The sequence below is a fragment of the Canis lupus genome, assembly GCF_048164855.1.
Source record: "Canis lupus baileyi chromosome 16 unlocalized genomic scaffold, mCanLup2.hap1 SUPER_16_unloc_4, whole genome shotgun sequence".
NCBI classification, from domain to species: Eukaryota; Metazoa; Chordata; class Mammalia; order Carnivora; family Canidae; genus Canis; species Canis lupus.
The window spans coordinates 350,124-422,212 of NW_027326431.1; the positions used below are offsets into that span (position 1 = coordinate 350,124).

The 72,089-nt window shown below is 36.0% G+C and overlaps 1 long non-coding RNA gene across 1 annotated transcript; it reads left to right on the forward strand.

Annotated features, from left to right (window-relative positions):
* The first annotated feature begins 28,935 nt into the window (after positions 1-28,935).
* Positions 28,936-55,808, forward strand: LOC140629579 (uncharacterized). Its single transcript, XR_012027428.1, has 3 exons — positions 28,936-29,007; positions 30,004-30,118; positions 55,715-55,808. It is a non-coding gene; the product is annotated as an uncharacterized lncRNA (long non-coding RNA).
* Positions 55,809-72,089: the final 16,281 nt, after the last annotated feature.

Genomic DNA, 72,089 nt, shown 5'->3' on the forward strand with positions numbered 1-72,089 from the left:
ATACAATGGAATATTCCTCAGCCATTAGAAATGACAAATACCCACCATTTGCTTCAACGTGGATGGACCTGGAGGGTATTATGCTGAGTGAAGTAAGTCAATCGGAGAAGGACAAACATTACATGTTCTCATTTATTTGGGGAATATAAACAATAGTGAAAGGGAATATAAGGGAAGGGAGAAGAAATGTGTGGGAAATATCAGAAAGGGAGACAGAATATCAAGACTCCTAACTCTGGGAAACAAACTAGGGGTGGTAGAAGGGGAGGAGGGCGGGGGGTGGGAGTGAATGGGTGACGGGCACTGGGGGTTATTCTGTATGTTGGTAAATTGAACACCAATAAAAAATAAATTTAAAAAAATGCATCTTGTCCTCTACATGGACTTCTTCCTCCCTATAGCCATTCATTAAATAGTCCTTTGTTATATCTATGATGCTCTAGTATTTTTCTAGGTGCTTAATATCCAGAAGTGAGTAAGATCTGGTGCCTGCTCTTTCCAAATGCAAAAGAGCAGTGTTTATCTCAAGTTGCTTTGTTCTCTCCTTGGTAGTTATATACGTGGTGTGAGTTGAAAGGAAGTTGGTAATGAGAGAAGTGAATGGAGAGTCATTTGCCTTGTCCGCCTCCTACAGCATCCTTTTGCAAGTGGAGTAAAGCCCTATGATTAAATTTAAAATATATGAGAGGTACCCACAATATGAAGGTTTTTTTTTTTTCTCAACACACTGAAAATCCAGTATGTTTTAAGATAATTAACTCAGTAGGATACATTTTGCCTTCTCCTGGAAGATTAACCCATATATTCCAGAAAGCCCTTCTATCGGTTCTTCTCAATTTCTCCGATACTGTCTTACACTCCTCCTGAAGGCTACATTCAAATAAAATGAGCTTACCCTTCTCCTTTGCTTCATGGAAATAACTCAGTCTGCCTAGGCTGACAGGTAGTTCTACTAGAAGAACCTGATATTCCTTCATAACCAGATCAGAGAATTTAATATTTTAAAGTCTTGAGCCAACTTCTCCAAGTTGTTTTGTTTTATCCGTCAGTGCATGAACCAAATTATTGTTTAATGCAGGAGATACATGGAAAGAGCGAAGAGGAGTAATTATTGGTACATATTCTATTTCCTTTAAGATTTTTAAAGGTTAAAAAAAGATTTTTAAAGGTTTTTAAGGTATTTAAACATGGGACAATATCAAATGTTTCTATAATCTTTACATTTAAAAATGCCTGACATCGCCTTGAGAGAGTCTGAACAAGTAGATATCACAAGAGCCTCTAGGAATCTGTACCTTTTCTTTCTAAACCTGAATCTTTCCGGATAATATTGCTGATTGTCTGTCCAGCCTAGGGACCATTTCTCAGATACGGATTTTCAACCCTGGATGTGGATTAGAATCACATAGGGAACCTTAAAGATTGTGATGTCGAAGCTGTATGCTACATCAATTAACTCAAGAGTTTCCAGAGGTGGAACTGAGCATCAGTACTGGTTATTTCTCTCAATGGAGAGAGAAGCAATAGATCTTGATCTTTGTGATCTTTCAGTTAATGAGAAGGGAAGGACAAGGAGACAGAAGTTGAGAGGGAAGAGAAGTAAGAATATGTGTTAACCCTCTTCTGTGTGTTTCTCAACTGAAAGTCAGGCACTGGGTACTTTTTAAACTTCTCTTCTTTGGCATGCAGAAGATACAGCAAGGAAACTCTTCAATAAAAACTTCTAACAGTTTTATCCCTCTTTCAGAAATGATATGGCTATAATCATACTAACACAGAAATGAAGTCAGAAAGGAGTCAGCAAGCACCAGGTCTGCTCACACTTTCACAGATACCACGGATAAATCTAACAACTAGAGATAGAACCTATAATCACATAAAATCGGACTTGAATTCAGGTCCCCACACTTCAAATCTGAAGATCACTTTCCAGTATACAATAGATGATTACTCCTCAGAAGAATTGGTGATGAAAAAAAAAAAAGAAAGAAGAATTGGTGATGAAAAACTAGTAGAAAGAAAAACCCATCTCAAACCATTTCACTATAGCACATTACCTCTCTATTTTGTGTCATTTCTCACCTCACATATTTACCTTTTTTTGTTGTTGAAAATATTTAAGTTTTACACTCAGCAAATTTCAACTATAAACACCATGTTCTATCAGATCCTCAGGTCGTAGGCACCTTATAACTGAAATTTTATACCCTTTTGTCAACCTCTAGGTATTCTCACTTTACCCCAGCCCCTAGCAACCACTTTTCTACTCTTTTTACAAGTTTGACTTTTTTTTTTTAAGATACCACCATGCGGTATTTGTGTTTTTCTGGTTTTTTAACTTAGCACAATTGCTACTGAATTCATCTTTGTTGTCATAAGTGACAGGACTTCTTTCTATTTTAAGGCTGAATAATGTTCCATTGTATATACTATACCACATTTTCTTTATCCCTTCATCCACCAATGGACACTTAGGTTGTTCCCATAATACCTTGGCTACTGTGAAGAATGCTATGAACATAAGATTACAGTTCTCTTTGAGATAATGATTGTGTTCCCTTTGGAACACCACAGATTAGATTGATAGGTCCCACAGTAGTTCTAGCTTACACTTATTGGGGAACCTCCATATTGTCTTTTCATAATGACTGTACCAGTTCACAACCAACAGTATAAAGTATTCCTTTCCCCCACATCCTTACCAATGCTTATCTCTTGTCCTTTTCCAGTGATTTTGTGGTTTTGATTTGCATTTCCCTAATGATGAGTGATGTTGAGCACATTTTGATGTTGGCTGTTGGCCACTTGTATGTTGTCTTTGGGAAAATGTCTATTGAAGTCCTCTGCCCATTCTTAATTGGTATATATATATATATATATATATATATATATATATATTTTTTTTTTTTGCTGTTGTGTTGTGAAACCATCTTGTGTATTTTATATACTAACCCCTTATGAGATACATGGTTTGTACATATTTTTTCCCACTCCATATGTTGCCTTTTCATTTTGTTGATGGCTTCTTTTGCAAAAGCTTTTTAGTAAAATGTAGTCCCACTTGTTTAGTTTGCTTTTGTTGCCTTTGTTTTTGGTGTTAAGTTAAAAATAATGTATTTCAAAAAAATATTTAAAAAATAATGTGTTTCCAAGACCAATATTAAGGAGCTTATCCCCTATGTTTTCTTCTAGGAGTTTTATTGCTTCAGATCTTGTGTTCAAGTCTTTCATTCGTTTTTTTCTTAAGCTAGCCATGGTCAAATTCTGTGGCTCAAAACTAAGAATTTTCATGGACAGGGATTCTTTGGGGTAAGATTCTTCACTTCATTTCCACATCTTGCTGTCCATAACACAGCCTAACTTACAAGTTAGGGGACTCTGGGAACACAGATTAAGTTGTCAGAATGATAAGATAGCTTAATTGGTCAAGTAGGAGCTAAAAGAACTGATAATCCAGTAGGACTCCCCTTTATAGCAATGAGAAGAGAATCCAATGCACAGATTTTGAGACAATGATAGAACTGGGATTGAATTGGGCCAATCTTCCTAACAAAGGGGTAAATCCAGGATGTGAAAAATAGCAGGACCCTGGAGGAGAAGGGTTTCTTTAGGTACATCTTTCTTGATAATTGAGTAATTCACAGAAGAAAAGCGAATATTGGAAGCACAATGAGCAGAATCCAGCTACTCAGAAGAGTTGGCAGGCAAGCATGACATCACAACATTGCTATAATGCCAGGAGAGATCCAAATAGTTTCAAGAAAACCAGGCAAGAATATTCGCCTCTTAGCCTGAGCCAGCAAGCTGGGAATGAGGAAGCTTGTGGGCTGACAGGGATCACTTAGTCAAGTGGACACTGGGTAGATGCCAGGTAGATGGAGTATAGTCAGGGGCATTACTGATTCCACTCAGTGCTCGCTCTGAGGATTTAGATGTATTTCTTGCTATGACTTTGAAATTAGGCAAAGTTGAAGAAGTTTGCTTTTTCATTTGGCTAGGGTTTGAGAAGACTGTGCCTGATGAGGGCCTTGATTAATCATTATTGTGGCTCATTCTCATCAGAAGGCGATGGACGATGGGCAAACTGTTCTCAGCAGATTAGAAAATCAGATGTCTATGGCATTCAAACCCCTGCTTCACCTTTGCACAGCACAGGGCAATACTGGTCTTTATACCTGACTACTGACTACTTTTGGATTCAAGCGGTCCAAAAGATGCCCTGAAAGGTGTTCTAAAACCTCATACACAGAGTTATTACTGGATTTAATGACCTCAAAAATATTGACATTAGGAGGGGAAGAGAAAAATCATAGACAACTCTGGAACAGAGAAACTATTGACGTAGTCAACTGATGTTTTTAGTTACTTAAACATCACAGATCAGATCCAGTCTGTGCTATGACATAACTACATGGATGAGCTGAAGACTGATGTAGCACTGAATGCACCTCCAACCAGAACTTGACAATGACCAGAGACCTATGAAATTCTTATTTCTTGATCATATTGTATTCCTCATTTCTTGGTCCTTTTTTTTTTTAATTAATCTTTGCAAGGCAATATTGTTTCTTTCTGACCTCATGGGACTCTGCCTTCTTTGGCATGGAGTTTCCCTGGTTATGTTTTCAGGATACTCTGAAGGACACGAACAATCACATAACAGAAAGGACACAATCCTCATTCATGTTCCAATTAGGTTAGTGCACCTCAATTATGTTTCTTGTTCTCCTGTTGTTTGTTGTTATTACCCTTCCTGTATTTGTTCCCAGACACCTTAAAAACATGAGTCAAGATCACTTTTTAGGTGATAGGAAGGTGGGAAAGGGGAAGAGGAGTCGGTAAGAGGGCATGAAGAATTTTGCCTTATTTCCTGTATTAAATTTATTAAGCTTAAATTTTATCCCAGGGTTCTACATCTGTTGCATCTGTACCTTCATTCTTGTATTTAATTGCTGAAACTACATGATAATCAATATTCAGGCAACACTGTTTGTATTGCAATAATTTATTTACTGTTTTCAGTGTCGGGGGCTTTTTATATGCCCTCTGTGTCCCATCTTTTATGCTTTAAATGAGTCCTTGGGAGGAAATCTCTTATTTATACAAAGAGAGAAAGATCCATACAATTCTTATTTATTAGAAATTCATATCTAATTTTCTCTTTGTCCCCCTGAGGTGTGTGCATGTTTCCACAGATATTGTTAATGTATCACAAAACCATGCAATAATTGCCCTGATCATATGGAATTTTTTAAAGGAGGTATTTAGATTTTTACAATTCTACTAACCAAGAGCAGCAACTTTTTCCTATAAAAGCTAGATTGTAAATATTTTCAACTTTTCAGACCACATGATCTCAGTTGCACTCAGATCTGCCACTGTAGTGTGAAAGCAGCAATAGACAATATATTAATGGATGAATGTATCTGTGTTACAATAAAACTTTATTTATAAAAATAGGTGGCTGATCATATTTGGACTACAGTGTATAGTTTCTCAAATGCTGAGCTTGAGTTTCACTCTAAACTCACGTAGGGTATGACTCTCCAAATAAAGGTATATAGATATAGATACCTAGAGGTTTTCTTTAAACTAGAGTTTTATGAAGAAACAAAAATAAGATTTAAGGAAGGTTAAATAATAGATTGCTTGAAATTCACTGAAGTTCACTGAACCATCTGCTATGATGAAAACTGCACACATTTATTGAAAACAAATGGCAGGTACATTGAGATGACTTCAGAATTAGTTTCCCTCTTTAATCCTTAACCTCATGAGAAATGGAGTGGCTCTGGAACATACAAGTTGCTTTGGGAAGCACTGTTTCTGGCCTCAGAATCATTCTCAGTGATCACAGATGTGCTCTTTGCCTAATTATCTCTGATCTCTGATCTCTGAGATCAATACAGCAGATGAGCATTGCAGGATTGTGGTCTCTCTGTCGGATCCTTGCTCATCTACATCCTAAAGACGAGCTGCATGAGTGTAACATATTTAGTTGGGAAAGGATACTTTCTTCTTGAAAATAGAATTAAATATCAAGTTCTTATTATACAGAAACATTGCTCATCCTGTGTAAGAGCATTAAACACTGAGTGTGTCCCAAGACATACTCCCTCAGACACAAGTGTGAGCTTGGGAAGCTACTCTTAATTGATTAATGTCCAGTATGTGTTCTTTTCCCTTACTGATGTCTCCTCAGGAAGAGAGAGGGCCATCGAGGTCTTGCTACTCAAAATGTGCTTGGTGGACCAGTAACATTGGCAGCATCTGGGAGCTTGTTACAAATGCCAAATCTCAGCCCCTACTCGGAGTTCTTTAAACATAATGTGTATTTAGGAAGTTTCCCCAGGTTACTCATATGTACATTAAAGTTTAAAAGCAACAGTCTACATAATCCATATTTCCAACTATCTTAAATCAGTTGTAGACAAGGCATAATGCAAATAAATGAAATCACAAAAGAATGAGTGAATGCATGTCATTATTAAATGAGCAAATGTTTCCATAGATATATAAATGAGTGAATGAATGAATAACTTTCCCTGAAAAATCAAGTTTATAGAGTGACTAAGTAGTTTCATTAAGATGAAGTGAAGTTAATTATGTGAAACCCACTCCCAAACAGTAAAGACCTACATAAAAGACAGTCTAGCATTGATAATACAGGCCATCTGGTGACACATCACTGATAATGCATAGAACCCAGTAATAAAGTCTCCAATGCTTACATAATTATGTTCATTTATTGTGCACGTAGCTTAAAAATCTCAGCCTTCATTGGTAAAATGCATGGGAAAGTGTTCATTAAGGACATTGGTGGGTGACTGCATGTTATTGTGTATGTGGCCATTTCCAACTATTGTTCCTTCTGTGTGAATTGAATTTTCCTGTGAGCGCTTGCTCTTTCCCTCCCCCCTTCTCTCACTCCCCTCTCTCTCTCACACACACACATACAGACACACATCTTCTAGCAAATATGTACAACTCTCGATCTCTCCTCCATGCTGGGGAATAGAACAGAGTATCTTCATCTTTGTGTACGACAGAAAAATCTTGGCTTACCAGTGTGGTTGACTGGGAAATGTCAGTTTGAAGAAATGACATTTTCCATCCTTTGGAATGAAAAATACATATTATTCAGTTCAGAAATACCCTTATCTTCAGGAACAGATCATTCCTCCTGTTAAGAGTGTGCATTGGGAAGGTTTTAGGCAAAGTTCAGCTCAAAGAGATAAAAACTGCATTAACTCAATTTTAAAGATATACAGTTTATTCTGATAGGCTGGAGGACCACTGAGCTAAGGAACAGACAGAGTGTGGAACAGTTGGCATGGAATGCCCAGGAGTCAAAGAAATAGCACATTTCAAAACTTGACCTTGATGATGTTGAATAGATGGGCATGTAATGGGCGAGTGTATATTCGAGGTGTTTACACTTTAGCTGTGGTTTAGATTTTGCACAGGATAATAAATTATTGAAAACTGTTTATCTCCAATACATTGGCAGTTAGCTGAGGAAGGAACCCAAATTCAGAATAAACTGAAATAATTCATGTTAACAAGTTCTCCAGGTCATTTATATGCACAAGAGAATACAGTAGGAAATGGAAAGGCGAAACCCAAAGACAAGGCTCGACATTTGCAGTCAAGAAGGGTTAAGAATAGAGGCTATATTTTAGTTTGAAACTAGAACCACATATTTAAAATATAAATATAAATCACACATCTAAGAGCACACATGTTAAATGAAGGTACTGCTTGGATATATCTGGGAGAATATAAAATTTTTAGCACAAAAATATTGGGTAAATTGAATATATTTGCTAGACCTTCAAAATTATACTGACTACAATAAAACATTTATGAAAACTAGGCTGTTAATAATTCAAACTAGAACAAGTAAAATTCATAAATAAGATAAACAATTTAAAATATTAAAACCATTCAAAATTAAAAGGAAATGACATTTCACCCCTCTTAAAAAAACACATTTAAAATTCATCCTCAATCAATGTTAAAAAAGGATGTGATAAAGCTAGCAAAGTTATTTAATGCTGTTGACACTATAAATTGATTAAACCATTTGAGAAATACATTTTGAGCTACATTTAGAGAAACAACACATTTGTAGGAAATCATCCCAAAGTAAGAAATATATGAAGTGACTTATTGCATTTTGATATGCAATAAGAATAGAGGAAGTGAAATTTCTCACATTAAAACCACATAATTCCAGTGAAATATTGCATGACTGCTTAATTATTATGTATACCTGTGATAATATGGCAAATGCTTATACATTTTAAAGATCATAAAATGAAATTGAATCAATGAAGATTAAATCCTTAGAATAAATGTAAAAAATATACAAGACTATATGAGGAAAAATTTTAAACCCTATTGAGAGACATAAAAGTAGACTAAAATAAACGGAAAAGTACTTTCTGTTCTTAGATAGGAAGATCAGATATTACAAGAATGTCAGAATTCCCTAAATGGACTAACCTTAAAAAAAACACAATCACAATGTATTATATTGGAAAAGCTTGGGGAAATTGGCATTGCTGTGAATTGCTGTCAAGAATCCAATTTTGCACCTTCTGAAAGAAAATTTAGCATCACCTAACAAAAATATATTTACACTTGCCTTTTGACACAAAATCTTACTTCTATGAACTTACCCTGAAGATACATGTACAATAGTATGAAACTACATATGTCCAAGGTTATCCTTTCCACTGTTGTTTAGGAAAGATGGTCTCTTTAATAAATGGTCCTAGAACAATGAAGTAACCATTTGAATAAAATCAATAAAATTGTATTCATACCTCATGCCATACATAAGAGTAAAGCCCAACTGGACTGGGGATATAAATGTGAGTATTAAAAAAAAAAGAAAATAGAAATAAACTATGCAAATAATAGAAGAAAACATGGATGAATTCCTTTTTGACTTTGATAATAGAAGCTTTCTACAATTCATAATCAATAGGCAATAAAATAAAAACTAACAAATTTTCATGAAAACAAAAATTTTGCATGACAAAACCACCATAAAGTCATTAAAAAATTGATAAGGAGAAAATATTTATAACATGTATCACTGAAATATTTGCATATTTTGCATATTTTTAAATATTGAAACCAAATATTTCTGGGAAAATGACTTGTTGGAAACAGGAAAAATTATTAACAAGGAATTCATAATATAAGGTAAAAATGAGCATCTAACATTTGAAAAATACTTATAATTAAAGAAATAAAATGTAAAACACTGAGCTACTATTTTTTACCTAATGGACTAACCATAAAAAATAAATCGTGATGTATTGCATTGGAGAAGCTCGGGAAAATTGGCATTGCCATGCATTGCTGGCAAGAGTGCAACTTTGCACATTCTGAAAAAAAAAAACAGCATCACCCAACAAAACTATATTTTCACTTGTCTTTTGACGTAACAATCTCACTTCTGGGAACCCACCCTGAAAATACATGTACGATAGTATGAAAGTACATATGTCCAAGGCTCTTCCTTCTGGCACTGTTTGTAATTGGAAATAACTCACAAACCTAAATGGCCATACTTAGGAAGGTGGTTAAATAAATTATGGTGCATCCACCTAATGGAGAGCTAAGCAGCTGTTAAAAATGGATAAGATCTCTGTGGAATGATATAATGGTAAGAAAAAAATATATTCAAAAGATGACCTAGAATATGCTAGTCTTCATGTAATAAGGGAAATAAGAAACTAGACGTGTATATTTTTATTTGTAAAACATAAAGAAAAGATCAGGGACTAAAGAAGATGGGTCACTTACAGAGGGATGGTTGAAAGAAGTAGAAAGAAGGAGTAAACAGGAATGGGGTTGTAAGAGTGAGCAGAAATGCTATGACATTGTGTGTATCCTTTTGTGTAGCTCTGATTTTTAGAGCCATTGTAATTAACCACCGTCCCTAACTAATGCAATATTAAAATCAACCAGAATGTACTAGGAAAACCTCAAAATGTAATAAAATTATATCAAATGAACCTAACTGTATTATAAATAAATTATAAAACCATATTGGAGGAGTGGGAAGGAAATAAGTAACATAAATAACTTTAGGAAACAATTTGTTGACTGAATCCTCTACTCTAAAGATAAAAAAAACTGAGGGCTCCTAGATAGCTCAGTTGGTTGAGCATCCAATCCCTGGTTTTGGCTCAGGTCATGATCTCAGGGTCATGGGATCATGTCCTGTATTGGGTTTGGTGCTGAGCTTGGAGTGTGCTTGAGATTCTCTCTCTCCCTCTCCTTCTGCTCCTCCCCCCATTCTTGCTCACTCTATCAAATAAATAAATAAAATAAATCAAAATAATTATACATAAATACTAATTCCATTTAGTAAATTTATCTCTCACCTTTGTGAGTATCATAACATAACAAAAATTTTATGTGAGTATCATACTGAAGGAACAAAAGCCTTTTTAAATGTAATGAGAGCTGAATGTGTCACTGGTGGAGGAAGAAGTTACGAATAATGAAAGAGGAAGGCTAAAATGAACTCTGTGGCACTGGATTGGAACCAGAGTTATCACTATGAAATCACATGCTCACGTACACACAGACACAGATTTGTGTATATGTCGACATTAACATATGGCATACATTTCCCAGCTCTGTCTTCTAGAAGGGCCTGAGAGCAGTGAAACCCTGATAATGATGAGCACCACTAGCACCCAGACATTGGTTCCTAAACATCATTTTCCAATCAGAGGAACCAGGCTTCCTTGAGGAAGTGGTCAATTGCAGGTCTAGGGCAGAGAAAATGCACAATGAGCCTGGAGTGTTTGTAATACCAAAAATAAGAGTGTGTTCAGAAAAGGATGAAGCATAGTGAAAGGTCACAGCATCCAAACTGAAGGGGGTCCTAATGGCCAAATATAGAATAATCTGAGCAAAATAATGATAATAATTGCATTGGACTATCACTCATGGAACAAAATAATCATCCATGAGCCCACACAAAACTGAGCAATTGAATGAAAAATGAATGTCTCAGAAGGGACAGTTCCTTCTTACATAGGATTTCTATTTTTTTTAATTAGTTATAGAGCAGAAGCAGGGGGAGAGGCGGATGGTAGTAGACAGAGAGAGAGAGAGAGAGAGAAAGAATCCTCAAGCCAGCTCCATGTGAGCATGAAGCTCTATGCTGGGCTCAATCTCATAACCCTGAGATCATGACCTGAGCCAAAATCAAGAGCCAGAGGCTTAACCACTGAACCACCCAGGTGCCCCCATTAAATTTCTATCAATACAATTAGGAAAAAAGAAGGGAACGGAATATCACCTGCAGGTAAACATCACGGTAATAGTTGTTGCAGGCAACATCTACCAATGAACACTAAAATTATTAAAATTATGTAATTTTGAGAAGAATACTATATTCACACAGCCTCAAAGTATCTTCCTCAGGATATTTATTACATTCTCCTGGATACACAAGGAAAAATGATAATTTTGCAGTGTATAAATTCACCTAAATCAAGAGATCAAGTAGTAACACACAGTATCATGAGTGCCATGATAAGATGCACTGAAGAGAACACAACGTTACTTCTATGATGTTTTTGCCCAAAATATAGAGCTTCAGTCTAAGGAAGAAAGAAAAGTATGGACAACCGTAAATTGACTTTCTACAAAACAGCCGACCGGTAGTCATCAAAATTGTCAAAATCTAGAAGACAGGGAAAGATTGAGGCATTGTTACAGATTGGAGGCAACTCAACAGATATAAAAACTAAGTATGATATGAGATCCTTAATCAGATTCTGCAATATAAACAGGATATATGTAGAAGAACTGGCAAAATGCAAATAAGGTCTATAGTTATAGTATTTTGCTAATGTTAATTCCTAGTTTGATCATTTTAGTACGTCTTATAAGATGCTAATGTTGGGGGATGCTGAGTGTGTTAAGGGGATCTTTGTGTTACTTTTGTAACTTTTCCGTAACTCTAAAATTAGATCAAAATTTAGAACCTTGAAGAATGAATCTATACTATGATTTCTCAGATCTATGGCTAACTAAAAACTTGGTATTCAAAATTTGGATAAAAATTTTAAAACAACATGGAAGAGTCAAAACAGGTGTTAGAATGATGGATATTGAGGATATGTATATAATCGTATATTTAAAACTATTGTCAAATAAAATAAAATAAAATAAAACTATTGTCTGCAGTTTTGGATGTGATTTGCATATGGCGGGATCATGTCTATTGCTAATGGTTCCTGCAGGACAGGAGCATCATTGGTAAAGCCTAGTGAAGATTTTGGGAAATGCAGATGTATAATTTACATAATCACAGCATCAGAAGCTCTACATTTGGCAGGGGCCTTGGAGAACCTTTGGCCAATACAATATCTCACAAGAATAATTAAATAATAACAATTGCTCAGTTTTCCTCTAATCGCCCATATACTGTCCTCATTTTAAGCAACATCTAACTTCACTCTCTACCTTTACTTCCTGAGGCGTGTTTCATGCAACTCTTCCTCTAAACTATCTAAGATGCTTCTTATATTTCCTCAACTTCTTTGGAACTTATTATCCATTGTTATATTGTCATCAGAGACTAACTCACTAAAATAAAAACTGAAAATGGAATTTAGGTGTTATCTTCATAGTAGTACACTTTCGTGGAGAATCTGGTGTTAGCCTAAGGCAATTACTAATAGTAGAATATCAGGTTGTCATAATATTTGGCTGATGTGGATTTCTGAAGAGAGGGATAATTATTTCCGATTAGCCCCAAGAAGACACATATGCATAATAAAAAAGCTCACATTGCTTCTTTTTTGTTGAAAATTGATTTGTTTTTCCTCCAGCAAGACAGAACAGCAATAGGATGGCATTTTCTTTCAGAAAAAAATGGATCTTGAAACACTAAACTCTACAGTTTATAAAATCAGAAACATTTCTCAGAAAGTAAAACAAAAAAAATAGTTTATTTTTATTCCTTCAAAAGTAGTTAGTGCTTATTTTGCTGGGTAGTATAAGGGAGAAATGTATTAAATGAGGGAGAGGAGAGGGTTCTCAGAACTCCTGGACCCTCACCACTCACTCCATCCACTCTCCTCCCCCAAATGCTCAGATAATGATTTCTGAAGATATGTTCTGGGTCATTTTCTAGTAGATTTTGCTAACACTTGGCTACAGAGATTTTATGAAAGTCTTTTCACTGCCTGGGAGAGATCAGAAGAGAATTCATGTTGCTTTTGGTTTGTATCATTAAATACCAGTGCTCCTTTTGTTTGCCAAACCATACAACCCTAGGTGCCATGACATCCCCTTCTTTGATCAACCTTACCAACCTCCTTTCCATTCCTCTGCACCAGTAAAATTATTCTTTCTTTAGGCCTTTTGCACTTGCCATTTCTCCCATCAGGAATGATCTGGTGGCTCTTCCCATGGCTGGTTCCTTCCTCATTTTCAAGTTCAGTCCAAATATTATTTCCCCAGATAGACTCTCTCTGCATAACTCCCTATAAACTAGACCTGGCCCCATCTTTAGAAATAGTTTTCTATTACAAAACACCCTATTATCAAGGTACTTGTGAATTCCAAAATCACCTATTTAGTGGTCTTTTAAAAAATTTTTCTGGTTTATTCCCCCTATCGCCATGAAAAAGCAAGGGCTATAAAAGTAGAGGCCATATCTGCTTACTCTGTTCTAGACATTGTCCTAATGGTACCTCTTGGAAGTTGAAACTATTACCATATTAAAGCTGAGAAACTTGTTTCAGAGATTAAAGGTCATATAGCCACAACTCAAATTCAGGCAGAGAGAGTACTCTTAGCCACTTTATTGAACATCAAGGATTCGATAAAATCAGGTACATGATATACTTACTACAAGATCGGGCACATCGCACTTAATAAATAGCTATGTGATCCCATAAAATCCTCAGAATTGCCTTAGGGAAAACATACCTTATCTTCATATATATAATATATATAATAAATGAGGTCCTAGTTGCAACTAGAGGGGTGAAATGATTTGCCCAAGGAAGTGGTAGAAATAGAGTCAACAGCTTGACCTGCTTTGCTTAGGTCTTTGCCAAGACACTCAATCCCTGGTAAACGAGGTCAACCTGCTGGAGTCCATATTGTAATCAATTTTATTTGACTCCCAAACACTTTCTCTCTTTCTCCCAATATTATATTAGATAGGCTTATACCTCAAGACCTATGCTGAATTTAATTGAGTTTATTGAACTTAATTTTCCCCCTATTAAGACTAAATTTTGGATATTCCTAAAATAACAGAAAATTTGAGATGTTCATCTTTTGACAAATTCATGAAAGCAGTCTTGTATTAAATCAATCCTTAGAACCCTGGGAATTGTATTGTTGCAAGCACAGCATTATGTACCAGCAAACAGCTGGCCCAGCCACACAGCCATGTGTACTTCCATGCCGAAGGGAACCAGGTGATTGCTCTGACATTGCCAGCATTTAATTGAAGTCTTTTAGACAGAACAAGATGTTCTGTGAGCTCTGTTCAAGGTCTACTCCAGGACTTCACATAAATGAGCACAGTAATTCTAGACAATTAAAGATAGACTAGGAACACTCCCTCACAGTTGAACCTCAATATCACTGTCAAGGGGACATTAAGAAAAAAAAAGGGGGGGACATTAAGGATGGGAAAGTTTTTTTTGGGTAAAGGATTGAGATCTTTTACTGCTTTTCAAGAGATTGAAGAGCAGAGAGGACACAGGGAATTATATAAAACAAGTTGTGTCTAGGTGGATAGAGAACCACTTCACACATGCCACTTAAGGCACTTTTTGTTTGTTTTGTTTTTCAGAGCGCTTTTTTGTTTGTTTGTTTTTTAGTATCCCAGCAGGATAAGTTAGGGAGTTAAAATAATTGTTTTTGGAATTCTGCAGCACGTCTTAACTTTGATGATAAAGAATATATTCTAAGGGCACTAAATGTCCAGATCAATTTTCCCTCGTTGTTTATAAGCACAGGATAACTGCAGAATCTCTGATTTACCTACTTGGAAACTGTCAAAATGTTCACTTTCTAAAGAATAATCAATCAGGGTCTGGAAGCTTATCTGTGAGCTCTGTGGATTATCTCTAGCATGCAGAACTTTATGTCACACCCAGCTTCATCATTCTCCTTCACAACCTACTAACCTTTATGTTCCTGGGATTTCTTATGCAGATAACAGATCTCCCATTCTTTAAGTCTACTGAAGAGTTTTTAATTCCAAGATTCAAAAGTTGGTTAGATTCCTATGAAAGATATTTAGAGGTATTATACAATTTCCAATCACCCAACCAATCTCTTAAACATTATGCGGTTCCAGCGCTTTTAAAGACTTGATTTGCTTGGTACTATTAGTTCTGTATTAGCCAGGAGGTAAACAAGTACATCGTACACTTTTATGGTTATTTCTGACAAAATTGTATGGTATGAACTAGTCAAGAATACAACTGATACAACAGTGAATTACAGGCCACAAATCAGATATTTATACCCATGATGGCACCAAACTATTTCTTAATTTATACTAACGTAAGCTACGAGAAAGAAATAAGAAACAAAATTTATTATTAGCTTCCCAGAGTTTTGCATAATTTAATAATTACTCCATTTTTTTCTAACATGTTTTGATTCTGTTTTTTTTTCTTTTTATATTTCAGAGTTAATAACCTTTGGCCTACAACATCTACATTTTGTGTGATTTTTCTAGCTTTGTTTTGATAAAGAAAGGATCCCCATTTCCCTTCAGCCACTTACTCTCCATATTACCTTGGGCACATCATGTATCAAACTCTCTCTCTCAAAATGTTGACAATTATAGTACATTCTTCAGAGTTTCCAAGAAGACTGAGTTAGAATTTAAGTAAAACTCTTAACATATTACTTAGCAAGAAATACAATATTACTACCAACTGTAAAGAGAAAAAAAATAAGGCTATGCTTTTAAAATGACTATTGCCAATGATGATAAATTTTGAGCACTTACTATACATTTATACTGTGTGTTTCAGGTATTTAGGATCTCATGTAATTCCCAAGAACAGGGTACTATTAGTATTCAGTTTTACAGGTGTAAAATAATGCTAGGCAGGGAAGTTAAATAACATCCCCAAGGTCACATAGCCAATAAATGATTGAAATCATGATTCAGACTGTGTTAGACTAACTCTGGAGTCTACATTTGTATCCATTAGGCTATGCTTCTTCTTATACCAGTAATAATTATAAAAGAGTGATATCAGGGTTCCCAACTGGACACTTTAACAAAAAAATAAAAATAAAAATAAATAATAAAAATAAAAATAAAAATAAAAATAAAGAAAAAAAGAAAAAGAAAAAGAAAAAGTAAAAACTAAGTGGGAGCTCTTCAAGGTAGTAATCAAGAAAGTGCTTCACATTCTAAGGCAAGATCAGATATTGAAACCTAAGTAGGGATTATGGGTGACACAGAATAAACCAAAACAGCTACCTGACATTAAACAAATACAAATCAATCAATCAATCAATCAATCAACCAAGTAGAAAAATAATATAACTTATAGTTACATAAATATGTAAGTAAATATTCAGAAGTTGGAGGCAACAAAGTATTGATGTATGTATATATTATATGAAATAAATTATATGTAATATATACATATATAATTATATGTAATATATATTACATATATAATTATATGTAATATATATTTGTGATAGCAATGTATTAAAAGGTACTATATGAAAATACAGTGCATTTGATCTAAAATTATCATGTAAAGTGAGATCAAATATTATAAATATTTCCTTTGAAGATCATTTGTATCACCCAGGATATATTATTAGTATTCCTCAAATGACAATTAAGACCCCTAAAGAATACATTGCAGTTAACTGGTATACGTACACATATCATTGTTTATACTGAAATATTTTGAATGTATAGTCTACCGATAAAATGACAACTCTTGGGATTATCAGAGAAATTCATCTCTTCAGCAAGTTCTAGCAAGTCTACTACTACTTTAGTTCTTTACTGATCTGACTGCAGACCACTCTGAATCTGTCTGGAGATTTCAAAGCATTAACCATCATTCTTTCCATCTTAATTTGATCAACATCTACTAGTATCCCTCCAATCTGGAGTGACTTCTGAGAGACAAGTGTATTTTCACACAACAGAATCGTTCATAGCTTATTGATTGGAATTAGAGGCTGGTATGTAAGGATGCTTTGCAATTCCTAAGTTTCTATATATACTGAATTGAATTCACCACTGCCACACATGAATAAGAAAGGATCTAGGGGGTTCCTGGGTCGCTCAGCCAGTTAAGCATCTGACTCTTGATTTCGGCTCAGGTCATGATCTCAGGGTTGTGAGATGGGTCCCCGCGTAGGGATTCAAGCTCAGCATGGAATCTGCTTGAGATTCCCTCTCCTTCTCCCTGTGCCCCGCCCCTGTGTGCTTGCTCTCTCTCGCTCAAAATAAATAAAATGTTTTAAAAAAAGGTTCTAAATAAAGCTAAAATTCACCTTGAATGAGTGATAGGATATTCAATCTCAATTGTTACTGGTCTATCTCCCTTCACCAAAGAAAACTAAGGAAATATATTATGCTAAAGAAGGCTCTCCAGTCCTCAGTGCAAATGCAGTGCTCCATGGGTCACCATCCAAGCTGGTCCTCTTGTTAGGAGTTAATTGGACAGTTAGGGAGTTGGGGCCAGGATCCCCAACAAGAAAATATGGAGTCAGGACAGCTAAGATAAAACAGCACTGATACTCTGCTTTGCAGCCTTTGCATAAATGACTTCTGAAAAATGTCCTAAAATAAGACAACCGCAAAGCATTTGTCAATATCATAGGCAAGAGGCAGTTAAAACCTACAACCCCAGATGTCAGCAAAAGAACACCATCAGCATGTGGGCATTAACCTAATAAGTTATATGACCAAAGCCCTGATTGGCACAACTCAGCACACCCTGATTGCTTAAGATAGTTCTGCAAAGAGTTCATAAAAATCCCAATACTTAGAAACTCTGGGGGCAACCCACTTAGGTTGGGTTGCCTCTCCAGTAACTCTGTACTCTTGCTTAATAAACTTTGCTTTGCTGCCCACCACTCTTCATTTGATCTACCTCCTCATTCTTCCAAGTGGCATGACGGAGAGCCACAGGCACTAAATGGGACAAAAATCATATAACACCCCCCTGTCATGGCTGTGTCTCCATCATTTCCCTTGAGTAGGAGGACCCATGTCTTAAGTAAAAATATCAGCCAAATATCCATAAAATGGGAACAGTTTGCATGTTTGAAAAATATTTTAAGAGTATCTGTGCTCAATATTCATAGATATGCTTGGCTTCCTGTAGCATAAAAATAAACTCTTCACTCAAGTAATTGTTAAATAATTAGAACTATGTGTTCCTTTCTGCTGCTACCAAAATGAAATCTATTGGCAGTTGACTAAGGAGATCAGCTAGCTAGATTGGAGTGGGGGGTGAGGGGAATCAATTGTTTCATACATATTATTAGGGACACTTAAACAATTTTATGTACTTTGTAAAAGATGTTGTAATCAACTTAAATGTTTCCAAAACCTTCTTCTGTTCATTTTTAATGGATACGCAGGAACAGATTTTATTAATAAAAAAAAAAGAATTCTGAAAAATAAAACATTTTGCAGGGGTTCTTATAATTGACATTCAAAGCAAATTAGAGGTGAATTTGGATGAAAAGTAAAGGCATCCTCTCTGATTGAGGAAACACCAAGATGGGGATTGGGGGTGGGTGGGTTACACATTGGCAAATACCACATAATGAACTTTATGAATGAGGGAAGAGAGACCTCGTAGGACTTTCACGTTTGAAGGCATATTCTAAGGCACAAATACAGATGAATCTGTGAAATGAACAGGAAGCAACCAGATGTGTGCATGTCGCTGTCAGCAGACAGAGAGACCTGCAGAAATGCAGAGGGCATACCTGCCCCTTCATGTACATCAGTAGTGACCAAACATTGGGAAAGTGTCTGCTGAATACCAACTAGGGAACCTATTATGCTTAAAAATATTGCCTTGGACTTGCCTGATAGCCTTGGAGCTGTTCAAGAAGAGCATGGTCAGCGAGGTACAGAGTGTTGGTTCTCTCTGTTTTCCAACTGCATGTCACGATGAGTAACACAAATGGCATTTTTTCTTGGATTAGACATTGTGTTCATGACTATTGGTTTACTGGCTCTCACAACAAGTTTGTGTGGAGGGAGTTTTATTAGCTCTGTTCTACAATAGCAAAAACTGAAGGTTAGTTTAAATGACTTGCTTCATGTTCTCTCCACCTCTCCAAGTCCACCATCCAAACCAAAAAAAACAAAAAGGAAAGAGAAAGAAGAAAGAAAGAAAAAGAAAGAAAGAAAGAAAGAAAGAAAGAAAGAAAGAAAGAAAGAAAGAAAGAAAGAAAGAAAGAAGAAAAAGAAAGAAAGAAAGAAAGAAAGAAAGAAAGAAAGAAAGAAAGAAAGAAAGAAAGAAAGAAAGAAAGAAAGAAAGAAAGAAAGAAAGAAAGGAAGAAAGAAAGAAAGAAAGAAAAGAAAAAAATACATTGAGGAAGCAAGATTTTCAGCTCAGCCTTGAGAATTTTAGGACATAATTCTATACTTATCAAAATTCTATGGTGTGAGATTTTTCTTTTCCTTTTAAGTCTTAATAAATAAAGATTTGTAAGTGTCTTGAGCAGCCACATGCTTCTTTCTGTATCTCAGCTATGCCTACAGAAAGCCTCAGTGGTGTTGTTGTTTAAAGATTTGATTTGTCTCAAAGAGAGAGAGGGTATGAGCAGGGGGAGAAAGAAAGGGAGAAGCAGACTTCCTGCTCAGCAGGGAGCCTGATGTGGGACTCTATCCCAGGACCCTGGGATCATAATCTGAGCCTAAGTCAGACGCTTAACTGACTGAGCCAGCCAGGTGCTCCTGAGAAAGCCTGTCTTTATGGCCACATCCAAAGTGACACTATCATGCTAATGGTGAATTATCATAACCTTGTTTATAGGTAAAAGAAAAGTTATAGAAGTAACAGCAAATAGCATAATAATGGTGGTAACTAGAGGCAAAAGAAGAAAAAATTAACTTTCTGTAGCGTTTTCAAATCAGGAACTTTAGGAAAAGAAGAAGAATGAAGTTATTGCCCACCCCACCCCCACCCACCCCAATCCCAAAATCTGCATTTTTCATGGCTGTACAAATATGTTTCTAAAAGGACCTCTAAAATGCATGGCCATGCTATTTCTGGGTGAAGTGGTCAAAATGCCAGCTAGTTTCTGATATCTTTGTAGTATATTTTTCAAGCTTTTTTTTGTTTTGTTTTTTTGAAAGAATTTAGGTAGATTCTCTTGTATTTCCCTTTCTTGTTTTAAACTGGTATTAACTTAATATTACTTTCCTGCAGGATGAGCTATTTATGATTGGGAAGATAAGATGCTGACACCTTAAGTGAATTGCAGACTAATTCAGAACAGCCATTGTTATGCTTATCATTATTGTTTTGTTAAATCATTTGTGGACTAGTGTTTTTTTTTTTTTTTTTTAGGTTGAAGCTCCTGTTCTTCATGTAAACATTTTAGAATTTGAAGGTTTTCAGTCATCTATCACCAAGGATACAAAGCAAACTGGTTTTATTTTATTTTTTTAATTTTTATTTATTTATGATAGTCACACACAGAGAGAGAGAGAGAGAGAGAGAGGGGCAGAGACACAGGCAGAGGGAGAAGGGAGAAGCAGGCTCCATGCACCAGGAGCCCGACGTGGGATTCGATCTCGGGTCTCCAGGATCGAGCCCTGGGCCAAAGGCAGGCGCCAAACCGCTGCGCCACCCAGGGATCCCAGCAAACTGGTTTTAAATTCCAAATAACCAAACCACCGTAACTTGGCTTTCTGGATTCCTGGGGGAAGGAATGCATTTCCTATAATACTCTACCTACTTATCTATGATCATCTATTAGTTATATATAACTATGATTGAGAACAGTATAATTCTATAATTGAACATATTCTCTGCTAAAAAATTAGAAAAGTGGCAGACTTTGGCAGCTTTTAGAATTCATTTTTCATGCTTCATGTGTGTTTAAACCTAAGTAATGATTATTTCTCAACTTCTCCTATTCCAATAATATTTCATTTGGAAAAGCCAATGTCATTAGCATGGCAGTGGTACTCTTCTCCCTGGAAGGAATTAATGTCTCGTGTATTGGTATTTGTGGGGAGACCCCTCACCAAAATCATTATCAGTGACCCTTCTGCATTTCCTTATGCCCCAGACCACATCCTTGAGAGTTATGTCAAAAGCATTCACTCCGAAATATAAAAGTAATTCTTAAAACAAAAATAAAATAACTCAAAGAAAGGGCAAAAGATCTGAATGGCCACCTCAGTAAAGAAGTTATACACATGGAAAATATGCATATGAAAAGATCCTCCACATCATATGTCAGTAGGGAAAGATAAATCAAAACAACTGTGAGGGATCCCTGGGTGGCTCAGCGGTTTAGCACCACCTTCAGCCCAGGGCGTGATCCTGGAGACCCGGGATCAAGTCCCACATCAGGCTCCCTGCATGGAGCCTGCTTCTTCCTCTGCCTGCATCTCTGCCTTTCTCTCTCTCTGTGTGTATCATGAATAAATAAAATCTTAAAAAAAAAAAAAACTGTGAGATACACACACCTATTAGAATGGCCAGAATCCAAAACACTAACAACACTAAACACCTGTGAGGCTATAGAGCAGCAGGTGAGCCACTTTGGAAGATGGTCTTTTACAAAATTAAACATCTTCATAGCAAATAATCCAGCAATCATGTGGCTTGGTGTTTATCCAAAGGAGTTGAAAACTTACATCCACACAAAAACTGCACACAGATGGTTTGTTTATAGCAGATTTATTCTTAATTGCCAAAACGTGGAAGCAACCACGATGTCCTTCAGGAGGTGAATGAATAAATAAACTTTGATCTATCCGAACAATGGAATATTATTTGGCATTTAAAAACAACAGCAAAACAAAACAGAAGAGCTATGGAGCCATTAAAAGACACAGAGGAATCTTAAGTCCACATTTCTCAGTAAAAGAAGACAATCAGTCATTTGTATGGAATATGGAGGCTACATACTGTACGACTCCAACTATGACATCCTGGAGGAGGCAAAACTAGGGAGACAGTAAAAAGATCAGTGGTTACAGGGGAAGGCTGAGGATTGGAGGGATGATGAGAATAAGCACAGAGGATTTTTAGGACAGTGAAGCTATTCTGTATGATGCTATAATGGTGGATATGTGACATTTACATTTGCTAAAAAGTAAAACCCATAAAATGTACCATACCAAGAGTGAACCTTAATATAAACTATGGACTTCGACTGATAAAGATATAGGAATATAGGTTCTATTCTGGGTAGTGGGGTGGGTTGTAGATAGTAAAGGATGCTGTGGCACATTATGTAGGAATTCATGATACTTTTCATTTAATTCTGCTGTGAACCTAAAGCTGCACCAAAAAAAAAAAAAATAATAAATCCTATTTAAAAAGAGGGGGAAATCACTTTCAAAATATGCTCATAGAAGGTAGCAGTACAGGAGAATGTTGGCTTCTCTGTCAATATAGCTCTTAAAAGAAAACGACCAGTTTCTCTAAATCCAAGTGCTTTAAACACATTTATCCTTCGGCATTGTCCTTGAGTCCATTAAAAATCTCTTTTATTTCCTCAATCTGTGCCATATTGTGTTGAAAAAATAAAGGACTAGCTTTAACGATGAAGGAATCATTATAAATCATTAATAATTCAAAACTATTAAACAACAAAATACAATAGCGGCATTTCTCTTAAGGGAACTAGGCAATGTGCTCTGTGCATTTTGGAGGCTTTATTCTGGCTATCGTTTATCCATCTCTCTGGCACAGATGTGGTTATTTTCCGCCTTTTCCTCATTTGCATTCTAATAAAGAGTTAGCAGTGAAAAAGAGATTGTAGATTGGAACATTAGAGATTCAAAAGTATTTTTAAATATTCCAGAAAGCAAACTTGAATGTTCACTCTAGGTTTTGTGGTAAGACCTGTCCCATCTGTGGAACTGGAATTTTCGCATTTTCTACTGCTGATATCTAGCCCAGCCATGTTGAAAATTAACAACTCTGGGTCAATTCAAGTGTTTCTTAAAACTCCTCTGACCAAATGGCTGAAATTAATAATGTAGGAAACAACAGATGTTGGTGAGGATGCAGAGAAAGACGAACTCTCTCACACTGTTGGGTGGGAATGCAAGCTGATGCAACCACTCTGGAAAGCAGAATAGAGATTCCTCAAAAAGTTCAACATAGAGCTACCCTGCGACCCAGCAATTGCACTACTAGGTATTTATCCAAAGGATACAAACATAGTGATTTGAGGGGGCACATGCACCCCAATCTTTACAGCAGCAATATCCACAGTAGTCAAACTACAGAAAGAGTCCAGATGTCCATCAACAGATGAATGGATTAGAAGATGTGGTATATACTTCTTAGGGAATATTATTCAGCCATCAAAAAGAATGAAATCTTGCCGTTGGCAGTCATCAAACCTTGCCATTTGCAATGATGTGGACAGAACTAGAGGGTATTATGTTAAGTGAAATAAGTCAGTCAGAGAAAGACAAATATGATATGATCTCACTCATATATAGAATTTAAGAAACAAAACAGATGAACATAGGAGAAGGGAAGGAAGGAAAAACAAAATAAGATGAAAATGGAAAGGGAGAGGGAGGCAAACCATAAGAGACTCTTTACTATAAGAAACAAACTGAGGGTTGCTGGAGGGGAAGTAGGTGGAGTGATGGGGTAACTGGGTGATGAGCATGAAAGAGGGCACTCAAAGTAATGTGCACTGGGTGTTGTATGAAACTGATGAATTACTAAATTCTACCCCTGAAACTGATAATACACTAGATGTTAACTAACTTAAATTTAAATAAAGAAGTAAAAAAATAAAACTCCCTCTGACCAAAATTTACACAGCTAGCTAGAAGAATCAGACCAGTTATTTGGGGGGTATGGTAGTGGTTATTCTCCTAATGGTGGCAAAGATATTTAAGAAACTAGAATCACAGAATGTAAAATTCAGCATCATGTTAATACTGAAGCATCATTACATTTTTCTCAAATTATGAATGGTTTTAATATTTGGGATTAGAGGTTTACAGTGAAGGGCTAGTAGGGAAGTGAAGGTCAGGGAAACCAGCACCCAAGTGGGAGCTTCAGCACTAGAACGGATTCTCAGGATCTTGCTTACAGTGTCTCCAAATCTCAAGAATCCCTGAGATTAAAAGAAGAATAAGAACCCCTGGGAATCTCCTAATGATTTATATCAGTCTGAAGTTCCTATGTGGATAATTATCAAAAGTTCAGTGAACACACATTCTGCTTCAGACATCCTGTCAAGGCCATTCATCCTTCTGTCCAGACTTCCCAGTTGGACTCCAATACCTGCCTTTCTTACTTGTTAACCCTGAATCAGATACATGAGCACATTCTGGAAACTGTAGCTCTCAGTTCCTTCTCTGCACTTACAGGAAAACCTGAGAAGGAGCTGGCGGTGATGTCCAGTGAAAACAGTCAAGTGCATGTACCATGATCCTGCTTCTTTCACTTTAAGTATCCAATTCAATATATCTACATACGTATTTTTTTCTACATACATATTTTTAAAAGCAATTACAACCCTGACGTATATGCCTGAATGGCTTATTTTACTATTTGGAATTTAAAATTCAAGAATGAAAGAAAAAGACATTTGGGTATACGGAGCTTCTTGGATCTATAGATTATTGGCTTTCATTAAATTTGCGACGTTTTTGGCCATTATTTCTTCCACTAGTTCCCCCCTTTCACTCTCTTCTCTCCTTGTGGCACACTCATTACACACACATGTATGCTTGGTAGTGTTTCAGAGATCTCTGAAGTTTTGTTAATTTTCCCATTGATCTATCTTCAACTTCATCGATTCTTTTTTATTTTCTTTTTCCTGCCCATATGACTCTTCTGTTGTAACTGTCAAGTGAACTTTTCATTTTAATTATTTTACTTTCCAAATCCCAAATCCTCATTTTTTTTTCTACAACTGCCATCTCCTTAATACGAGTTAATACAAGTTTCTGTTCATTGAATCATTGTCATCATACTTTCCTTTTACTCTTTCAGTATGGCATTCTTTAGCTATTTGGATTCCTTTGAATCTAAAACCAGGGCTGGGGGGACATACACACACAGTTTCTATTGATTACCCCTCTTTTTTCTGAGTTTGAGGCACATTTTCCTATTGCTTCACATATTTTTCTGTGGAATATTGCATATTTCAGACAATATTGGCTTTTTTTCTCCTGAGAATTGTTTTGGCTTTTGTTTTGTTGTTGTTGTTATTGTTGTTGCTTTGTTTTGTTTTTCTTCATTAAATCTGTGATGTATGTCTCCCTCTAAATGTGTGGCTTTGGATGTTTCTGCTGAGTTGTTTTTGTTATTTTATTTTTATTTTCAAGTTTGCTTTCCTATGTGTATTTCCTAGGAATAGCTTACTGTTCAGTACAGGATTAAAGATTATTTTCAAACACCTCAAACTTATGAGTCTTTCTACTCTCTGCTGACAATCTGTATGCAAGTTAAGGAACAGATTCAAACAGGCTGCTTTAGATTTATCCTTTTTTCTTTCTTTTTTTTCTTTTTCTTTCTTTTGTTTTTTTTTACTATCCATAGAACTTTCTTGTGTCTCCTTTGAGCGTGTGCCCTGGCACCAAAGGCCAGAGATGTACAAGCAGCTTAAATCCGTTGTGATCTCTGCTGTATACCCACATTGCTTCTGGCCAATCCCAGATGTGTAGAAAGCTTATCAAACCCCCTATGTGTGCTCATTTACTGGAACTCTTGTTTAATCACTAGCTATGCAAATTTAAGCAAATAGAGCTCCTAGCCTCTCTTTTCACTTGCATCAGGATTGCCCTTGTATTAGTTAGGGTTCTCCAGAGAAACAGAACAAATCAAATACACCTACAAACACACATACACACATATATATGAAAATACATGTGTATTTTTGCATATTTACATTTAATCATGTGTTTATGGAAACTAGGAAGTCCATAATCAGGTATCTGCAAGGCATCTGAGACCCAGGAAAGCCAGTGGTTAGTTCTAATCTGAGTCCAAAGCCTTGAGAACCAGGAGTGTCCATGATGTAACTTCTAGTCTGATAGCAAAAAGCCAACCTCCAGCTCAAGCAGTAAGTCAGAGAAAGAGAATTCTCTCTTCTTCTGTCTTCCTCCATTTTATTTAGGCTTTCAACAGGTTGGCAGATTCCCTACTTGGGGAGGACAATCTGCTGTACTTACTCTATGGGTCCAGATACTAATATCTGCCTGAAACATTCTCACAGACACACCCAGAAATAATATTTAACCAAATATCTGGACATCCTGTGACCCACTCAAGCTGACCCATGAAATTAATCATCACAACACTTTAATAATAGTGTTCTAAATTCTGTGTAATCTTACTAGCAGTGACAGTGACAGCCTGCCTCTCCCTGGCTGAATTATCATGGGCAGAGCCAGTGAGGTCATGGGATCCATCCTAGGCAAGAACACCATAGGCTCATGCTGTTCTTACCCAAAGTTTCATAGTATTCATGAATAGATGCTGTTTACACTGATGTTCGATGTTGGGTGATTTCTAGATTTTTAGCAATCTGAAATGATTGTGTTTGACAGTTTTGCCCAGTTTTATGGTTCCTTTCGGTTAGAAGATAGTTGGCTTCCTAATCCCATTATGCTGGGAAGGAGATTTTATTAACTATAAATTTATCTAGAGTATATAACTCCTTTTCAACATATCCCTTTACCATTCCAAGCCTGTGCAAAAAGAGACACACACAGAGGATGAGAGAGAGACAGAGAGAAAAAGAGAGAGAGAGAGATCAGTGATCCAGAAAATGTATCACTTCACAACACTTCAGCAAAAAGATCTTGCCCTTTCAACTCAAATGAACCTTGCTTTGAATCTTGGAATTATAACTTCCTACTATATGTACTCTGGAAAAAAACACTCAAGCTCTTTGAGCCTCCTCTGTAAAACAGGAATCTTAGCTGGGTTTTTGTAAAGACAAAATGCCTTGGCTATAATGTGTACTTAATGAATGCTCGTTTTCTTTATTATACCCCTTCTCTTTGCTTTCCATAAGCATATGCTATGTGTAACTGCCTGATTTTATGTTTGGTGTTTAAAAACTGCATTAGATCGTGTATTTGGTTATTGATGTTTAAAGAGTACATAGCTAGAATTATTGGTAATTCAAGAGACACAATGGAGAAATGGTTTCTGAAGCAACCAACACCCCTCTGGTTTGATGCCCAAGAATGCAGCCCTATTCTTGTGTTTTTACAAGCCTTATGTTGATTTATGTTTGCAAATGTACTTTTGGTAGTTTTCTTAGGCTATATTCCCAGTGTCTTGCTTTAGATAACCATTGTATATATATTTTTTGCAGTATTTTCTAAGTGTTACAAGGAAGAAGGAATGAAGGGGATAAAATGCATGTTAGTTTTTGTGGGATAAATTCCAAACCAACTGATTCTAGTGGAACTTCCCTTTTTTTCCCCCCAATCTTTCTCTTGGTCAGTTATAATATCATTACATATAGCATTAATATCATTACAGCACTCTCAGTGTTTCTTCTCTGAACAAATTCACTCAACCACAACTAGTTACTAGACTAGTATTTCAATTCTAAGTACTGGTCACGACTAGGAAGTGAAGCAAAGAAAAAACCTTTGTAATAACAAAGGTTATAGTCTCATTCAGAGAATATATCCATTTTCCTGCATCTTGCTTATATACATTTCATTTTATGTGTATGCCTAAATACATTGTGAGTTTGACAAACCTATACCGTAATTTTGAAAAATGAATCTGCTTTTCTCCATGACTATTAACTCTTAATAGTAAGAGACATGATTTATTTTCCCCTTGAATTATTACCTCTCTCATAGGAGAGAGTATCAGACATCAAAGATCAACCTGGCTTTGTAGAAACAACACTGGAATCGAAGTGGAAATGGAACACAAAGTTTTCTCTGTCCTGCCCTCATTGTATGATCTTGGTTAAGTAAATCAACTTCTCTGAATTTTGCTTCCCTTCTATTCAGTAATGAGATTATTTAATCCCGAAGTTTCCTATTGCTGATAAAATGCTATGACTCTGCAATCCTCTTACATTGGTCTGAATTTTATCTATGATGTCTTTAAATATTTTATAAAATAAATGCTGCTATTTGCTGTCTGCCTGATTATACCTAAGGTTCTCTGGTATATTTGTTCCATTAGGTGTTGGATGTTATTTTCAGAGATACGATTTAAAGTTTCCAGGCAGCTAGACTAATCTCTTTTGAGATTGGGACCTCATTTGGTTATGGCCTCACATTAATAATCAGTTTATTGTACCATGAACTTCCCCACTAATTCATCTTATATTTGTGAATCTATATTATATCTATATTTATATCAATTTCTAGATCAGGACATTTAAGAATATGATTTGAGAACATTCCAGAATAGGATCTCTTTAGTCCTGTTCTTAAGCCCTAGAGTACCTTAAGATTTATTTCTTTATTTAGAACAATCTCTTCTTTCAGTGCACTAAATTATTATATCCCATCTACCTAAAAGCTTTGAAAATATCTTCAAGTGTTCAATTTACATCTGGTGGTGAGAAGAGGCATGGGGAACATAAACTAGTGGCCAGACCCTGTTCAGAATTCTTCTATTTGCTTAGCTCCATTGTGACTCCAGCAAAGAGTTAAGCTAAAAAAAAAAAAAAAAAAAAAAAAATCCTTAACTCATGTACCTTCAGTGTTCTGTGGGAACAATGGAATAGAAAAGTAGCACATTATAGGCCTCACCCAAAGAAGGGGCTCAGGTTTGTACATTTCAACCTCATCTAGTCTCCATCTTATTAATGGTTTAATTTTGGCAGCTACACACCCAAGAGTGAAAGACATAAAATCCACAATTTTACCACAGCTGTTTCCTACTTCCTCTACAAAATTATTTAAACACCTTGTGACCTAAGGGGAAAGGATAAATGAATGACTTTCCAAATGAATTATCTCCTGTCTGCTGTGTCATTTCAGAAGTACTTGCTAATGGACAGAATAATCTTTCACAATTATCTTTCATGATCTGGAGATTTAAAAACTGTACTTAATCCCTGTTCCTATGTTTTCATTCTTAGAACTGCACTTTACATAGAAGCAGAATTGCTATAAGAAATATGGAATCATGCTTCATTTGAGAAAGCAGAGAGGATTTACTAAATACTCTAAAATCCTTCTGAAAATCTGTCTTCAGGAGGGAGCTTCAGGATCACATCTTTAGGATTTGGAAACGTAAATTGTGCTGCCAAAGAGTTTTCTTTTTTTATAAGTAGTGAGCTATACAAACATGTTTTGAAATACCATTTTGAGGATACAAAGTCCAGATTCATATTAAAATTCAAAGGAAATTGAATTACATAGTGGTAATAACACCCCTACCTGGTCATCTGTTAGTAATGCCATGGTAAATATAATTTCAGTGATAAATCTCTGCCAGTACTACCATGTCCCTGTTCCACAACCACAGAGCATATACACATACACAAAAAGGAGTAAGACAAGGAGGGGGGAAAAAGCCACTAAAACACCTCACATAATAAGTCAACACTTATAGTATTAAAATATCAACCCTTTGGCCAAAAGAAAATAGGAATGATAACTGATCCTAAGTCAGGTACAATCTTGAATATTTCTTTCATCGATAGAGATCTTGCAGCTGAAGTTATGTGAGAAAGGTTAATTAGATTAAAATTAACTCTACCACTGACTATGGGGATCTTAATCATGCAAATGCTTGAATCTTACTATTTTTTTTTCAGCTTGATACCCAGAGGTGATGTTTGCTTAGCTCAAAATGACTTTTTTCTCTTGCCCACAACACCCAATGGAATGTGTCTCCGGCAGCCAAAATTGAACATAGTTGATTGAACAAGGGTAAGCACTTGAAAGGAATGGGACCAATAAGATCCTCTTCCCTAAAAGCTGGACAGAATGGCTAAGTGGTTCTCATCAGCTTGAGAGAGAGAAAATTTCCGAGGTTAGCACAATCATTTCACCTGAATTCACTATTGGCAAATAATGCCATTCCATGAAAAGGTATGACGGATATGTCCAGAGAGATTACAAACATCTCAACCTGGGCTCCTTAAAGTCTCCATTTCTTCATTCCAGTTGTTACCTACTTTCTAACCCTGATTTCTAGAGACATTGCTCACTATTAATAAGCTTCTTTTCTGATACTTAAATGAACAAAAATTGATTTGAATGGTTATACCCCCAAATTCCTGTCTCATACAGGTAACTATAGAATATAATAACTACTTTAACCTAACTATACCTAATTTTAGAAATGAAAATGAAATGTAACAATGTGATGACAATTCTGAGAAATAGAAATTCTAAAGAACATACTACAGTTTTTATTGACACATTGCAGATAGTGATTATTGAATAATTCTTGAATCTTTTTTACTCATTTAAGGGTAAAATTTTTTAACAATATATGTGAGTAGGGTATCTTGAAAAAGCCACAGTTTAATTGGCATACAAATCACAAACTGCTTTGGGGAAATATTTTAATATTAATCTGGTTTGTGTCTACTTAGTGTGAAAAGTTCCGAGTTTTTTCCCTCTCAACCAATATTCTCTGAAATTTCTTGCTCTCAGAATGTGTAGAAAGACAACATATTATCCTTTCTCCAATCGGAATCATCACAACGTTGGTTAGGCTTTTATTTCTCCTATAAAATGTCTTTTATTTAATAGGATCTATTTCCCAGGTGTTAAATTTTCCAGAAGAATAATTTCCCTTGTTTTAACTCCTGGCCTGTATGGCATTGGTCTCTCTTGACTAGTTACTTGCATATAAAAAGAGTTAATTTAAATTCAAGTCCCGCAACCTATTTTCCACTGTTTGTAGATGACATTACGTAGTGGAAACTAATATAGGTCCTTGTTAAAATGTTTTTCTATTTCAAAAGTGATTTATTTTGAATTCAATTTCCCAGTTATTAATATAAACATCTAATTCAAAAATGTAATGTCTTAATAACAAAGTCCATTGAATTGGGACAAATTTCTCTGTTTCAGGAGACTGGGGTAGAAATCTTTATATGGGTAGAGTTCTATTGTCATTTTAACATTAATGCATGTGGTATCATAAAATCCATATTGGTATAAACATTAGTCACTAGGCCACAGACTTCCTTTTTCATTTTATATATGTACCAAAATGATGCAAAACATGTTACACTAGGGGGTAGCTTTTTATACTTCTGGGTCACCACTTGTTGGAAGAGAGAACAATGGGCTAGATCTAGAGAGAAAGAGACTTCTTTCTTTCTTTCTTTCTTTCTTTCTTTCTTTCTTTCTTTCTTTCTTTCTTCTTTCTTTCTTTCCTCTTCCTTTCTTTTAATACTGGCTACAAGTAGGCAAGTTTAACCAAGAGGAAATTTAAAATATCATCTTGTTAACATTTTTCCACATCTGCAAGGCCTATCCTTAGAAGATTTAATTTTAAAAAGATTTCCTCTTATCATGAACAGGTTATGACATAAGCCAAGTACTAAATTCTAGTTTAATATCTTCTTAGAGCAGTTTTCTTAGAATCCTGTGAAGTTCTGTGTTGCTTTATTCTCCCCTTCTTGCCTGCCACTTTCCAAAACTTCCTGACTCCCTTTCTCCATGATTTGTAATCTCTGTGATCCTTCAAGGCTCACATAAGACCTCAACAAAACTTTTCTCAAAGTTCAAGGCAACAGCTACTTCTTCCCATACTTGATTTATCATAATAGGATTCATGCTTGGCATTTAGTGGTACAAGGAGAAATAAACATTTATTAATGAATGGTTCCTCTTTGGTAGATATTTTTAGTCTATTATAATTTCTAATTCATCTCTCATTTATCTAATTTGGTAAACTAATAGAATGATTCCTCAAAGTACAGATATTACAATAACAATATCTTCTGTCCTTTGCCATCACCCAAGTAAGCTTTGAAAAACACTTATGTTTGTCTTACAGAGCCAGTCTTCTTTTGATTAGGTCTTAAATAGCTCCTAATTCTACTGAACATACATGAAATCTGTAGGATTAATTTTCTTTTTCTCTCCTTTAATTAGATCCTTCTTTTCTTCATAATCCATTATCATTTCTTGAATATAAATAAAAAATAAATAAATGGACAATTAAGCTAAAAAATAAAGCATGACATCATATTGGGCAAACAAGCTATCAACATAGGTTAGTTAAATAATAATTGAAGATATGTGTATACAGTGCCACAAGACAAGGTATGTTCCATTGGTGAGGACAATGGCTCATGTAGTTTCACAGGAGAGAGAGGTTACATTCATCATGAATGAACTGAGACAACTGCATAGAAGAGGGGACTTTTTCTCTGGGCCTAGAAGAATTGTTTGAAATGGGAGCAAATGCATTTTAGGCAAGAGAGGTAAGTATGAAGAAAGGAAAGGAAGTAAGATAATGCAGGGATTGTTGGATTGACTAGCTAGCAGCAAAGAGCAGACAAGATTAAAAAGAAAGATGAAAAACAAAACAAAACAAAAGACTAAAAGGGAAGATGGATTGTTGGACAGTAAAAGGTCTGAATAGCATGCTAAGAATTTAAGGGTTTACCCTTGAGGAAATGAAAGAAACTGAGTTTTTTTTTTTTTTTTTTTTTAAGAAACTGAGTTTTAAAACCAGAATTAAAGTGTCACATTCAAAAGACTTAGCTTGTTGCAGATTTAGTTAATTTGATAAGGAAGAGACTGAAGGAAAGGAGATGGGGACTGTTGATGGAGCACTGAAGGGAACTATGAGAGCCTAAAGTGAATATGTGGCATCACCAAAAGAAAAAACAAAAATAACTGCTGCATGACATGGAAAGAGGAACCCACTGGGCTTGGAGACTCAAGGAGTTTTGTAAGGTTAAAGCATCAAAAGTCCCAAACTGATACTAAAAGAAAACAGAAAAAAGAGAAAAGAAAAGAAAAGAAAGAAAAGAAAAGAAAGAAAGAAAGAAGAAAGAAAGAAAGAAAGAAAGAAAGAAAGAAAGAAAGAAAGAAAGAAAGAAAGAAAGAAAGAAAGAAAGAAAGAAAGAAAGAAAGAAAGAAAGAAAGAAAAGTATGTCAAAAAGAAGAGGGAATATTCATCTTTGGAATTACTTAGTAATGAAAAGTTTATTCCCCTCCAGTGGAGAGTTCACAGTTACACTGGTATGCTCCTTTCAACAACTAGGGTCTTCCAACTACTTGAATACCCTTGATTTTAGAAGTATTCTTTTTCAATTGTGTGAATCTACATAGCTCCTGAGAGTAAGACGCTACAATGTATTGAATGCACAGCACACCAAATCTCCCAGAATATCCTTTATGGGGACAACTCTCTAAAAAACTATTGAAAATGTGTTGAATTTACATACTCATAACCTGACACAAATTTCTCCTTGTTGCCCAACCTCTGACCTTCCCCATACACACACATACGCACACACACAAACACACACACTCTCTCTCTCTCACACACATTCTTAACTGGCTTTTTAGGCTGCAACAGAAGTCCCTTTGTAAGTCTGCTCAAGGAAGATGCGATTAAGATAATTTGAAATAACCATTTTTCCCCACCTGGGCTTATTAAAGCTAGATGTTTATCTAGAGGCATTCTGCACCTAACTATAAGCTGGGAGACCCCAGTGTCAACAGTAGTAGCAAAAAATGAAAATTACTATAAAAATTCCATATTTTAAGAGAAAGGTATCTTTTAACAAAGTTTATAAATAGAGATATGCAAAATGAGTTTGTAATCTGTGGAAAATCTGTCTCAGGATATTTGATATAAATGCATTATATGTAGGGGTACATACTTTTAAGAGCAAAACCAATGCTCTTAATTGCTCATAAAAGAGTGAATAATTAATAGATCTATTAAGGCATACCTTCTATACTTTATGAATTTAATACTGAAAAGTAGTATAAATAAGAAAAAGCATTGAGCAAGGAAAACAGGCTATTGAACTGAATTCTGAAGTGTGTGTGTGTGTGTGTGTGTGTGTGTGTGTGTGTGGCTGGAGGTGGAAGTTTGAAATGCTCTTAAAATTATTTTTATAAATAGAATACTATCAGAATACTATTTTAAAGAAAAATAAAGTTAGGAAATTTAACTCATTCACAAATGGCAGGTTAGGAAGATGATGGAGACTTAAATTGGGAACTCATTTAAAAAGCTGCTCTGGTAAATCCATGCTGTGGATACCTCTCCTCTCCATGTATGTAGAGATGGCCACTATTGCAGGAACACAGGTTATAAGTAAATTCTAAATAAATTGCAAAGAGCTGAGGGCCAAGACGTGTGGCCATCCAAGTAGAAGGGTAAAGTACTTTTCTCAGCCACGCTGCTCATTCACTTGGTAAATCACGAGGAAACTGTCCTCTGTGGGATCTCAGAATACGTTAGTTCTCAAGCACAAGGGTGAGAACCGTCTTGACATACTTCCTCTCAGGGTTAAATAATCTGGATTCTGAGAGTCCATGGAGAAAGAGAGATGAATTAGAGGAATTAACCTGGGAACTTATCTTAGTCACATGTGTGCATTTCAGCGAGTGCAACAATCTAATTGTTTTTTTTTTTATTATAGTGAAAGGTTATCTCTAATTCGTACTGATAGGAAGCCACGAGCTGTGTTCTGAACAATTTACTAAATATAAACGGCTGATACATGCTTTCCTGATCCAAATGAGGGCTTTTCCTACTTCTCACATTTTGATGGCTTGCTCACTTGTTTGTTTCTCCAAATTCTTTGCACTGCAGATCTTGGATCTGTTACCTTTGTACAAAGCGAGCCAATTGGGGAAATCCGCTCTCACTGCTCCTCTACTGAGGAAGAACAACAGTGGATTAATGATTTCGATGTTTCAGGCAAACTAGCTAATTTACATACAAATTAAAATTTAATGTAACCTATGATAGTTTTATTGCATGTTATTGCTTCAAAAAAAAAAAAAAAGAAAGAAATCTTCCACCCCTTGGAAGTTTTTCCTAATTAATTGTAAATCTGTCCATTGCATCCTGCCCTAATTAAAAAAAATTAATTAATTTAAAAAAATAATAAATGCCATGATTCCTGCTTTACCTATCATCCCACAGTACATATTGACGTCGTTTTTATGGGCGTAATGTTAGTGGGCAAAAATGTCAATGCATAACATTAATATGTAGCAATATTAATGCCAAACAATGATTTAAGCCGCAGGAGAATCTTATAGGTCAACTTCTAGTTGATTGCTATCTTAATAGGAGGGTAAAAAATGTTATACATCCCAATACTCCCAAAAGTGATTCTCCAAAGGGTGATTTTGTCCCTCAGGGTACGTTTGGCAAGGTCTGGAGAGTTTTGATTAGCCTGGCTGGAGGGGGTTTACTACTGACATCTAGTGGGTAGAGGTCAGGCCTGCTGGTAAACATGCTGAATTACAAAGAACGGGCCACCCCTACCCCAAAAAACAATTCTCTAATCAAAATGTAAATAGGATTCCTATTTTCCCTTTTCCTGCACTATAAACTAACAAACTTTTTTTCACTGATGAAGGGTTTGCTTCCTATTTTAGGGAATTGTGTATATGTGTGTGTGTGTGTGTGTGTGTGTGTGTGTGTGTCTGTAGGCTGAGGAATGTATAGGCTGAAGATAAAATAAATTCTCTCGACTTAAACAAGCCAGAAGCAAAACATGCCTTCCTACCATTGCCTAATATAATAATTAAAATTACTAAATCAAATTTCAAAATCCAACTTACTGAGAAGAAACAAAGAGCATATGTTCTCTGTAGAGTATTAGAATAATGCATTGGGTCACCATTAATTATTAAATGAAGCTACAAGTATGACAATAGCAAAAATATAAAAATGTAATATGTAAAAAAATGTTAAAAAGTAACAAAAAAAAGTAAAAATGTACATTTTTGTCCCTTATTCATAAAATGGCAATTTTCTGCAATGGCTAATCTCTGAAGTTGGGAAGGACAAAAAAGGAATTTGATGTTCCTCTTTACATTTATGATTTAATTTCCAGAGTGACTTCTTATTGTAACTGAAATTCTTTCTTGACTAGAGGTCCATCTGGGACTATTTATAAAATAAACTGTATTTCACAAGTCCTTTGCAAAGCTAATCAACAATGACAGAAAATAGCCTAGAATTGCCTTGGGCTAATTGTGGGTAGAAACTGTGCAAAGAGACATAAGGGAACCATTTGGAATGATGGAGATATTCTATATCTTGATAGGGGTGGTGATTGCATAAGTGTGTGTATTTGTCAAAACTCATTGGATACACTTAAAATGGGTGCACTTGAGTATAAGTAAATTGTATAATAATAAAGCAGGGTGGGTTTTTTTTTAATTGCCTGCTTTGGATAATAAATCATATGGCTATTTTACTCCTAAATCTAGTCAAAGTAGCATCTCACACTCAGATTTGGTAATCAAGTAACACATTATTTTATGTGTGCAATGGCTACGAACAACTAGAACATCCTCTGTGTGCTCTGCCCATACCAAATCATTTCCTTCTCTTTGTTTTAAAGATGAGGAAACAGAACCCAAAGATTTTGATAGTAAAAATATCCTTTACTTTGAAAAAAAAAAAAGAATATCTAAGGCATTCACACTATTATAATTACATTACTCATAGGTAAATTATGAACTCTGGAAACTAGCTACCTTGCTTTTTTTTTTTTTTTAAAGATTTGTTTATTTATATTAGAGAGAAAGTGGAGGGAGGAGCAGAGAGAGAGGGAGAGATTGAATCTCAAGCAGACTCCCAACTGAATGTGGAGCCAAATGCTGAGCTCAGTCTCATGACCCCAAGACCATGACCTGATTTGAAATCAAGAGTTGGAGGCTCAACCAACTGAGCCACCCAGGTGCCCCTGGAAGCTAGCTACCTTTCTGAAGGACACACAGTTATATAGTGAATATGCCAAGAACACAATGTATACTTTCCTTAGCTTTTCACCATGATGTTTGGGCTGATCCTGTAATACATTAGATCTAACCTGGATGGAAAGAGAACTGTATGAATAATTAAGTTGGGTCATATATACTCCAGATCTAACCTGGCATAGTTGGGATTTCTTTTTTTTTTTTTTTTTTTTTTTTTTTTTTTTTTTTTTTTTTTATAGTTGGGATTTCTGACATAGGGTCACTATAGATGCTATTTTCTCTGTCATTTTTGACATAATGTATTGCATTCTATAACCTAAAAGAGCTCATGACTATTTGTTTTTACATTGAGATGGGACAGACATCCTTTCCTTTTAACACAGGTACAAATCAAGATACACCAAGTAAAGACACCTAAAATTGGTTTATCTTAAACTTAGCTTGATGATGGAAAAGTTGATGAGACAGTGTGTCAGTGAGGTTCCTAATAGGAAACAAATGGAATAATCAAACAAGGAAAACCTGAGAACATCTGGTTGACAAAGGACCCATGTGGGGGTCTGGTAAGGAAAGCACAAAGATAAACGGCATGAGAGGGCAGCAAAATGATTATATCACTCCTAGGATCAGCAGATAAAATATAAGGTGCTCCATTAAATTTATATTTCAAGTAAATAACAAATAAATGTTATAAATGTTTTAGTATAAATAGGCCATGTTCTCTTGCTTTTTTTTTTTTTTTTCCCTAAATCTTGTGACTCTAAGTCTACTCCTCTCTACCAAATAAAACACAGAAGAACAGAGCCAGCTTCTGGGCAGACCAGAAGACAGGGATTTGGACAAAGCAGATAAGATGTCACAAGTAGAGGAGAGAGAGAGTGAGGGACCCCCACAGTGAGGGAGCCTGTGGATGAGGCATCTGGCCTCACTTTTCTCCCACCGCCTGACTTCGACACAAACTTCCCAGTGTCTGAACCCCAAAAGACCAGCTTCCTAAGACAGAGCACAGGAAAAAAGGAAGGGCAGAGTGAATCTGGAGGAACAAATAGAAACTATCTAGTCCAGAGAGGATTACATTCCTAGCATAGCCAAGGCGGTGGCCACACTTTGGACAAAGGAATTTAATACCTGAAGTGACACCTGATTCATAAGTGAACTTAAAATTCATTTCAAAAATAAAATCAGTAGGAATATATAAACTGATGTACATAGTATATTTTTATTCAAAATATTTATCCTGTGTAACACAGTTCTAAACAGGGAACATAAATTGTACCAAAAAAATACATGAAGTGACTCAATGGAATACTCAAGAAAACCAGGTTGCCACTTCTTTCAAAGAGGAAAAATAAGTCAAAATGGAAACCAGATTACAGCATCCACATAAGAAAAAAAATTATGATAGTCCGAGCCTATGGCATTTCTCTTACAAAAGCAGGTAAATGAAGGTCCAAACTTCTATAGAGTAAATCCAATATTCCTTTATGGATAGATTGTTTTAAGATTTAAAGACTTTTAAAAACCATTCCAGATATGTCACTCTACAATTATATTGCTTATGGTAGCCATTGCTTATGATGACACATAAATATTTTCTGACCAAAGCATTTTGTAAAATTTATCTGCACTCATGATTTCAGATACCTTAAAAATGTTCATGATAAGGGAAAACTTAAATAGTAACTTACACAGTACGATCACAAATCATGATAAAATAAACATGCAAAAGCATAGACACAAAATACATGTGCATACATATCTATCCGGAAATACATGCACAAAAACAATGACATTACTTGTAATTCTGGATATAGGAACTACGGGTGACATTTTATCATATTTTTACTTTACTTTCTAAATGTACCATTCTAAATGATTTTTTATAATCAGCCAAAAGAAAATAAGTAACATTTTAATATTCTTTTGTGAGGGTTTTATGTTCTAGAATAATCATTTTAATTGTCCTTTTACATTACTTGTGATTCTGGTGGAAAAATGATTCAAAAGAAGAACATACTTACTCTAGGATAACACGTTGGAAATACCCCAGAGAAGAAGACTGTAACTTTGTGTGTTCTTTTAGTTTTCATAGTAAAATGGAAATTGTTTGTAGTTGTTGCCAAGAATAAGGCTTTGTAACTTTGAGTTTGGCACACACCATATACTACATATCACTATCCAAATGTTGCTGGAAAATCTGAAGACTTTTTTAGACACTTTTACAAGAGTGAGCGAAGTATTATCTTATCACAGTTAACAATTATATGTTCATTCTCTTGAATGAGTACAGGGGAAAACATCAAGGGACATTTCTGGCCTGGCATCCTGAGTCTCCATATTTGGCATTGGAATGACTATCACTCCATAATTGGGCTAGTGTCCAGGGAAAGTAGAAATGGCTCACGGTAGGGGACATGCACTTGGCAGTGTTTGGGCCATTTCTCAACATTTCAGTAACTGGAATGCCTCATTTCTCTGTGTCGACAGTCCTGAGTAACATAGTAGTACCCAGGAGATCATTTAAACTCTAATTTTTTTTTAAAATAGGTAGCTTTTCCAGGCAAGCATAGCATTTTGCATCTTAAGCCCTGTCATCACCCATAGGAAAAAAATATATATGATGTATTTCCTTTCATGCATCTAAGTTCAAATTTTTGAGGTCATTCTTTTTTTTTCCAAATAATCGCTGGATACAGTCCTTTTTTTTTTTTTTCTCTCCTTTCTAAGTTTCAACAGCTTACCCTTAAAAGACATAGATTAAAGAAATGCTAAGACTTGCATTTTTTTCTAAAACAAAGATTAGTGCTCACTGTATGAAGCCAATATCCCTCTATAGGAAAAAATAATATTAATAATTAGAGGATTTCTAAATTGCTGAATAAGGATGTGGCAAGTGTTTTATTTTTTATTTTTAAGTGCATTCTGAAGTCTCGGGGTGTGGCTTGCAGCAAATACAAAACAGGACATTGTCAAGTTAACAGAGAAGAGAATGTGAGGCCCAAATTGCTTATTTCAGTTTGAGCTTCTGCTGCAGGTGGATAAACAGGGTCCACTGGAAGGGCCCAGTATCATTTACTCACTGGGTGATAAGAGAATAATGTATGGTCCCTACCACTCCATGTTAATTACAAAAGAAGAATAGTGTTCTTTTTAGCTCCGTGTCACCAAACTATGTGAGACAGTCAGGAATATTTAGTGTTTAGGGGAGAGAACTGAATCACAGTAGCAACAATTTGGTCAAATTATGTTCTTGAGGTCTTTCATTTGTCCTCCCCCAAAACATCCATACTTGTTGTCGGGCATATTCAGCAATTAATAATTAAATTATTTTAATTTTAAAATTAAAATTTTTAGGATAATTTTCAAAAACTTTCCTTGAAACACATACACTCCCACCGTTACATGCATACTTTCCATATGCCGCATCTATTAGAATTAACTCAAGACAAAAAATGAGAATGCGTCCCTGTATATTAGGAAATTCTTAAGGCTAGCAACTAGGAAATACTCACATAACAAACCTGTAAGCAGTATCTCCATCCCAAAGAATGGAAATGTGAATAAATTCAGGGGTAGCTTACTTTTTCACTGTGGAATAACCACTTCAACAGGATTTTAGTTATAGAAGTTAATATTAGGACCTGGGTTTGATTTGGGAGGGGGAGGGCGTTCCGACACCTGATGCAGATTTTCTAGTATTTTAAATTGGTTATACTTAACAGATCTAAGTCTGCACAGCATTCTTCTTTGCTCTTGTTTGATTTTGCATTCCCTTTATCAAATTCTAATGCCTTATTGAGGGGCGAAAATGTGTCACTAGGAGGTAATGCATTTGGTCCTTAGTGATTTGAAGGAGAGACACATGGACACAATGAAAATGCAATCCTGACCTTCCTCTCCTACTGGGTGACACAGAATGAACTGCGATGGCTACAGTTCCACACATTGCTGCTGTCGCATGTACTGCACTTGCAAAGACTGTGTAGCCTATCTTTGTGAAATATGCCAAGGTACTTCCTCTTGTGTACTAATTAATGAGTGGCCTAAGGGATGCCAGAAGGCAAGGCTACTTCTCTGGCTAAAAAGTGGGTTTCTCTGAGGCCCATGGGCACTCCAGGCTTTGGGGCTCCCCATCAGATCTTTTCTGGGGATACCTGCTCTGACCATGACTATTCCAGGACCTAAGAGTTCCTGTATCTAACTGTTGTCATTAGCTAATCTTTCTATTTTATTTTCCTTCTATATTTTCTGATGCAAGAACTCTGAAAAGATGCTTCATGTGATTTGGGAAAACAGAGACACTGCTCTGGTTTTATCCTCCCATGAGATACTGTGGATATGAGAGAGCAGGCATAGCATTGGGAAAAGCAAAATCCAGGGCACCTGGATGGCTCAGTGGTTGAGCATCTGCCTTTAGCTCAGGCCCTGATCACAGGGCCTGGATGGGGTTCCCTGTGGGGAGCCTGCTTCCCTCTGTGCCTATGTCTCTGCCTCTCTCTCTGTGTCTTTCATGAATAAACAGATTTTTTTTTTTAAAAAAAAGGAAAGGAAAAATCCAAAATCTTAAGGAGAAACAGCAAGTTAAATATGGCAGATTTCTTCTCCTCCCCAGCCTCATTAAAATAACAATAAAATTAACATTAAAAGAAGGAGAAAAAAAAAGAAAAAAAAATAAAAGGAGAAACTCTACAAAAACAAAAAAAAATAGAGAGAACTCAAATACAATTCAGAAATTTCAACAGACTTTAAGAAAACTGCAGATTCAGGAAAGGAAAAGACTTGGCAGATAGGAAGAATTTGCAACCTAAGAGTTTGACTGGCCCTAAAAATCTCATAAGAGTTAGACTCCAGACTATGGCTACTACCCAGAGGTGAGGTAAAGTGGAGTGCTGAGTATACATAAAGTAGTTGAAAGAAATGGGAGCCTCAGTTCTGAAACAACAAGGAAAAGAAATCTCTCAACAATGTGAGGGATCCTGGGAGTAGATCTATCTCACTGGAGCCTCTGATAAGACCACAGCCTTGGATTTCAGTCTGTCAAAAGAGAACCTGGAGTAGAAGACCCAGATGAGTCATGCCAGCACCTGACTTACAGAAACTTAGAGATCATAAATGTGTTTTAAGCCCCTGGGTTTATGGTAACTTGCTATGCAGCATCAAAAACCAATACCGTCTCTCAAACTCCTTCCCATATCCTCCACCTGGAATTTTAGCAACTAGGAGTAGAACCCCATCTCAAGAAGATTAAAGAATTGTTTGCTTTAAAACCTAAGAGGTGTGATTTACTTGCCAGAGGGACTTCTAACTAAATGGCCAGCTGCAGTCTGATCACCCCACATGCAAACCCATTAACTAATATGCATCTTGTACATTATATGTATGTTATGGAATTCCAAAGGTTTTTCTAGAGTTATACCAGAGGATCACCAGAATTTTGAATAAGAATTTCCAATCTGAAGACACCAAACAAACAAATTAAAGGTATCCAGAGAAAACAGAGGCAATTCAGATGAAGAAAGAAAGAAGAAAGAAAGAAAGAAAGAAAGAAAGAAAGAAAGAAAGAAAGAAAGAAAGAAAGAAAGAAGAAGAAAGAAAGAGAAAGAGGAAAAGGAAAGAAAATTAGAATTCAGGTTCCTATAAAACATGTCAGATCCTTTTTATTTTCAGATATCCTTTTGATGCTCAATTACTTTTGATCATCTGTTAGCTAGGTACTATAACTTCTTTGTAAGGGCAGAAAAATAAATGTTTTTTTCCCTTATTACTTCTTCCTGATTCGAGGACCAGTGCTAGTTCAATCATTTTCATTTTGTCATAATAGAGACCTAATTCAAAAATCTTTTCAAAGCTTTGTGATCTTTTAATGCCAAATAAACATACAACGAAATTGTAATTTTTAATCTGATAGTCAAGAGCTGAAAGAAATGTTAGGATAAATGAAATGAGTTTTGCTAGACATTCCTGAAGGAGGTATTTTTAAATGTTACCTTGTGATAACATATGTCAAATGTATTATAAGCATTGCTATAATCTCCTCTGAACACTACTTGTCAAACTTACCTCCAATAAAGCATAAACTGCTGGAGGATTGGCTAATCACAAGTAAAGACAGAAAGTAAAATCCTTCCTTTTTTTCTGTTGAATCTTCACAAAAACTTGCACTTCTGTTTCTCATCTTTAGAGAAAACTCATGTGTTTTTCTGAGAAAAAATACTCTTTGAAATATTGAATTAATAAAAAAGTTCTTAATTATAACATTTTTTAAAAAGATTTTATTTATTCATAAGAGACAGAGAGAGAGAGAGAGAGGCATAGATAGGCAGAGGGAGAAGCAGGCTCCATGCAGGGAGCCCGACGTGGGACTCGATCTCGGGTCCCCAGGATCAGGCCCTGGGCTGAAGGCGGCACTAAACCACTGAGCCCCCGGGGCTGCCCCTTAATTATAACATTTTAATGATGATTTGCCGCATGTGTTAAAAAAAATAGAGAGAGTGTAGTAATTAGGCACTCTACAGATCTTTTCCCCAGAATATAGAAATCAAATAAGAATTCATTGGAAAACCCCTGATCTCCTACTTTCTTCTTTAATTAATACTTATAAATTATTTGAAGTATTTTCCATTTTTATTTTTGGATATTTTAATTTGGAGCCCATCATCTGGTCTACAGATTGTGGAGTCCTGGTAAGAGTTTAACAACCAGAAAAAATATAATTAAAGCCCTAATGTGTATTTTTTTACAGATTTCTTATACGTAAATACTATCACAATGGTCCATTTTAAGCTACAAACGTGCTATCACTGAAGGCGAAGTTGGAAAGAGATGCTCACAATTGGTTCTCATGAGCCAGTGCAAGTCAGCTCCAATATACCACTGTATTTAACCAGTATATTTCATATTTCAGGCCCTATGATTCTCAGATGCTTTAATTTAAAATAAGTATATGTTCAATTTAAAAACATGAGTATATCATAGAGCTTGTGCCAATGGATGACTTACTTTTTTTTTCCTCTGGTGGTGATTTGAAATGTTTAAAATATTACTGATTTTATGCAAAAAAATACTAGGATTGCTTTGATGATTTAATGTTGCTACATATATTGTTGGTGCTAATGGAAATGATCAAAATTAAACTTGGAAAATTAAAATTTGCTTCTTTTTTTCTTAGTGATTTCTCTAACTCAAAAGCATCAATATACACCTTTTTCTAATCTCTAGAAAATTATATTAGGGAAGTATGCCCTTTTAAAATTGATAGATACCATCTCCACATTATTTGTAGTTTATATAAAATTCAGATCCATGAAAGATTAGTAAGAAGAAAAATAAGAGAAAGTGTTTTGAATGTAGCCCAATAACAAAACAGTAATTCTATAATTACACAAACACCGAAATCACCAGTTCTAATTTCTCTACTTTCTCTTTCCACTATTAACCAACGTGATTTACTGAGTCTCCTGGTTTCACTTGTGCTCATGAAATTCCTCATGATTCTAAAAGCTGAATGGAAGTATGATGTAGAAAATGATTGCAAATAGAATTTTTGTGTACTAATTAAGACTAATGTTGTGTGACAAAAATGCTCCTGGTGATCCTGGAAGGAAAGTGAGCCAAGTTTATTCATGAGAAAAGTGCTGTTTTCTCTGCTCAGAGAGAGAAACTGACTCTCTGTAAGTCAGGCTCCCCACCAAAAACAGACCCCTACATGGAGATGTATGTACAAAAGATTTCCTTGGGAGAGGTCTTAAGCCCATCACCTATAAGGAGCAAGGAGAGAAGGACTGAAGGAGAAGCAGATGCATCACGGGGTTTAGCCAATCCAGAGGGAAGTTCTGCAACTGGAATGGTCCTTTCAAGATGCCTCAAGTCAAGGCAAAGGAGTGAGACCTGATGCAGAGACAAATCACTGAACATAGACCATCCCCAAGGAGGAGACATAAATTCTCTTCAGCCAAGGACAATCCTAGAGAGGGACTCAGCTGTGTCAGCAGGAGATACTCCCAGCGTCTAGAGTGAGTGCCAGGAATGAGAGCTTGGATCTGGAAGTAGAGATGCTGAGGACCCTGTTCAGAGCACTGCGAGTACAATCTCATTAAACAATGAACCTCTTATCCTAGCTCTACTTCTTTTCATTATTAATATTCTATTTCAGTTTTTTTGAAGCTGAGGAGATCGTAATTGCTTCTTAGTCATTTACATTCTGTTTGGAAGTGAACAGTTTAGTTTCTCTACATGTTATTATTTCTAAAACTATTTTCTTATGGAGTATCATTCCTTAGCATGAGATGAATGCTACTAGCAAGCCACTGAATGCAGATAACAGATACAATATTAAGTGTTAGAGGAAATGTTTCACCTTTTGTGTTTTTCTTTTTTTTTTTAAGATTTTATTTATTTATTCATGGGAGACACAAAGAGAGAGGTGGAGACACAGACAGAGGGAGAAGCAGGCTCCCCACAGGGAGCCCAATGTGGAACTCCATCCTAGGACCCCGGGATCATGACCTGAGCCAAAGGCAGACACTCAATCACTGAGCCCAGGTGCCCCTCACCTTTTATGTTTTTAAGAAATGAATTTGTTTGAGTATGATTTTTATTACAGTCAATCGTGAATGGCAAAAGTTGGAAAAGCCCTTTGATGTTTCTTGATTAGGTAAATCCAAGCCATTTATATTCCAGTTAATTTACACAGTAACATCAGTGAGGTCATAAATAGTGGGTTGTATTTCACAGGAGCTAACCATCACCTTTAAAGTCCAGATGTGGGATCCCTGGGTGCCGCAGCGGTTTGGCGCCTGCCTTTGGCCCGGGGCGCGATCCTGGAGACCCGGGATCGAATCCCACATAGGGCTCCCAGCATGGAGCCTGCTTCTCCCTCTGCCTGTGTCTCTGCCTCTCTGTCTCTCTCCATGTGACTATCATGAATAAATAAATAAAATCTTTAAAAAAAAAAATTAAAGTCCAGATGTCCCAAGGGTACGTCTTGTGAACTAGTTATGAAGCTTTCATGGTAACAGGATAGGGAACAAGTATTAATTGGATAGGAGATGGCATCCAACATGGATTACACTTTATATTCTCAGGGTTTTCAAGGTGAATGTCTTGCAGTTATATCCTAGTTTTTGAACTTGTTGAACAAGAGATAGAGATTTACCTTTTCAATGTGCCTGTGTTATAACCTATTTTATTAAGTGTGTGTGTGTGTGTGTGTGTGTGTGTGTGTTTATGTGTGTATTTGACAATTCTGGCTTCAGTTTTATCTCTCAGGAAAGCTAAAGTAGTGGATATAAACCTACACTTTTCTGTTACATAACAACATGTGATTTTCAAAGAGGGGAAAGTAACTATTTAGCCTAATGTGGTTAAAGAATTTCAGGGTTAGATAACAGCCACATTTTCTACTTCTCTTTCCTTGCACATTATATTCAATTTTAACCTCACTGCTTTCTAGATGAAGCATTTGAAACATAAAAAAATTACAGTTCTTGACACATAAAGGCTTAAAATAGTTATTAATGATATTCTTCCAAAGGTAATTTATTAATGTCATCATTGGCATCTTGGATCATCATAAATAGCCTAGAATCTGAATTTTGCCTGATACAGTATCTGTTCCCAGCTAAACTACTGGTCCTCATAATCTATGATGTTCATCATTATATATATATATATAATGTATATATATACATAAATTTATTATATATATAAAATTCATAATTCTCTCTTTATATATATATATATATAATTTTTCTTGATTGGGAGAAAATTTTCATTTTTATCCCAAATATTCTGAATGCATAATAGAAACATTGTCAACATCTGGTGGAAAACTCCCACCAGAAATTAATTACATAGTGAAATATTGCATTTGACTGTTTCCAAGAATCCAAAACCTTCATCATACTGATAATAGGCAATTGGGCACTCAGGATATTGAGACAGAATAATTTCCTAGGCATTACACTAGGGAGGAAGACAGATTTCCAATGGGCCCAGAGCTGTTGGAAAGGAAACAAAGAATAAAATTTCCTAGTCTATCTCTTTTTCACTTCTAAAATGCTAAAAATCACAATTCTCTGTCACCCACACTATTTTATTTTGATTTAAAGTATATTATCTACATAGTCTCTATATGTTTACTAATTGTCTCTCTAGTTATTTTAGAAGTTATTGAGCGAAGGCTATTTAAAATTCTCTATAAATACTGTTGGAACAATTGGATACCTATATGGAAAAAAAAGGAACTTTGAGCCATGCTTGTGCCATATACAAAAATAAACAGAAAGTGGATCATGGACCTAAATGTAAAATGTAAAGCTATAGCATTTCTTAAAGAATACTTAAGGGGAAAAATGGCTTGTTAAAATTGGCTGTGTAAAAATTCCTTAGACTCAACCCAGAAAGCATGAACCACAAAAATTGATAAATCATATTTTATCAAAATTAAAAATCTCTGTTCTTCATAAGACATTGTGAAGGGGATAGCATGACCATAGATTAGCAGAAGATTTTTGCAAATAATATATCTGATAAGAGACTTGCATATAAAGAATTTTTAGAACTTGAAAATGCAAAAGCAAACAATGGATTTTTTTTTAAGAATAAAGAATTTAGCAAGCACCTTACCAAAGAAGATACACAGATGAGGAATAGACACATGAAAATTGGCTCAACATTATTAGTCATTTAGAAAATGAATTTTAAAAACACAATGGAATATCACTTCCTACTAAATAGAATTGCTAAAATTCAAAGACAGACCATACGTAGTTTTGACAAAGATGTGGAATAATTGAAACTCTCATGTACTGCTGGTGGGAATGTAAACAGATAGAACCACTTTGGAAAAATCATTTGGCAGTTATCTAAACATTTAAAAATAAATCTACAGTATAACCCAGCCATTCTACTCCTTGGTATTTTAAGGGAAAGCATGTACCCATATAAAAACATGTACAGGAATGTTCACAGAAGGTTGATGCTCCTGTATGTGAAAGGATACCAGACTGACAAAAATGTATTTGTCCATCAACAGGAAAGTGGATAAAATAATTGTTTTCTATACATAATGTTCTATTATAATATATTGTTATAAAATAATATATACAATATAAGTAATTATATTATTATTTCTATATTATATAATTACATACTATTATATCTTAACATTATATATATCATGGGCTATTAGTAATACAAAACAATGAGTTATTAATAAACATCACAAGATGGCTGAGTCTCAAAACAAATGTGCAGAGGAAAAGCAGAAAGACAAAGAATACAACTGTATGATTCCATCTCTGGAAAATTATAGGAAAATTCAAACTAAAATATAGGAACAGAAAAAAAAAGATTGGATACCTAGGGATGGGCGTGCAATAGAAAATGTAAAGAAGAATTGTAAAGGGGTACAGGAAAATTTGAGGGGCTAACACATATGCTCAGTGACTCTATTATGATAACTGATTTACAAGCATCTAAATAAAGCAAAATTTATCACATTGCAGACTTTAAATATGTGCAGACAATTATACCTCCATAAAGCTATAAAAAATTTGGAAAAGTAGTTGTCACTAGGGGAAAGGGAGCAGTCTATGATAGAGAAGAGCTTCTGGGATGTATCAACATTCTGTTTCTTGACTTAGGCATAAAAAACCCAGGTGTTTTTTTTATTACACTTCATTCAGCTGAATAAGACACTATTTTATGTTTATGCACTATTTGTTCATTGTATTTCATAATTCTAAAAGTTTAAAAAATAATATATACATTATATTTGGAAACTATAATTTCTTTAAAATAGGTAATTATCCCTAAAATTCATGAATTTTGTCATTATTCCTTAATAACAGCCTCAATAATTACTCATTACTTATAATTATTTCTTCATAATTGTATAATTCCTTAATAATGCCAACCTGGGCCTTAATAGTGGTATATACACACCCCTTTATGTGAATTTATAAATTATGTACAGTTTAGGTTTCTTTTGGAAATTGAAGCTGGTCTTTACTTTACATTCCTATGCAAACTGCTTTTAAAAGATAAACCAGAAAACTACAATTGAGTCATATCTCTTTGAGCCTCGTTGGTGGTCCATGCATCATGGAAATGTCTGTTAATTTTTCCGGTGGTACTGCTAGGTTTATGGCAACATTTGGAAGAGTGGCAACTGGGAATAGTGTACTATTTTATTTTATGTTATCTTTATGGCTTAACCATATTCTGTAGCCATTAGGTACAGTGACTCTCTCATCCCCTGGGGTACAATATTATATTTATTGTACGCATTTATCTTGTCTCTGGTGGTTCATTTTCTTTTCCATCCACGGTGAATTTCCTTTCTGCCTTCCACATTACATCTAGGAGTCCTTGCATTCAATTGCTCAAAAGACATTATTATCATGGAGTGAAGTCTATATGAAGTCTGGGAGGAAGTGTTTGTATCTATAAATGGCTTCAAGAAAATGTCCTCAGTAGTCAAGGAGAATGATGATCATGTGTCCAGAATTTAGAAGTGGGAAAAAACTTATAAAATATTAGTGTCCATAGAGCAAAATGAAAAACACATCCAAATGTTATGAAGGAAAAACATAATTTATTAAAAAAGGAAACATTTGAAGCAGTGACGGGGATTGCTTTCTCAGTGATGGTCCTGGTCTGTGGCACTAAAGAGTATCATTTTTCTTTTGAATAGGCCCTAGGTCTTATGGATACATGATTATTTCCATTTTGAAGATTTATGCCAAGGAGTCTTAATGCTAAACCTGAGACAACAGAGAGAATCAGGTTCAAAGTGAAGGTTTAGATTTTTGTACCGTGTATTTTGTACACACAGTAAGAGCATCAGCCATACTAAAGCACAACATATTGTGACCTAATAAGAAAGAACATACAAATCTGTATACAAGAGAAGAGTCTCTTATGGAACAGGTTCCTTTATACTGAGAACTAGCATGGACACTTCAAATGGTAATCTTTCCCATTTGCACCATTCATAAAGTCATAAACTCAGAAAGACATATTCAAATAAATTGTATGCTCTAGTGAACTTACTCTTCTCCTCCACTACCTTTCTTTTATGCATGTTTTTCATTTAACCATGATACAATCATCATTTGATTTCTCCTTTTCTGGACCACATTTAAAAAATAGTTAAATAGCATGTCTGCTTCAGGCCTTCAAATTACTTATCATTAAAAAAAAAAAAACCTATGTTAAGCAAAATGAATAGGTAAACGAACTTATGGTTTTTTGGCAACATAGGTTTCAAAGACACTTTTTGTTTACCCAATAAAATAATTTACCTCTTTTGTTTATGAACCCATTTCACTTCAAGTATTTCCAGGCATCTCCCTGCAATTAAGTTGCTTCTAATTTTTTCCAGCTGTGATCTTAGTTTGTGGGGGGCATTCAATAGGCTATACCAGTTCTAAGAATTACACTGTCACTTATGTGCAGAAGGCATGATACTATACATAGAAAACCCTACAGACTCAACCAAAAAATTAGAAGTTCCAAGTGAATTCAGTAAAGCTGGAGGATAAAAAGTTAATACTCAGAAATCAGTTATGTTTCTATACACTAATAACAAAGTAGCAGAGTGAGAAATTACTAAAACAATTCCATTCACAAATGCACCAAAAAGAATAAAATATCTAGGAACAGACTTCACCAAGGAGCTGAAATACTTACTCTTGAAATTATAAAACATTGATAAAAGAAATTGAAAGCAGCACAAATAGTAAGCTATCCCATGCTCGTGAAATGGAAGAATTAATATTGTTAAGTGTTCATACTGCCCAAAGCGATCTACAGGTTAGAAACAATCCCTATCAAAATGTCAATAGCATTTTTCACAGAATGAGAGCATATAATACTGAAACTTGTATGGAACCACAAAAGACCCCTATTAGCCAAAGCAATCTTGAGAAAGAAGAACAAAGCTGGAGTTATCACAATGCCAGATTTCAAGATACAGTATAAAACTATAGTAATCAAAACAGTATGGTAATAGAACAAAAAACAAACACTTGAATTAACTGCGTTACAATGGCAATATACCTGTCTATGAACATTTCAGAGCAATGTGAATTAAAGAGAGACAATTGTACTTTCATTCTTATTTGAATCATTAAAAGTCAAATAAAAAAAAAGACAAATCAGTTATGCTTGTTGAGGGTGACATCTGCTGCCAATTAACTTCTTATCGTTAAATTGAGGCAGGGGGGAATGTTGCTATTTCTTTGAGATAATCCTACAGGTATTTATAGTTGTTGGGCAATTCTCAATACTTTCATTTTTTAAGATCCACATAGTATATGCTATAAAATGCATTACATTATATTACTTTAGATACACATAGTTCTTCTTACTGAAGTTTGCTCACGTACAATGCAAGGTTAGATTTAAATGATCCCTTTGCCTCATTTTCTACATGAGAATTCAAGCACGCAGCATAATTTTTCATCAGGTTTATGCAAAGGTCAATACTATCCATTCAATTAATGGGTTAAATATTTCTATCCAAAAATAAATTTGCTAGAATAGTGCAGATCTTGTGTTTCATTTTGAAAATAATACAAGCAATTCCACTGTTTGGAAAATGTCTTCTGGAGAGCTCTCTCCATCCCACAATCATGATTTGTGAATGATACCACCAGTTTGGCAAAGTTTTCATCTCTTCTGGGGAGAGAGAGGTGGAAGAAAGCACAAATTGTTTCTAAATTACATTATTTTTATTGTTTTAATAAAATGAGACTGACCTTTCCTTCCATCAGCAGTTGAAGGTACCAGTGTGTAGGAAGGCATATCCATACATCTCTAGAGGAAATCCATCTGTAAGAAAATAATGTTTCATGACTTTATCTGCAAGGAGGCTCTAAATAGGGCATAGTCATAAAGGAGTCATCTGGGACAGTAGACCTACCTAATCTGTCAACTGTTAGAGCAAAACAAATGAGATACTGTTTCACACTAGCCAATATTTACTAAAGACCTACCTACATTGTTTTAAATCCTTGAAACATCAGAGGCAGGGTCAGTCCTAATGTCTTAATTTCATGGATGAACAAACAAAGAGTTCAGAGAGGTGATACAGTTGTTAAAAGACAGAGCTAGGCTTTGCTTCCAGGTTTGTCTGGCCCCACAGCACATCCTTTTTCCCATTATGTTAGTCTTATTACTTCTTACTTTGAAAGCAATATAAAGAAGCTATTTTAAGAGTAGGTGAAGAGGTCACTGGACCTCAGCCTTCCTGTATATGAAATTGCAAAGGAATAAACAGAAATAATAACAACCGAAAAATATACCTTTACAGCCAGCATCTCAAATAAGAAACATCCAAAGTGGGACCCAAAGCAACGACTTCAGCTTTCTCAGAGTTATTTCATGAATGTTCTTTTCATATTGAGCTGCTCTTAACTTTTGAAAGAAAGTAATTATAATCGTGATGGTGATGATGTTGAAACTTTACATTTCTAACCAACTCAGCATCATTGCATAAGAAATCTTATAATGGTTGGAAGGAATGCTTGTCTACAAGTCTACTCCAATTACATAACAGTAGCACCAATGGGCACTGAGTGATAAATATACTGAAACATGAAATCAGTCCTTTGAATTTAGGTACAGTGCCATTTGTGCCAAATGAAGAACCAAAACATGAAACAATTTCATTTTTAACTTAAAATCATATCTTGTTGCAAAGCTGACATGGTTTTACGCTATCATGGTATCATTACATTATAAGCACAACTCCAGAAAATGATGAACAGTAGAGCAATCAAATCCATGAAATTGTTTATCTCTGAGAGATCGTGTCTCGACCCTCATCTAGCTTTTGTTTTAATGTCGGCATTTTTTTTAAAAGGATCTTAAGGTTCTTAAAGCCACGTTTTATCCTCTGCCAGATATCAGGACTGTTGTTATTTTATTCAGTTCTCTTCTCATAATTTCAGAAAAATCTGAAAACATAAAGGTTAATTAATTTCTGATGTCTTACAAATGATTGACACAGTCCAAGAGTTAAAGAAAACACATTTTTTTCCAAGTTTAAAGACCTGAGATGGGATTTCAGAATCAAACGTGCCTGCGGATTGCTTTTCAATGGTGGGCCTTGCTCTTAGATTGTCCTTTTTCCATTCACCATTCCAGGTTTTTTTTTTCCAAAAATCTCCTGTGAGGTCCGAATAGTAGCCAGCATTCTGTCTTTGGCTGATGAGCCTGTACATTTCCTAATCCAACACTTCTCTTAAAAAAGGAATGTAGAAAGTATATTGCAATTAATAGTAATGGGGGTGTCCTACAATTTTCCAAACCCTGGAAACTTGCCTGCTATTCTTTCTTATTCCTTGGTTGAAAGCAAAACAATCAAAACCCAAGGAAGGAAAAGAGGCCCGGCTAGCAGAACTTGAAGCTGCTGCCAGATGCTTCCCAACCTTTATCCCTGGGTGTCATTTTGTTTTTACGCCATTTAGGTATACTTGTTCAAAGGCTTTTCAAAAGTGCGACAATCCTGCAAAACGAGAGTTACTACAGCCCAAGGGCACTTTCTCTTTCTTACTCAGCGAGGCTTGGTACACATCTGTTTCCATCCACAGTCACTTGTTTCAAGGCACCTGCGTTATGTCTCAAGGCTCTGTTTTGAGCTGCTCTCAGCGCCTGTATGTCCCTGCTTCCCCTGCTTCGGCAGTGTTTTCCTGTCCCTCTTCCTCTGTCTTTTCTAAGAATTTATTTATAGTCCTTGTTGCATACAACTTGGAAACTCAGAATGGGAGTAGAGCTGGCCAGCCGCTCATTTGTCTGTTCTGAAGCCCAAACAGGTTCATTCAACCACAGACTCCCTGGAGGGTCTTTGGGTTCTTGCCTTCTCAGTTTCAGGGGGGCTCCTTGCCCCCAGTGAATTTTTGGGAAAAGCATAGCAGCTTCACTAATCTTGAATGTACTAGGCATCTAACATGAATCTAATGCTGTGTGAGGACCTGAAGGTGATACCAGATTGTATTACATGTCCTTACCCCAAGACTTTGTAGCAATTCAAAAAAGATAATTATTAAATAATAATTATAATAACAATAATAAAAGATGAAGAGAGGAAGAAGGAGGAGAAGGGGAATAAGTAGTAGTGGTAGTAGTAGTAGTAGTAGTAGTAGTAGTAGTAGCAGCAGCAGTAGTAGTAGTAGGATTCTAATCCTGGAGCAATTTTTAGGGAAAAAAAAAATATTCCCAAGTCTGGGATAATCAAGGAGGGCTTCATTCACCAGGTGAAACTCTAACAAGACATCAAAGAGAGGATAGAAAGAGTGGAACCTTTCTTTTCTTTTCTTTTTTCTTTCTTTCTTTCTTTCTTCTTTCTTTCTTTCTTTCTTTCTTTCTTTCTTTCTTCTTTCAGATCTTATTTATTCATTCATGAAAAAATACAGAGAGAGAGGCAGAGACATAGGCAGAGAGAGAAGCAGGCTCCACTTAGGAAGCCGGATGTGGGACTTGATCCCAGGTGTCCAGGATCATGCCCTGGGCTGAAGGTGGTGCTAAACCACTGAGCCACTCAGGTAACCCAGGTTGGAATTTTCATAAGCGATAAAGAACAGAAATCATACTGATTCACAACACTTTTATCCACTTTTTCCTCTATGTATCCAATCTGCTAACGTGTATTTAGTACACGCAACATGCCAGATATTTTGTTAAGGCCTCACAAGGACAAAAAAGATGAGCAACCAAAGTCCCCACCCTAGCAAAACAAGGATAAAATGTATTGAGGATGCAGCAAAACAATGGTAACAAAGGTGATATCTGCTTGAGTCAAGAAAGTGCAAAAGGTTCTGGGAGCACAGTGAAAAGAGTGGTAAAATAGCAAAGTACTCCCAGAGAAGTTAATAGTGAACATTTGAAATGAGAGGACTAACATGACTAAAACTTTATTTTAAATATAAATTAAAGAACCAAAGCCAGAGTGCAAGACTCAAGAAGAGCCAAAGATAAGGAGAAAATCTTCCAAAATTTTATTTCTGGAGTCAGTAATAATATTGATGAATGTGGAAGATGCCTCATAAAGTCAGATATTCAGAGATTTAACATTAGAAGGTAATTTAAATAAATATATTCCTGTCCAGGGGTGTCTGTGTGGCTCAGTGGGTGAAGCATCTGCCTTTGGCTTGGGTCATGATCCTGGGGTCTTGGGATCAAGCCCCACATCAGCTTCTCCCTCTTCCTCTGCCTGCCACTCCCTCAGCTTGTGCTTCTCTCCCTTTCTCTCTGCCAAATAAATAAATAAAAATCTCTAAAAAAATATATTCCCATCTGTTCTTATTAGTAGAAGGGCCTTAAGCCATAGCTCCCCCTCAAAATTCAATAGATCAAGTGCACAATCAAAGTGCACTTAGGTTTATCAGCTGAATTAAATCCTCCTGACAGACAACGATTATGATGATGATGACAATCCCCTTTTTACCAAAGAGGAAACTGAGGCAGAGGATGATGAAGCAGCTTTTTTAAAGCTCACAGCTTCTAAGTTTGCGAGTTGGGCCTAGAACGTGGGATCCTGGATCTGGTTCTTGAATTCTAAACTGTCCTGCTACCATTCCTCAGGCTTGAACCCAGAGAAGGAGGAGGAGGAGGAAGAGGAGAAGAAGAAAGAGGAAGAGGCAAGAAGACATAGTGTTGATTCACAAACTGGCCCCACCACACGGAGAGCCAGGAGAGATGGGAAACACAGACAGGCCACTCCAGGTGGGCAGGTGGTGGGTTCAAGAAAGCAAAGGGGAGTTAACTTATGAGACTTGTCTCTGGTGCTGCCAAAGGAGTAGATCTCCACACCCAACACCATAATCTTCAGTGTTTCTACAAAGGCCTTAAAGAGGCTCCATCATGTATACCATCTTTCTCCAGGCTGTGTCCTTGGAACCGGTTCCCACTGTCATCCCAGAGGGTGGAATATACATTGTACATTTCAAGGACAGGGAGGGGTGAGGAAACCTCCAGTGGCCCAAGCCCAGCTCCTGGGTCACATGTGGTCATGTCCTCTCCATGACCTCCTTCAACACTCCTGGTGACTGGCTCCTAGAATCTCTTATGCAGCATCCCATTTCCACAATGGTGCCCTGAGCAATCAGCAAGCAGTTTTGTCAGCATGGAGGTGGCTCATTTGGTGGCCGTCTGGCTGCATTGCGGCAGACGCCACAGTAACATTAGAGACACATGCAAAAGAAAACACGGCTTACGAAATGATTCTCGTAATGATTCAAAAAGTACCAATTTTTTTTTCCTCCAAGAGCTCCATAATCCAAACCACTGATTTATTATGCCTCCTAGGCTGGGGGTCAGATCCCTCAGGGCATTCACTCGCAACCTCATGTGATTTACTAAAGATGATACAGTAGTGAACTTATCAGGTATGAATATACACCATTGGATACTGGCACAGGTAACTTTTGAGAAGCAATAATGTCCAAGGCTCTTCTATTTTGAAGGACAACTTTTCCCATTAGAGATATTTCAGAGTTCAGTAAGGACAGACTTTGTCAACTATTATTTAAGACTTGTTGGGTGAATTTGGTAATGGCTTCTATGTGTGCTATAATGTCCACCAAGTCAATGGAAGGAATAAAGACAGCAGCAACCTTAGCAGAAGAAAAGAGAATATGCCCATCTAGTCTCAAGGAGAGGGTGGTGGCACCTCTAGGAACTTGACTGGGTTGTAAATACCATACATGTTGCATGTTGGCTGCAGGAAGCAGCAATGTCAGATGTGAGGAGATGGACTTGGAGCCAGATATTCAGTCCAGAACCCTTCTACCTTCTCTTCTCTTTTCAATGGTGCATGTTCTATTCCTGATATAGTGCATTTCAATAGGTCCAGCTTGTGGCAGGGACAATGGGGTCCCAGTGGAGATTGAGTAGTTCCCTCTCATCTAGAGGTACAAAGTAACTCACCATTCCCAGTGGGAAGTCTCAATGCAAATTCCAGGACACAATGCCTTTCGCAGGTATGATGGGACTTGGTGTTCTCGGCAGCATGCATATTGATCCATGGTGAGGAGGAATCAGTGGTGGTTTCTTGCAACTTCCATAACATTCTTAGTATTGAGTATATTAGCAGGGGTCCCCATTCTGGAATACGGGCAGATATCTTACTCTTGTAGCAGACATAGAAAATAGAAGAGGGGCACCTGGGTGGCTCAGTCATTTAAGTGTCTGCCTTTGGCTCAGATCATGATCCTGGGGTCCTGGGATAGAGCCTTGCATCAGGCTCCCTGCTCAGCAGGGAGTCTGTTTTTCCCTTTCCCTTTGCCTCTCCCCACCCCCCACTTGTGTTTTTTTTCTCTCTCTCTCAAATGAATGGGTGAGAAAAAATCTTAAAAAAAAAAAAAGAAAAAATAGATGGTATTTAAGTCTAGCTGTGCATTAGGAAGGCATTCCCTTCCCTTTTGCATTTTCCCTAGAGACGTGAAATTGAGATTTGCATGGCTTCCAAATATAACCTCTGTTAGACTACTATTTTCTTGAAGGACTAGAATTTCTGAGTCCCAACTATGAGTAAGAAGTTCAATTTGTATGATTTATATGTCTTGGAATGGACTGCTTATAAAATAACTTCTAATCTTCGAGACATACGGAGCTTCCATGAGTGACAACTGTCAAAGTACAAATGTTTTCCAAAACTCAGAACTGTGACTTACATCAGTAAACACATATCAAATATTTTATTCAACTTATTAATTAATGAGGAATCCAGTAAGATGTTACAAGTAGTTCCAATGAGAATTTGACCCACAGAAATGTATATTCTCAAATAAACAAAAATAATTTACATTGCAGCGAACAGGAAACATTTACATTCAAAGTTCAAAGTTGTGATATAGCCAAATTCAATGGCAAATCAGTGAAAACTACTCACCTATTTCCAAGGCCTGGGTGGTTTTCCCTGACATGGAAATTCTTAACAATTAAAGTAGAGGAAGAAATCATAGGAAGAAACAAAATGAAAACAAAAAACATGGCTATACAACAGCTATACAATGTTGTAGGGCAGGAAAATAAATATAATGAAAAAGATTTATTTAAAATATTGGCTTTAAACTATTGTGTTCTGCAAATTTTTTTGAAGATGCTATTTATTTATTCATGAGAGACACACAGAGAGAGAAGCAGAGACATAGGCAGAAGGGGGAGTGGGCTCCCTGTGAGGAGGCCCAATGCAGGACTCGATCCCAGGACCTGAGCTAGAGGCAGATGCTCAACCACTGAGCCACCCAGATGCCCATGGTCCTGCAATATTAAGTTGTTATTGCTGTTGTTATTTTTTAAATCTGAGAGTCTTCTTCACCTAAGTAATGGGTAGCATCCTGTTCTGATTTATCTTTTTCTTCCTTCTTGCTCAAACCCAGACTAGACATTCTCAAGATGTAAAGCTTCTCCCCCCAGGCAGGTCCAAATAAAGAGGTTAGAATGGCTGTGAAAAGCTCTGTTGTAGTTGGTGTTAAAAAAGAAAAAAGAAAAGAAAAAAAAAAAGAAAAGAAAAAGAAAAAAAGAAAAGAAAAAAAGGAAAAAAGAAAAGAAAAGAAAGGAAAGAAAAGAAAGAAAAGAAAAGAAAAAAAAGAGAAAAAGAAAGAAAAGAAAGAAAAAAAAAGAAAGAAGAAAAAAGAAAAGAAAAGAAAAGAAAAGAAAAAGAAAAGAAAAGAAAAGAAAAGAAAAAGAAAAGACATCTAGAAATTTCAAGGAAATTCAGCTGCCTAAGTTCTTTAAGCATATGGAAAGCTTGGTTCTGGTCATCAGAGTACAATGAAAATCCAAGTGACCAGAGAAATGCTGAGACTCTCGGCCATTTGAACTGTGTAAACCTTCAATTTACTGAAAAGGACTCCAATCATGCATCTGAAGACCTCACTTTATACATTGTCAAAATGTCAGAATGATTTCAGATGAAAGATTTCTATTTTCCTCCTAGTGTATATAAAACAAAATTAAAGACTTTTTGTCCCCTTTCTCATTTCAACCCGATAAGGTTTAAGGCTTGGAAAGCAATTACATTTATGCTTTGCCATGTTTGGCTGAAAGTTTAAACTTGAAATAGAGTTGAGATTGATAGCACTTATAGTCTGCCACAGTGTAATTGTTATCCAGGTTCTGGAAGCCAAACACAATCTGAGAATGGCACTTGTATCGTGTTTTTTAAAAGCTTGATTCTGTTTCCTCTCATTCACACGAGTCCTGTGCATAAACCCATCTAGAAAGTTTATCAACAACATTTAATGTATAATTCACAGCTTATCCTTCCTTTTAACTGCTTGGGTGGTTAAAAGTAAGGTTGATTTGTTTCTTTCTACATTAGAAATGTACCTTTCAAAGAGGATTTTGTCTCAAAAAAAAAAAAAAAAAGGATTTTGTCTCATTTGACATGGTGATGTATGCAGCTTATTTTGTTTGGAATTAGCAACTTTTCTCCAGTGGACTAAGATGACCTTTATCTTGCCATTCAGAAGAGATTATTAAATGAAGCCAACATTGGCTGGCTAAAATTCCACAAAATCATGAAATAAAGGTATACCACCTAAAGTCGGGATAATCACCAAGATATTTTTAAAAAGAGAAAAAGAAAAAGAATCTTTCACTGTGGTTGCTTCTACAGAGGATGAGAGACTGAAGCAAATGGTCAGGAAGGAGGTGAGAGAGAAGGGAGACATCCTTCGTTTTTTGCAAGCCCTCACTTGGATACAGATTGCTTCTATACAACACTAGTAAAAATGAGGTGAATAATAGCTACATAAAAATAAAGATCATGGCACTTCTATTAAATTAAGAATACTTTGGGACACCTGTGTTGACTTAGTTGGTGAAGCGTCTAACTCTCAATTTTGGCTCAGGTCATGAAGTCAAGGGGGGTGAGATCCAGCCCCACAATGGACCCCACAGTGGGCTTGGAGCCTGCTTAATATTCTCTCTCTCCCTCTCCCCCTGCTCCTTTTACCCTCAAAAAAAACCTTAAGAACATTTTGAAATAAATAAATTTAAAAATGAAGCTAAGCAAATTTTGTAGATTTATATCAATTGTCACGGTAAAGTTGTCATAATATTTGAGTGAGAAATTCAAGGTAAAAATAGAGGTATGTATGTTATAATAATCCAACTATATAAAAACAAAAAGCATATGCATTTACATTTCTCTGTGCACTTTTATGCAAAATAGGGATCAAATTATACAATGATGTCTCTTCTATTTCTTTATCTGGTTCTTTGAATCTTTGTTTTCATTCTGCTGCATGATAATGTAACAGGTTACTACTGCTCCTCTTTCCAAACCTAAAATTTTTTTATTTTTTATTTATTTTTTTTTACTTTTTTTTTCAAACCTAAAATTTTTAAGCTTTATTTTTTAGTAGATGAAACTTTCCTTCCAATTAAAAGCTTTGGCAGGCGTGATGGGTTAAGCAGTGTCCCCTCGAGATGTATGTCTGCTCAGAACTTCAGAATGTAACCTCGTTTGAAAACAGGGTCTTGGCAGGTGTGATTAGGTTCAGATGACTTGTACTTGATTAGAACTGGTCCTCAATCCAGTGACTAATGTTTTTAGAAGAAGAAGAGAGGATACAGAGAGAAAGAAGACCATGTGAAGATATAGGCAGAGAACGGAGGGATATAGCTACACACCAAGGAATGCCAAGAATTCCCAGGAGCTACCATAAGCTAGGAAAAGGCAAGGAGGATTCCTTTCTAGAGCCATGGACTGCCTACACCTTGATTTCAGACCTCTAGACGCTGGAAGTTGAGTGAATAAACAGCTGTTGTTTTAAATCACCATGTTTATGGTTCTTTGTCTTGGCCGTGCTAGGAAACTAATACAGAAATGCGACCATCATCATATCATCATCTCGACAAGAGAGGAGTTTCTCTGGACTTTAGAGTTGGTCTGCTAAGCCTTGGGTAACTCCAAAGGACCCTCATGATTCCCCAGGGAACCACTGCCCAGGAACAAGTGGGAACAGTGCCATTGGGGTATCATTCTTTGCTTTCAGCACATCAGGTACTACTTTTCCTAAACCTTAACCAAATACTTTAAAGGAAAAATATTCTATTTTTACTTACAAAAGTAGAGTGCTATGTATGTTTCTCAAACCATATTTTGCTAAACAATGGTTCCAGAAGATTTTAATAGGAAGGTGAAAATGGAAAGGGAAAAATTTCAGGATCCCAAAACTTTGAAAATATTTCATGATAAGTACTTCTTTTGTAGAATTTTTAAAAAAATATTGTATTTATTTATTTGGGAGAGAAAGATAAAGCATGGGTGGGGTGGTGGGGGGAGAGCAGTGGGAAAGGGAGAGGCAGACTGCCCACTGAGCCTGGGCTTCATCCCAGGACCCTAAGATCATAACCTCAGCTGAAGGCAGACACTTAACTGACTGAGCCACCCAGGCGCCCCTCTTGGAGATTCTTAAGCACATTGAGATTCTGAAAGATCCTGAGGAAAAACCAATTTATCTCTGGTTAACATAAATTCCACACTTTTAGAAAAACATGGAATGGAATTTGGGTAAGCCCTGGAAGAATGGAAATTCAGTTGGCCCCAAGAAGACTACATCGTAGCCTGGCCACCTATTGCCATGAAACGTGGATGTACACACCACCTCCATTTTCTTCTCCTAAGACCAGAAATATTACCTGCCCTGTCAATGCCACAGGGTTGTTAGAATAGTCAGCTTGCTATTGTTACATTTTTCTACTTTATGTCTCTATCCCTTACACTACCTCATACCTGGGATGTTGATCATACCCATATTACCTATCTAAGAAAGCAGATACAAAATAACCAACATATGTAAAAGCATCTTGGAATATAAAATAAAATTTTGTATAGGTAGAAGATTGAATTTGCTACTTGATTTACTTGATTTTTCTAATTTATTGATGCTATGTTAGGAAGTTAAGAACTTTTTCACTATTCCCATCCCCTATAAACTGGATGCCACTTCTGAGGTTAGCACTTGCATCTTGCCAGTTATGTTTATAGAATTAGGGACACTGATAGCATTTTGTTTGTTTGTCAGCCATCCTCCAAAGCATAGGAAAAGGGCATTATTTTCACTGTACCTCCATTCATGTGTCTCCATATTTCTTTTGCACTCTGTACTTCTGTATGTACTCTGTATGAGGGTGTGTTACAGATTATTTCAGACTAGGGATAACAGCTACATGCATATTAACTTCAATGGAAAATGAAATATACATTTATATGTAACACTGGAAGTATTTGTTTTGCTGTGTCACACTGTCTAGCAAAAGGGATCATTATACGAAGGGTCTGCAATTGGCCCATAGAGAGACTCTTCATCACATCTTCAACTGAATATTAACAAAGGGCTATCTTTTTCAGAAAATATAGGATTCCTAACAAGTAATTGAAACAAAGTGAATATTATTAAGGGTTTGACATACCAACAAAGTCTCAAATAGATTAAATACACGCGCATTTATAATTGTGCATTTATAACGGATTTAAGACGACGCATTGTCTAATTGTATTTGTTGCTTAACAGATTCTTTCCAAGTCAAAGATAAGTCCCTACTTTTGAAAATATGAAGATGTTAGCTAAAATCTACACACACATGCAGACACTATGTGCGTATTTTTAAAAGACTAAACGATGTGGTTCAAAAGATTTTTACACTTGAAAGACGGGATCAATTGCCTACATAATTCTAATTTTCCCGTTAATTTTCAATTCTGTGGTTTACTTTTGTTCATTTGGAAGTAAACTTTTAACAACAACAACAAAAATGCATGAGTATGTACCGCAGTTCTATATGGATCAAACAGACTTTTACACACACAAAAACAACAGTATCCAGCTTCTAAGGTTCTTTTTCATAATATATGCAGAGAATGACTTATTACTTGTCACTTAAAAAAACATACATTTCCTCTCCTGTTGGGCATTTCGTGAAACCATCTCGGTAACATACTGCATGTCCATATGTAGACAATGTGTAAAATAGACCTTGGGTATTTTGCCATGGTTTGTAGTATATGCATTGGTGTTCGCTGCCAACTTTCCATTCTTTTTACCAAAGAAGTTGCCTAAATTGTTAATGCAGAATATTTTAAACATAGAATGTCATCCAAACCTATTTTTCCCTAATATACTTTTTTAAAGGGGAAAAGGTCAGAATATTCCAATCAATTGACGTACTAGATCTAATTTATGCACCGAAGCTCTCAAAACTGTGCGTCATCTGACCATTTTCCATTTGTTGCTAATGAGATTAGTGATAGATTTCTTACTGAATTTATAATCCATATTACAAGTAAAGAGAGAAACAGATTATGGAAGACCAGTAGCTGTTGCAGTATTTTGTTTGTGAAGGGCCAGTTATGGACACCTGGAAATGGAATTGGAAAGACTCTCCAGGAAAACAGAGACAAATCATTAACCCTTTCCATCTTGTAAGAATAAAGAGTAACTTGAGACTGGTAACCTAGAACTATTTTAAGGAATATGGACTGCTTTTTGAGGACATAGCTAGTGCCATCTTTCCAGAGTAGAATATTGGCCTTGCAGAAATGATGGGCAAAATGCTAAAAACGGATTTTCACCACTCGCTGCTATTCCAAATGAGATGCTACGTTTCCAAAGAGTCTTCCATGGAAAGAAAAAGTAAGTTAGTGAAAATAAGAATTTCCATGTGTCTATGAAAGAACAACATGTTCTTGCCAGTAGGACTGGTAAAAGTCCCCCTCCTCAAAAATATTAAATAAAATAAAAGGATAACAACAACACTTTTTAAAAAGAGGAAAAATTTTTGAAAATATGTTTAAAAGGAAAACAACCGACACCGAACCCCCTGAAAACTGGAATACCAGGCTTAGTTCTGTTTGAAAAATCTAAACGAATCCAGGCCCTTTTTTCAGATGCATTTAAGGTTTTGTGTTTGTTGATCTGGTTTTTGTTTGTTTGTTTTGTTTTGTTTCCATTTGTATCTGTTGCTTACAATACAATAAACATTGACAAACTTTGAAAAACACCCCTACTTTTCACACAAATGGAGTATGCCACCATTTTAACATCAAAGAGTATCAGTGCTGCCCAGTCTAAGAATCCAAGGAACATTGATTCAAACATTTCTCCTTCTGCAACCTATTCCTGTTGGTCATTTATCACTGTGAATAGAAGGGAGGAGTATCTAATGACATGTCAGCAGAAAGGCATGAATTATATAATTCCATCTTCTTTTACTCGGTTTTTAATAGGTTGGTAGCTTCTATTAGGTACCTGGGTAACATCAGAAGAGGAGTTTTCTGTAGATTTCTTGTTTTCCCTCCTCTGTAACCTACAGAGGGTGGGACTGGTTGGCCTCAGTGGTCCTCTCCAGCTTTAGTTTTTGATCTAAGATGCTGTCTTAGAGATGAGGATCAACTCTGTAATGAAGCTGGGGTAAGTTCTCGCTTCTTTACACCACATCTACTCAGTTCTAATTCCAGAATTGTGCTCCTTTCTAAAGATTTCAGAGATAGACTCTTTAAAGGTGACATAGCTAGGAGCTAAGGGAATCAAGAAAGGAATGAGGTTATGAAGGTTGAATTCCTGTTTCGGCTATCCATACCCTTGGTAAATTACTGCATTTCTCGGAATCTCCACTGTAGGGGTGGGAGTGATCATCTCATAAAGCTAGGCTCAGGAATAATGTGTTAACATATGCAAAGTACTTACAGAAATGCCTGATGGGAAAGTAAGTGCTCTATAAGTGTTTGCTATTATTATCGTCCCCTCTTAATTAAACAACTCAAGGTAGTTGCTGATGGTAAACATTTGTATTTAATACTGTTCCTAACATACTAATCAATTTATTAGAACTTAACATTTACTCAAAAGTTAAAAATAAAACACTGGTAATGAGATTATCATAATTTGCAAATGATAGAGTTGTCTATTTTGAAAACCTAAGAGGCACAAATCTTCAACGATCATAAACACTAACACATTTTTTAAAAGTTATCATAGCTTTTCTGCAGAATAATAATAAATATTATTATTTGGAAAAATAATGGGAACAAAATCTCACTCACAATGGGAGCAAGGTATAAAATAGGAATAAATGTAACAAATTTCAATTTAACAAATGAAAAAATATCTACTGAGGAACAAGACAGAACACAATGAAAAAAGATAGAAAGGCATACTCTGATTATAGATTGGAAAACAGTTCTCTATATTTTAATATACATCAGTCATACCACTAAATAACCCTATCTATTTAAGATATGTGAATTTTATTATATATAAATTATGCCTTCATAAAAAATTCTCCTCATCTGTTTTCAAATTGATAGAATAATTCTGAAATTCACCTATGAAAATAAATATTTGAAAAAATACAACAGAGGAATAAATTGAGATGCATTATCCTATTAAATAAGAAATTGCAGGGCAGCCTTAGTGGCGTAGTGGTTTAGCGCCGCCTTCAGCCCAGGGCGTGATCCTGGAGAGCCCGGATCGAGTCCCACGTCGGGCTCCCTGCGTGGAGCCTGCTTCTCCCTCTACCTGTGTCTCTGCCTTGCTCTCTCTGTATTTCTCATGAATAAATAAATAAGATATTTTAAATAAATAAATAAATAAATAAGAAACTACTGTACATTTGGAACCCAAAGGGATATTCGATTTAATGGTAAAGAATGGGTAGTTCATTAATAGATCCAACATTGTAGCCAGCCTCCAAGATAGCCCCTAGATACTTCTTGTCTCCTGATATTCATTCATGTCCTTATTCTTCCCTTCAAACATTGAATAGTGCTGACCTACCCTACAATAGGATATTGTAGAAATAAATATACTTGGCTTTTGATGAAAGGCAGTGTGCCTTTTGTCTTATTCCCTTTTGCATCACCTGCTTTGGGAGAAGTCAACTACTATGTTCTGAGGGTATACAAGAAACCCCAAAGGAAAAGTCCATATTACAAAGAACTGAGGCTTCTTGAAACAGTCAGAAGCTACTTACAAGCAATTTGTATGAACCATCTTGGAAGTAAATCTTCCAACCTCAGTTCAAGCCTGGAGATGATGATAGCTCTGGTAACATGTTGACTGTAACCTCTGTAAACCTCTTTAAAGACTCCAAGCCAGAATCACTCAGGTTAGCTGCACTCAAATTCTTGAACAATAGAAACTCTGGGACAACAAAGATTTATCATTGTTTTGAGCCATTAAGTTTTGAAGTAATTTATTATAAAGTAATAGGTAACTAATACACCCAGATATATAAGGATAAATTATCATATGGCTTGCACTTTAATGGGAATAGAGAGGCTATCCAATAATCATATCTTATTAAAAACGAATATACATAACACAGATGTGAATCTTGAGAAGAAATATGAAACCATCAAAGTATTTAAAAATAACATATTAGGATGCATAACCCTGGATTTGAGGACTTTATTATAAGCATTACATTGAAAACAAATCTCAAAAAGAATCATATTAATAGATTTATAATCATAACATGTAAACTATTTTGCATTAAATAGTACACAAGCAAAATGAGAAAAGAAACATGTATCTGGCAGAAAGGTTATTCATATACATAAACACAAATTCAAAATTTAAAAAAAATTAACTTATAATGTAACATTAGATGAAAAAGGTATACATCTGGGCAGCCCAGGTGGCTCAGCTGTTTAGTGCCGCCTTCAGCCCAGGGCGTGATCCTGGAGTCCTGGGATCGAGTCCCACGTCAGGCTCCCTGCATGGAGCCTGCTTCTCTCTCTGCCTGTGTCTCTGCCTCTCTCTCTGTGTGTCTCTCATGGATAAATAATAAAATCTTAAAAAAGAAAAGGAAAAGAAAAGAAAAGAAAGAAAAGAAAAGAAAAGAAAAGAAAAGAAAAAGGTATACATCAAACCAACTGGGGTTTATCCCAAGAATAAGTGGATGATTTGCATTAGAAAATACATTTTTGTTTGTTTACTTTTTTGTTTGTTTATTTTGTTTTGTTTTTTCTTTTAGAAAATACATTTTTTTAAATTATGATCTCAAACTAGGAATAGAAGCCCAATGTGGGACTTGATCCCAGGATCCTGTGAGTGTGACCTCAGCCAAAGGCGCATACTTAACCTACTGAGCCACCCAGGTGCTCCAGCTTTTATTTTATTTTTTATTTATTTTTTTTAAAGATTTTCTTTTTTTTTTTTATTTTTGTTTATTTATGATAGTCACAGAGAGAGAGAGAGAGAGAGAAGCAGAGACACAGGCTGAGGGAGAAGCAGGCTCCATGCACCGGGAGCCCAACGTGGGATTCGATCCCGGGTCTCCAGGATTGCGCCCTGGGCCAAAGGCAGGCGCCAAACCGCTGCGCCACCCAGGGATCCCCGGCGCTCCAGCTTTTAGTAGCTGAATTTTTAAAAGTACAGGACAGTTACAGACTCATGTGAAAAAATTCTAAGATCACTTTCGGATCCAAAGTTAGCTATTCCTTTAAAACATTAATCTCCTCTTAGCATTCAACATCTAATTTTCTCAAGGATTTAGGAAAATGATTGTCCAAGGATGGACAGAAAGGTTTTAGTTCTCATCCATCTTTATAGTTCTTGGAATGATTACTCTCTCCAAATAATGGTCACCTATGTTTTGAGACTACTGTTTACATATGACAAACTTATCGTGTTCTCTTTTCCTAACACCAATTGTTGAAGGTAGCATATCATTTCATTTTATAAGTTGGGTGTCATTAGCTAGTCCTGCAAAGAACTTCCTGAATCACAGTAATAACATGATTCATGCCAGAGAGAGTGTATTTTATGGATGTGTTGGGAAATTTTAAAGTTTGAAAAATCAATGATTGTTGAAATGAAGAGCCATGTTGATAAAAATGCTGGCATGACTTGTGTTTGTTTTTCTAAAAAGCTCTGGTAGTCACAGATCACAAATTAAAATATCATACTATCTTTTAAAATGCTAAATGAAAGAAGCCTGATGCATTTTTGGAAGTAATTCTGGAAGTGTAAGTACCTTTTAAAAATAAATTTAAACACATTTTACTTCTTGGGACTATTTCTCATGTCATCTAAAATAGACAATGAAAATTGGACTCCCCTCAGGCCAATAAATAAAATAAAATCTTTTAGGATTCTTTAGCTTTTGAATGGGATGGATTAAAATGGAACTATCTGGGTAAGACATAAAAGTCAAAATTTGGTTAATATATGTTCAGATTTTTTTTTTTTTTCACTTTAATCAGGCTTGATGTTTCCTGCTTCCAGGACAAGCATCCAAACTCTAAAATTCCAGGGAGAGACTATTTAGCAGAATGTCTGGCCTCTTCCGTAAATGAAAAGACAGGTAATATTCATAAAAGAACACTTCTATGAAATTTCCATCATCGAGTTCCAGCTAAAGCAGCTTAGATGAGTGTCTATTAGTCTGCATTTTCCCCCATGGTGGTAAGTGAGAATGGGGTGGCCCCTGGAACTATTCAGGACAAATAGTTTTCCTCTCCTCTCCATTAGCTGCCAGTTCTTTCCTTCCATCAGGATTCCATCAACATATTTTCAACAAAACATGACGTTAAAGGCGTGATTGTGATTCCCCTCATTCTGGTCTATAATCTCATTCGACTTTCCTCAACACAGTACTCTGAGGTTTGTTTTTATTCATTTGAACATTTGTGACAATGTGTCCTAAAAATTGTCCTGGGCATTTTTCTTTCCAAGCCTTAAACCTTATCAGGTTGAAATGAAAAGGGATCAAAAAGTCTTTAATTTTGTTTTATATGCACTAGGAGGAAAATAGATGGTTTCACTGGTAAGAACAGATGCTTCACTGTTTTCTGACTATCGAGGCAACTCTTTGTTTTGTGTTCTAAATAGTAAAGGTAGAAAAAAATCCTTACATATATCAGGCTAATATTTATTTTAAAGGAAAGTGCTGTTTTGGGGAACGATGCCTGTTTACATCAGTCGGAGATGGTATTAGTACAGGCACTGTGTGTTTCTCAAACACGAGATACACTCTTGTCTAGGGGTACAAAGGCTTCATCATAAAACCTTGGTTAGAACTGGACAATTGCACAGCTTTGCTTTTGTCTGACTCCATTCTAATCTGTTGACTTTTAAAATTGAATGAGAGACATTGTTTCCTGAGAGGAGGGCATGAAAGCCTCAGAACACAATGAGGAGATAGCATGACTCACCTTGGAGTACCTGCCTTCCAGGTGCTCGCTGCCTGATTATTCTTATTCCAGGTGAAGAGTTCAACTGGTAGGGGCCCTGATTCCTAAAAGTAATAATAGATGAAGTTCAGAGAAAGAAAATCCTACAAAGGAAAGGATAAGTGAGTTAGGAAAAGAAAAAAAAAAAAGAAAGAAAAAGAAATGGAAATTGAAAGAATAAAATGAATAAGGAAAGTTTACATTCAAACTAGAGAATTGTGCAGTGCCCATTAAAAAGAGGATAGTAAGATAACCCAAGGAGTGGATTGGTTATTTTGATTGTATCTTCTAAAACTCTTAGGCAGAGAGTTATTTTTGAAGATAATAATCCAAATCTCACAGGACCATTACTCTGGGGGCGGGGGTGGGGTGAGGTGCTTTGGCATTTCATTAAGCTTAAAATACTGTTGTGAATCGAATTTGGGGAGATGAAATGGAAGCTTAAAGGAGAAAGCCAGGCCTTAGTCAAGCATGTGAAACAGGTGATGTGTCTCTTCAGAACCCAGCTAGCAAATGCTGAAGATTTACTGCTGGTGGGTCCTCTCTTGGTCTGTCCTCCCTCTTCCCACTAAACTCCTAACCCAGTTTGGGGTCTGTTAGTTACATTGCCTAGTCTGAGTCCTCTTGCTGCCACCAGTGTTGAGGTGAGAGATACCCATTTCCTAAGGCATCCCATTTGTCCAACGGCATGTAAATCTTCAGACTTTATGCCGGTCACTCTGTGCTTCCCAGTTGCAAACCACCCATAGGCAACACATCTCATGCATGGTACACATGCTGCTTCTTTCAGTGTTAGTATTTTGGATATAATATATAGTCTTTGAGGTTTAGATTTTCAAGGTAGGTATCTCAGACTCAGATAAAGTAAAGGAAGCATTTAGGTTTTTTAAGATAAAAAGCTCCTTGTTTGGGCACTCATGCCAACGAATTAGGCAGCTATCTACAGAAAGGAAATAAACTCAAGTGGTTGAAAGTAGGGTTTCCATAGCGAATGTTCCTGCATTGGTCTGCTTCACAACTTTGTGGCTGACAGATTTCAGCCAGGTTCCTTAACTTCATCTGTAAAATAGAAATAATTGCAGCTACTTCATGGACTATTGTGAGTCTACAATTGAGGTAATGATACAGATAAAATACCTGCTAGGGTTTCCAGCATGCGTTGAGCATTCACTCTGGCATGTAGTAAGCTACTAATATTTGTCTGTGGTGGCAGTGGTTACCATACTCCTGATGAGAAAGAGTGGTGCTGAGTGGAGAGACCTGTTGATAGGTTCATGGCAAGGAGGAAGATGAAACCACGCGTATCAGCAGCGCTCTGGCAGGGAACTGAAAACACAATTAATTCAAATGGTTAATTGGAGAGAGTTCAATGAAGGGAATATTTGCTGAGGTAGGGCAGGATTAACAGAATCATAAAGGGATGGCACCGTGCCCAGAACTACCTTCTGAGGCTCACCAGTCCAGACATAAATCCTCTAAACCTGGAAGAGAGAAGGAGAAAATTGGGTTACTAGAACCCAGAGAGAGTTGCAGATGTTGACGAGGAGTCACCCTGCAAAAGTCATAGTGGAAAAGTGACAGCCCCACAAGAAAGTGACAGAAGGCTACATGCCCACTTTCTGTGCCTCTGATGATAACTCTCACTGGAAGAGCACAGCCAGAGGCCAGAAGAAAGATCCTAGGCTTTGTAGTTCCTACAGTGAAGCTCCCTTGATGGAAAGCAAGCCTGAGAATAAATCTGGAAGGGCAGAGAGTAATGCTAGTGGACCAGAACACCAGATTTACAATTTATTTTTCATGAACTTCGATTCTTGCCAGTATTATGAAAGTAGGATTTAGCACTTGTTATTTAAAGAACCTCTAAAGTTGCTTTGTGGGGCCCTGGAGCTTTGTGGATTGGAGCTTGGATCTTTGACTTACAGCTATATCGTAATACTGATATCTCAGAATCCCTAGGAGCATAACCTTGAAATACTTAGATTCTGCTTTTAAACAGTAAAAAGCCCAGTTTTCTGTCAAACAGGACATCACTAATTTAGATATAGTTCCTAACAAGCAGAGTTTCTGTCAATAGGTTAATTTAATTAAATTATCAAATTTGAAAGTTTATATCAATAAAGTGAAAACCAGATAAAATACATAAATCCAATTTATTTCTTGGACATGTGGACATTGTTTGAACTGTGGTTCCCGTAGAATAAGCCACTACTATGATTCCAAGACTGTACCCCCTTTCAAACAAAGCTCTCAATTCTGCTTATTGTGTTATTTGAAAATAAAGGGGGGATTACAAAATAAATTTGGAGGTTTTGCTACTAACTGTATGATGAATATTGTGCAAGCATTTTTTTTTTTTGTGCAAGCATTTTTAATCCACTTTGGCTGCTTGGACTTTCACGTTGGAGTCTAACGGTAGAATTAATTTGGGATAAATGCTGACTAGTGTTTAACATTTGCATTTTAAGTTGTCTCTTCCTGAATCATTATAAATTATTGCAAACTGACTTAAAATGTTAAAGCTAGTATATTCATTACACTGAACAACTCATTAAGAAGATTCCAAGATATTGGAAGCCTTTTTTGCTCCAAAATTTCTTGGAATGAGATAGCATGTCTGAATGATAAACATCTGGAGGACGGGATCTTTTTAGGTAGCACAGACCTCTGCATATAGTACTTCTAAAATAATTGTCAGCTCAGTGGACTTTAGGGTAGATGTAGAATAAAAGTGAAATTCACAACTATTAATACTAGTAAATATTTGCTTTG